Source organism: Arachis hypogaea, chromosome 16 (assembly GCF_003086295.3).
Source record: "Arachis hypogaea cultivar Tifrunner chromosome 16, arahy.Tifrunner.gnm2.J5K5, whole genome shotgun sequence".
Classification (NCBI taxonomy): Eukaryota; Viridiplantae; Streptophyta; class Magnoliopsida; order Fabales; family Fabaceae; genus Arachis; species Arachis hypogaea.
The window spans coordinates 109,564,346-109,636,434 of NC_092051.1; the positions used below are offsets into that span (position 1 = coordinate 109,564,346).

Genomic DNA, 72,089 nt, shown 5'->3' on the forward strand with positions numbered 1-72,089 from the left:
TGTTTAATTTATTTTACCTAATGAAATTAATAAATTATATTATAAAAAAATAATAATAAATATAATATACAAAAATTATAATTACAAAAATATATAATGTCAAATAAAAAATTAATAAAAATATAAATAATAAATAATAAAAAAATTCATATAAAAAAATAATAAAAAATTTATAAATAGTATAATAATATGTATAAAAAATAAAATTTTTTAAAAAATAAATAAATATTAAATATCAATAGTTAAAAGTCAGTCAGTACAATACAAAAATTATAAATTGTTACTATTTATAAGGGTAGTTGTATGAATAAAGTCACTTTTATATTTATAAAAAAAATAGCCAAATTAAAAATTAAAATTTTCAAAAAGCTGTAATATTTTTCTTTTTTTTTTTTTTTCAGGATGTTTGCCAAACACATCCAGACTTTCTTTTGACGGTAAATTCTTACGTCACTTATTCACAAATGTAAAGCGAGCCACGCGTTACACTTTCTACGTTACAACAAACCCAAAAATTCTCCCAAGAACCTTTCATGATTCACGGTCTCTCACCTACTTCTAAAGTACCAAAATCAAAATTAACAAGAAAATGCGTTGTCCTCTCCAATCTGAAGAACTGTTTCTGGGGGCTGCACTATGTGGGGTCCACATCCTCACCAACCTTTGATTCTACTCTCGTCCAGGTCCAAGCCACATATACCAAGTTAATTAAACTTTCTAATTAATCTCACCAACCACCATATCCAAATTAAATTAAATTAAAGTATAAGATAAGGTAATCATCCCAAATGATTCGATGAAACATGTTCTCTCTATAGGCGTCCCCTTATTTCCCATCCTAGCTATAAGCCCCCCATCAAATCCGAACTTTATTACCCACTTTACCAAACTCAACAAAATTAATTATTTATTTCTCCTTTCCGTCTCTAATTATTAGTTTATACAATCAAACATGAAAAACTTATATTAAAAAATTGTAATTGGTCATGCATTTATGCTTATAGTAGTATCTTTGTGAATAGAAAACACATTCTTACATAAAAATATGTGATATAAATTATACTTTTTTTCATATCAAAAAGACATTTAATTCTCAAAATATTTTACTGGTCTTTGCTGAAAATAAGTTTAATTCTAGTTTATCCTCTCATTATAAATTTAAAATGACGACTCTTGTTTTCAATTTTGCACTTATTTACTGAAATTTATTATTTCAAATAAATTAAGCACCAGAGATATTATTAAATAAATATTTCAATAGAAGCTTAAATTTTGACTATATAGGCATCTCAGTTCTTTAAAAAGGGGGGAATAAAAAAATATAGAATAAGACTTTCGATTTCAAAATAAAGCCAAAACCACGAAGATAACTGCTCAACCCCTCCTCACCAATCAACAATATTGAATATTGTACAGAAATAGAGTTTTAAACTTTTAATTTTCTTTTAAGATACCAAAAAGAACTTTTAATTTTTTTGGTATTGTTAAACTTTTAATTAATTTGCTAAACACGTCACATATATGGTTGGTAAGCCCAACCAAACTGTTAGTAGAAGTATTTGAATTGCAACAATTTTAATCTAAATTGTAGAATTTTGAAATGGAGAGTGGAGAGAGCAGGGTAGAGTCTTCGAGGGTGGCACATAGCGAGGCAGCCGGCCATGCCGGCGAGAGCAATAAGGGGGAGAGTGGAGGTGGGCATGCATCAGGTGAAAAGGAGGGAATTAAAGAAGACAATAACAAGATTCAAGGTCAGCGGATATCGTTCAGAGATAAAGTTGTGGGTGCCTCAACAAGGAGAGCTTTGGAGGTTGCTGATTCTCTTGATGGGGATAAGATGGCTACAGTAGTTGGTAAGCAAGGCGATTCGGAGATACCAACTGTGACGTTCACTGAAGAAGCAAAGGAGATATTGGCAGAGCCCTACAAAGATGCCATCGTGATCAAAGTTCTTGGAAAAAACTTTAGCTATACGGCGATCACGCACAGGCTTAAAGGAGTCTGGAGAACCAAAGGAGGATATGAGGTACTAGATGTCGGTTTTGGCTATTTCTTAGTTAAATTTGATCTCTTGGAGGATAGAGAAAAAGTTCTCCTTGGAGGACCGTGGATGATTACTGGTAGTTATGTTGCGGTTAAACCTTGGAGTTCTTCATTCAGACCTTGTGAAAACACTTTTGGATCTACCATGGTTTGGATAAGAATCACAGGTTTAAACATTAACTATTATCAAGAGAAAGCCATGAAAATGATTGCGTCAGCTGTTGGTAAACCGATCCGCATCGATTTAGCCACCAAGTCTGCAGAGAGGGGAAAGTATGCAAGAGCATGTGTGCAAATTAACTTGGGACTTCCAGTCATAAAAAAGATTCAAGTTGATGGTCATATGTATGACATAAAATATGAGCACTTGAATTTAATTTGTGAAAAATGTAGCTGCTTTGGGCATGTAACAAGAGAATGTGCGAAAGAGAACAACAATGACATTGGGAAGGAAACCATGGTGAAGGAGAAAAATTTACCGTCACTGTTTTCGGTGGATAACAATGAGAAAACGGCAGAAGGTAGTCAAATCCCAGTAAAAAATCAAAATTCAACTTTTGAATTTGGAATTAATGCCAAATCAATTCCAATTATGGAGAAGCATGGAGCAGCGGGTCTTGTGCATGATAATTTACAAGAATCACGCATGAATAGGGATACTCAAGCAAAAGAGGATGAATGGGTTACAGTTAGTAGAAAAGGCAAGGAAAAAGTGGGTAAAGACCTCAATGTAGTGCCAAAAAAAGCCAATGTAGCAATATGCTCCAATTTGGTGAGTAAAAAATTTTCTTTTGGGTCTAATAAAATGCATGCTGGATCCTCATCAAATGCAAAGGTGAAGTCTTTATCAAATGCAAAGGTGGAGCCTAAGGAAAAGAAAGATCCTCCATCCACGCTTGGCTCTTTGGGAACAACTCAGGTGGCTTTCAAGGATCAGAGTACTCCTTTTTTTAAAGCAGGGCACAAAAGGCAGCATCCTATTTCGCTTCAAAACTCACCTATTGAAGCATTGTCAACGGATTCTTGAGTACAAAAAGAGCTTGATAAAGCTAGTGCAACAACAAACTTGGAGAACCAACCTCAACAGAAGAATGATGGTTCTGTGACGCAAGTCCACCAGAAGACAATTGGAGACAGGGGTCCATCAACGTGAGGTAGAATGATTATAAATTCCAATTATTTAATTTATTTTTATGGATTGTGACCATTTAAATATTATTAGTTGGAATGTAAGGGGAGCGTCAAATAAGATGTCTCGGGTGCACTGTAAGGAGTTAGTACGAAAATTTCAACTAACTTTTTTTATTTTGGTGGAAACTCATATTGTGTTTGAAACTATGAAAGAATTTTGGGGGAGATTAGGCTATTATCCTGTAGGGATTGTAGATGCTGTTGGACATAAGGGAGGAATTTGGTTCCTCTCTGCTAATTTAAAATTTTCTTGTAAAATTCTTTGGGCTATGAATCAATGTGTAACTTTGGAAATTGATGGTGGTGGGCGAAGATGGATTTGCAGTGCGGTTTATGGCAGCCCTCAAGCCACTAATAGAGTAGAATTATGGAGTCATCTGCTTGATATTGGTTTGTGCATTCAGGACCCATGGGTGGTGGTTGGGGATTTTAATGATATTTTGAGTGTTCATGAGGTGAAGGAGGGTAATTACTATTCGACTCGCAGTAGTGTCTTTGCAAGTACTCTAGATTCTTGTGGTCTTTTTGATCTGACAACCTCTGGAAGACGGTTTACTTGGTTCTGTAAAATTCAAGGAAACAGAGAAATTGCAAAGAGATTAGATAGAGCTTGCTGTACTGCAGAATGGCGTCTTCTTTTTTCAGAAGCTTTTGTGGAAGTTCTCAGTCGTTCCCACTCTGATCATTGTCCCCTACTTATCCGATGTCAAGGAGTTCATATCAAGAAAGGAAACCGGCCTTTTAGATTCCAAGCGGCATGGGTAACGCATCCTGATTACAAGGCCATTGTTCAGAAATCTTGGAATAGTACAGACTTTGGCATCCATAGGAAGTTGTTGGGGGTTCAAGAAGCTTCGTTGGAATTCAACTCTACGGTCTTCGGCAATATTTTTATTAAAAAGAGGGAATTGGAGGCTTATTTGAATTGTATTCAACGAAAAATGGAGGCTGACGATGATCTGATTTTGAAGCACAAAGAGGAAGAATTGAGAGCTGAGTATAATCTTGTTTTGGCCCAGGAAGAATTGCTTTGGTACGAGAAGTCAAGAGATCTATGGGTTCGGTATGGTGATAGAAATACTAGCTTTTTCCATATGCAAACCATCATTAGAAGAAAATCTAACAAGGTTCATGGGTTGCTGGTCAATGATGGGTCCTGGTCTGATGATCCGGAAGTTTTGCAAAGAGAGGTCGTTCATTTTTTCAAAAATATTTTTTGCTCTACTGAGCCTGTTGAGGTTAATTGCATGGGAGAAATTTCTATGCCATCTCTTAGCCAGGATGCTTGTGATAATTTGTCTAAACCAGTAACAATATTGGAGGTTAAAGAAGCTCTGGATAATATGAGCTCGTTCAAAGCTCCTGGGCCGGATGGTTTTCAAGTTTTTTTCTTCAAGGAATATTGGGATGTGGTGGGTCATGAGGTGTGGCGTACTGTTCAGAAAGCATTCTTAGGGGAGACTTTAAGCCATTCTTTGTTGGAAACTTTGATTGTTCTTATCCCTAAATGCGACCCTCCAACTAGATTGAAGGATTTTCGGCCAATAAGCCTTTGTAATGTAATTTATAAGCTAGTGACTAAAGTGCTGGTTAATAGATTATGACCTTTTTTGGATGAGATTGTTAGCCCAATTCAGGGAGGGTTTATACATGGTAGAGGAGCGCCTGATAATATTATTGTGGCCCAAGAAGTTCTTCACTTTCTTAAGCGGACAAAGTCTAGAAAAGGAGCTATGGCTTTTAAGATTGATTTAGAAAAGGCTTATGATAGAGTTGATTGGAATTTTCTTGAGCACACTCTTGAATCTTTTGGCTTTCCTTCTCTAATTATTCGGCTTGTAATGAATTGTGTTCAGGCTTCAAATCTTTCCATCCTTTGGAATGGGAATAGATTGGACAGCTTCCAACCTCGCAGAGGGCTCAGGCAAGGAGATCCAATTTCTCCTTATTTATTTGTTTTGTGCATGGAGAGATTGGCGTGCTTCATTTCCAAACAAGTTGACGAGGGTATTTGGGATGGTGTGGCTATTTCTAGAGGAGGACCTAGAGTTTCTCACTTGATGTTTGCAGATGACTTCCTCCTTTTTTGTAAAGCGAAGAAAAATCAAGTTCGGAATGTTGTGCACACCTTGGAGTTGTTCTGCAAAGCTTCAGATATGAAGGTTAACATTGAAAAATCTAAAGCTATTTGTTCTAGAAATATCTCTAATAGAAGGAAGAAAATGCTGTCTGGTGTTTCTCATATTCCTTTTACTGTTGACCTAGGCAAATACTTGGGGGTGAACCTTAATCATCCTCGAGCTGCTAGGTCTATTTTTTCGGACTCTTTAGAGAAGATCAAGAATAGGCTGGCTAGTTGGAAAGGTCGGCTCCTTAACAGAGCAGGCAGGCTTTGCTTAATTAAATCTGTTGCTTCTTCTCTTCCTATTTATCAGATGCAAGTGACTCTTTTTCCTACTTCGATTTGTCAAAAGATTGATTCTATGCTTAGACAATTCTTGTGGAAGGGAAAGGTGGGGAGCGATGCTTAAATTATGTCAAGTGGAGCAAAGTTGTCACTCCAAGAAAATATGGAGGCTTGGGAATTAGAGATACCCAGTGTGTAAATTTTGCTTTATTAGGAAAGCTTGTTTGGCAATTACTGCATAATAATGATAAGCTTTGGGTAAGAATTATGTTGGCAAAATATTTATCTGGGAGGTCTTGCTTTTCATCCAGTTTTTCTAATAATGTTTCAAGCACTTGGCGAGCGATTTATAAGACAATAGAAAAGCTTCGTGATGGTTTTGATTGGTGTACAGGCAGGATGTCTCAATCCTTTTGGTATCATGCTTGGCGACCATGTGGAACGCTAGCTCCTTTGGTTCCTTTTGTGCACATCTCTGATTCTCACTTGAAGCTAGAAGATGTCTGGTACCATGGACATTGACGGTGGGATATTCTTTGCACAATGATTCCGGAAGAAGTTAAACTTGATTTGATGCTCTTTGATCCTATCAAGCAGGCAGGAGATAAAACAGGTTGGTTTTGGACAAACTCAAATACTCTCACATACTCGACTAAAAGCGGGTATGAATGGCTATTGAAGAAGAAATTTGGCTGGAACGATAATGAAAATTGGCTTTGGCTTTGGCGCTTGAGAATACCGGAGAAGATAAAGTGTCTGCAATACTCAATTATTGGATTTTATGGTGTTTTTTAAAATTGTAGGAACAGGACAATATGCTTCCCTTGTATTGACAATATGCTTCCCTTGCATTGACAATACGTTAAAATACCATAAAATTTAACAATTGAATATTACACCAAAATTATACCAATATATAAAAAGATAAACGAAAAATGTGTAGTGGTGAACATTGGAGTGGCGGACTCATCTTTTACAATGGAGCATAGGGATGGCAATTCTTTCCGGCGGGGCGGGTATCCGCAAAGATTTACTTGTCGGAGAGCAGGTTTGGGGAGCATTTTCTCTCCACGGGAAACGGGTACGGGTACCCATGTAATAAACGGGGCGGAGGCGGGGATAGAGGTACCTGCGCCCGTGGGTACCCGTTTAATATCTATATATATAAAATTACAAAAATAACCCTATATATATAAACCCTAATTTCACACCGTCACTCACTCATTTGCATCTCTTCTCCTTGTCGCTCTCTCAGAGGAGCCTTTCTCTCTCACTCACAATCTCACCAGTCATCACCTTCTTCAATCATTCTTCCTTCTCACCGCATCCCCGGCATTATTCCTCTCAGTCGCTCACGTTGTCGTCCCTTACCTTCCTCCGTTGCTGTTGCCGCTCACTTTCTTCCTCTCATTGCGTCGCTCACTGCTCACAGTTTCATCGCCGCCTCCGCCTGTGCTCTGTGCGACGCCTCAGATCTACGACATCAACAACAACTCTGCTCCAACAACGTCTCTTCAACACGACGCCTATACTCCACGACGCCTCAGATTTGCTACGTCAACGACAACTGTTCTCCAACGTCGCCTCTGCTCAGCGAAGACGCTGACGACTTTGCTCCATAGCTAGTTTCTGCTGATTGATAAAATTGGTTTTAATATATATTTTGATTTTTCATTGACGAAATTGGTTTAGGGTTTGATTTATGGGTTTAGGATTATGATTTTGATTCTGTTAATTGATAAATTTGAGTTCAGAGTTAGATTCTATTGCTGTCAAATTTGATTTAGGATTTAGATTTGTAAAATTGGAACATATACTGAGTTTATTTTGATTGTTCATTGAAGAAATTGGGTTTATGGTTTGATTTATGGGTTTAAGATTATGGTTTTGATTCTGTTAGTTGATGAATTTGAGTTCAAAATTAGATTTTATTGCTGTAAAATTTGATTTAGGGTTTAAATTTGTAAAATCGGGACATATATTGAGATTATTTTGAACTGTTTTTGAAATTTTTATTTATTCTATTTTTTTTCCTTAAAACCCGCGGATATCCGAATATCCGTGGGTACCAGGTCCCGTTATCCGTTGCGGGGACGGAGCGGGACGGGGATTGTTTTTGGAGGCGGGGACGGGAGGCGGAGGCATGTCCCCGCTCCCATGAGACCTGTTGCCATCCTTAGTAGAGTGAGATACCCTTTCTTCTTTTTTTAAATTATTCTAAAGTATCTCGCTAAAAACTAGAAGAATTTTTTACAATTTTTACAATTTTTGAAATGGAATCTGGCTACCAGCGAGAAGGGAGTTTTTTCTTTCTTAATTTTAAAAATTCATATCACCATGAACGAGAAGAGTTTTTGTCTTTTTTAAATAAAAGAGATAATTAGGATAATACCAAAAAAACAGATAATTCAGAGGGGATGACATAATATTATCAGACATTCATATATTGTGAGAAATTTATCTTATTAAATTTAATTGACCAAGTCAAATTTTCTTTGCATTTGAAATATTAATAATTTAATATTATTTTAAATAAAATCTTATTATTTTGTGACAAAAAATAGTTAAAAAATTAATTTTTTGTCCTTATTTAAAGAAATTATCTTCACACAACGAAAGCACATTCATTTACTTTTTTCTACTTCTATGTTCTTAAAGTTGTGATTTTTTTTTAGTCCTTAAAATGTGAGAGCATTAGAGTTAAGAAGGTTTTTTTTCTATGAAAACAATGGAAGCTAATGTATATTTATTAGTATTCAGGGTAAAGTATATTTTTTGTCCCTGAAGTTTGATAAAAGTTTCAAAAATACCCCTAAGTTTTATTTTGTTTCAATTTTGTCCCAAAAGTTTTCGATTTGCATCAAATATATCCCTGACGGCTAATTTTTTAAAAAATTTAAGACCAATTCAACAACAATTTCATAAGAACAACCCTCAACACAAACAAATCAAGCATAATTTTCATGCATTATTGTTAGATTGGTCTTAAATTTTTTGAAAATTTAGCCGTCGAGGGTATATTTGATGCAAATCGAAAACTTCTGGGACAAAATTGAAATAAAATAAAACTTAGGGGTATTTTTGAAACTTTTGCCAAACTTTAAGGACAAAAAGTATACTTTACCCTAGTATTTATTAGTTCTTGGTGAGTTTAATGAAGTCTTCTTTTCTCATGAATTTAATAGTTATCTTTTTCGAGTCGACACGTAGATCAGTTTGTTGCCTTATTAGGAGATAGTGACCTGTTTGACTTGAAGACTATCAAGAGACGATTTTCTTGGCACAGAAAGGTAAAAAATTATATTGAGGTACCAAAAAAATTTGACCAGATTTGTACCAAGAGTTGATGATTATCTCTTTGTCAGAGACTTATGTAAAAATATTAAATAGACTTCAGTCTGATCATTAACCTATCCTAGTGCGCTATAAAGGTCGTCCCTAGTAAAAAAGAAATAGACATTTTCAGTTTATTACGGCTTGGGCTACAAACTCAGGGTACAGAGATATTGTGAACCAATCATGGCGGTCTGGGTATAGAGAGGTGCATGACAAAATTTTAGAAGTGCAGAAGACCTTTTTAGAGTTTAATTCTAAAGTGTTCGACAATATTTTCGTTAGAAAATACGAGTTGTAAAGATCTCTTTTATATGATATTTATGTTAATAGTACCTCTCTCTTCTCAACTTATTTTAAGAAAGCATATTCTTTATAATTATATGAAAATCAGCATTTAATAAATAATTATACAAATTGTCAATCATTTTAATTTTGAATAATTAAAATATAATTGTCAATCATACATAATTATCATTTATCTAATATTTATGTTAATAACACTTCTCTCTTCTCAACTTACTTTTGGATAGTACTTTTTTTATAATTATATAAAAATTAATATTTAATGAATAATTATATTAATTGTCAATTATTTTAATTATTAATAATTTTAATTATACTAACTATCAATCATTCTAATTAGTAATAATTATAATATATTTATCAATCATACATAATTAATATTTATATGATATTTATGTTAATATATAGCTTTGTTATGCACGTGTGTATTAATAATAGATAAATTGATATTAATATCAATTTCAATAATTAATTTTCTACGACTAAATATTATATATAATGCCACATATAAGGTTCATGAGTCTAAGTTTTATAGAGAAAATATTTTATTTAATGTTTTAATTTGTTATTCTTCCTTGACTACTTCATATAATAAGAATGTATTATTCATTTTTCGTTAAAATTATCTTTCTAAGGTACAAATTTTAATTTTTTATGATATTTTATTGATATGCCCTTCTATTATTCTTTTGATAATTTGATTATTATTCTTACTCAATCTTGGTTTTTTCATCTAATCTTACCGCGCGATTCTCTTTTGTCGTAATCATTTACGATGTACAACATCTATCAAATACTACATTGGGTTGTATTCATTAATTCACATTCTAACTATCTGGATGTAAGAATTTAACAAAGGGGCAATGAATTTTATTTTACTGAAGGATCACTACAAGAAATAGTATAATTATCGACGTTAAAAATCGACGGCCAGATTTTCCGTCGATGAATTTCGACGGCTTGTCGTCGATAAAATGAAAAAGAAATTATTAGAAATAAAATATTAAAATCGACGACCATGTCGTCTACTATTTTAGTAACTTTCTAACCCCCTTAATTTTATCGTCACATTATTGACGAAATAGTGGGTGAAACTTTTTTCCTTTAAAATCGACAAACTAATTGTCTATTTTAATAATTATAATATTGACATCTTTTACTGTCGATAAATTTAAACGATTGAGATTTCTTTTCGAAATTGGATGGACGATGTAAATTTGTTAAATAAAATAGACGGCTAAAGTGTTGATTTTTATTTTAATTAAAATCGACAAAACTACCGTCGATTTTTATCAACAAAAAATCATCCCCGCGTTTACTTTTCGCGTCCACTGTATCACTCAATTTCCTCTTTGCGCCGGAGAGTAGAGCTTCTTCTTCTTCTTCTTCTTCTTCTTCTTCTTCTTCTTCTTCGAGCCCGCTACCGCGCCATCCTCTTCATGTAAGTTCCTCTCTCTCTCACGCTCTCTCTTTATCACTCTGTCACATTGTGATTCTTCTTCTTCTCCACCGTCGAGCCTGCCGCCGCGCCATCCTCTTCATGTATGTTCCTCTCTCTCACGTGCGCTCTCTCTCTTTCTATCACTCTGTCACATTGTGATTTCTCAATCTTCATGTAAGTTCTTCTTCTTCCACAGATTTGTCGTTGCAACATCTTTGCCGGTCGCTGTCGCTATGAGCCCGTCACCATCGCAGCTTCTTGTAAGTTCCTCCATGTCTCTCTTTGATAATTATATTTATTTTTTCAGTTTTGTATATGCTATTTTCATCATGAAATTCTAAATTTGCGTTTGTTAATAACAATCGCATCAATATTACTGAAACCTAGTTTAGTATAATCAATTCTTCTTGCGCTTGTTGTTTATTTTGCTTTTGTTAATGTGGAATCTAGAAACAAGAATCAGAACAGTTTCGGCAATGGAAAGCTTTTAGAGTGAAAGAACTTCTGCAAGTATGTCAAGCTTCCTCATTTTTTCATGATTTTGTTTAATTTATTCACAATACTTTCAACTAACTTAAGATGATAAAAGTTTGTTATTTTTTTCTTCAAAAAAAAAAAAGAAAGCGCGAGTAAGCATGCGTTAATACTTAATTTAGGGTACAAACTATATACTTCTTCAAAGCTTTCAAATAACTCATATTCAATAGGTAGAATTAGTATATAAAGATGGCCATGCTTAACTGGAGTTGTGTCTTGTGCTAGTATGATAGCCTTTTTCACCTTTTATATGCAACACCTGTACTTAAAAATAATAGTCTTTTATTTGAATAAAAGATGTGGGAAAGCTTGAATTTATTGTATCACCACGAATGTTTTACTATGCCTGAGTTGGCCTATTGTACATATTTAAATACATTTTAATGTACCAAGCAACTAAACTTATGTAGTTGTTCCTCCTTGTTGTAGGAGAAGTAGTGGTTTCTCCAGGGAAGCTTCCCTTTGCTGTCGTCGTCGCCTTCCCGTGTTCCCGAGGTAGGTCCTCTACTCCTCTTTGATCCCTTGCTGTGTTGTGGGTGCTGAGTTTTGGATTTTTAATTTATTTGCTATGTTTATATTGCTCGTCTTATAATTTGACTTTTTGGCACAATTATATGTTACTACTTACTTTCATCTAGAAAAAATGCTACTAAATAATTGGTGTGTGAATCGTTACTTGTATGCTGATTGCTACCTCTCATCTCAACAATTAACTTAAAATTAGTATTGTTTAAATTATCAAATTATTTTGTGACTAATTTATATTATGAGACATAATTTATATAATATCATTTAAATATTATTCAATATCTAGGTGAAATTTTGCTATTCTGTTATTGTTGCTGTGTTAGTTGTTCTTGTTGTTGGTTATTAGAATTAGATTTAGTTATGATTTTCTTTTTCGGTTATGGACAATATTAATAATCAAGAAGCACATGTGGATAGCATTGCATCTTGTATTAATTTGGTTGATAATTCTCTAGATTCCAATATTGATAGTCAATCACAAGCTCCCTCTAAGTTGGCTATTTTCACTTTTCAGAATATTCATCCATCACACAGAGAGAGACACACTAGGACTAAGATCTGATAATCTCATAGCTGTGTTCATTCCAGTTTTTGTGTGATGGCTTTGAGAGAAGTATGGCAACTTCAGAAGCTCATTGTTAGCTATTGAAATTAGGGCGAAAGCAATAGAGGTATAAGGTACCCTCCATTTCGTCCTTCTTCTTTTTCTTTCTATGCTGCATTTACTAACATGATGCTTTCTTTCGTCGTTCCTAATAAAAAAATCCCTGATTCCTATCATTGTATAATTATTAAGTTACAGAGCCGATTCTTACTTTTGTTTTAAATAATAATAGGGCTTTTATGGAGTCAGAATTTTCTGCATTTAAGGAGAAGAATCCTCAATTAGAGGTTGTTATTGAACTTATTCGTGGTCAGCATTCACATTTGAAGGCCTTTTATAGTAAGATTTCTTCTTTCTTAATTAATTAACAAAAGTTGGACGGTACAACTCTGGGGATCTTATCTTAGCTAATTACTAAAAGTTGAATGAGTGATTGTGATGGGAATTACAAAGAACAAAAATGAGCGAGTTATATGCGTGAAGAACATGGATCCAAAAGATGTACTTCACCACGCAACGAGGCTAAAGAATGCGTTGGGAATAAAGGTGATCAAATTGAGGACAAGGCATGTAACTAAGCGCCCTAGTGTGCAAGGTACATGGACAACCGCTCTTCGATTTTAAGAATAATAACAAGTCCAGAATGTAGTGTTCCAAACTTATTTTTTATTTTCTGATCAATTTACCAATGTTGTGTAAACCATATTCTTCTTTGCAAGGTTGTTTTGTATCTATTATCTTAAGTTATTGTGAAAGAGGAGATATGTAAGTCATGATTCACACTGAACTCAAGTGTTTGAGGAAGTGAAATCAAAGCATTTATTAAGACAATCCAATTATGAAGCCTTTTTAATAATATGTTTCTGTTCTACAGGACTGACGGACAAAAAAATGCCGGTTAAGAAATCTTTATAAAAGTAGCATTGTGAGTACAGTTCCTAACCGACAAAATTTCCACTTGTCAATTTAAAAAAAGTTGTCATAATTTAGAATCAATTAACTGGGAGTAGAATTTCTAGGTCGTCTCCCAAAGAGTTGACAAAAGAGTGCAATTTATTGGTCAGGAATTTTCTGAGAAATTTCTAGGATTGGAAACGAAAAAATAAACGGCAATCAATTAAAGCAGCAAATAATGTTAAGAGGCTATGAGATAGTTGAAGTAAAAGGCCTTGACAAGGAGAAGATTAATCGGAATCTCTATCCTTGTTGATTTTCCCAAGTATAATAGTAAAAGGTTGTTGCTTCTATTTAGTTATCCTCTAACTAATAAAGGAAAGTCAAGTAACTAATACCAACTCTGACTCATCACAAGTCCTAATCCCTTCCTAGGGAAGGATTAGAGTTAGTAAAAATCCAATTGGCAGCAATTTCCAATTACATGTCAACACTTGAGTATTCCAACTCAAGAGTTTCCTATTAATCAACTACAAAGTCAAGTTGGGAGTCTACTCCATTGACATGAATGCCATTTTCACAAACATGTAAAGGGAGTAGATAGAAGACATGGTAATTAAATTAAATTAATAAAATAAAATTTTGAAGCTAATAATTAATTGAAGAAAATTAAACATGAAATGAAATTAAATGTAAAAATTGTTCATTGCATTAATAACTTCCAAAATAAAAAATATCCATATATGACCACGAGTAATTTAAATGAAAGACAAAGGAGTAGAGTAATAGAAAAGCAAACTATAATGTGGAAAACTTCAATCGAAGGTAGAAGTAGCTCTCTCAATCTCCAATCCAAAAACATAAAACTAAAAATCTAAGAATGTGAAGAACCCTAAAAGAAGTAGTATTTTTCTCTCTAGAATTCAAAACTAAAACTAAAAACTAAGTGAATGTGAATGTGTCTTGAGTCTCTGCTTGCCCCCTGCCTCTAGTCTGTGTTTCTGGGCCGAAAACTGGGTCCAAAGTTAGCCCAAAATTTCCCTCAGCGTCTTCTGTAGTTGCAGCACGTGACGCATGTTCTCGCGAACGCGTCTCTGTGCGACTTCGCTGGTCATGCGTACGCGTCAGTGACGCGTATGCGTCGGTATATGATGCGCCAATGCACGCGCACGCGTCAGGCATGTGTGCGTGTCGATTCTCGATGCTTAGCTCCATGATTTCTCGTGTTCCTTCCACTTTTGAAAGCTTCCTCTCCATCCTCTGAGCCATTCCTGTCCTATATAGCCTGAAAACACTTAACACACATATCACGGCATCGAATGGTAAAAAGGGAAATTAAAAATTGACAATTTAAAGGTTTAGGAAGCAAGTTTTCAATAATAACACAAAATTGGGAAGGAAGTGAAAAGCATGCAAATTCAATGGATACGTGTGAGATTATTTGACACAAACCACTCAATTTAGTCCAAAATACATCACAAAATAATGGTACATCAAATCTCCCCACACTTACACATTAGCATGTTCTCATGCTAAGCTCAAGGAGATCAAAAGTAATGAATGGGGGAAAGTAAGACTCATGTAATGCAACCTATGTATGTGAATGCAACTATGCTAAGATGTTTCTATCTACTTGGTTAAAAGTAAACAAGTCCTCAAAGACAAAAATAAATCAGATTCCACTAATTCAAATCACACAATAAGGCACAGGTAAACTTGTAAGAAGAAAGCTCATAAAAGCAGGGAACACAGAATCAAGCATTGAACCCTCACTGAAAGTGTATATGCACTCTAATCACTCAAGTGTCTAGGATTAATTCACTCTAGTCTCCTCTAGTCATGCTTTCTAAAATTTTGTTCTTCATCTAACCAATCAACAAATATTTAGTGTATAAATGCAAATATCATGAGGGCTTTTAATGATTGTAATGGGGCTAAGGTAAGGGTGAGGGTATATATATGGCCGAGTGAGCTATAAATTGAATCTTTGACTAATCTAAGTTCTCACTTAACACATATACACACTCTATATAATTCTAAAATCATGCTTAGTCACCCAAATTTCTCACTTTTTCATATTTTTACACACTCACGTTTCAATTTTTTAATTCCATCACATATGCATTGATCTTTTTATTGAACTTAACATTGGGGTGATTTTATCCCCTTATTCATTTATTTTTCTTTTTTTCCTTTTTTTTATATATGTAATTGCAAGCATAGTATATCAATGCATATGGTTTCTTTAATTTCACATGAGTTGCACCCAAATTCTCAATAATTGTCAATAATAAACGAAACACATTCTCATCAACCCAGGGTTCCCACATTTCCCCACACTTAGTTGATACACATTCACTATCTTAAGCTAACCAAAGTTTCAATAGGGTAATTAATTATTTTTCTGCTTAAGGCTAGTGATGTGGTAATATAAAGAATGAATGGGGGTTAAATGGGATCAAAGTGGCAAACAAAGGTAAATGAAATGGTAGGCTATTTGGGATAAGTGAGCTAATATTGAATGATGGCCTCAATCACATATATGCATGAATATACACTAAATAATGGACATATAGAATGGAACAACCAAAGATTGCAATCATAGAGAAGAAAACACACAAGAATAAAAGGTCATGGTTAAATAATGTAACCATATAATTAAGCTCAAAATCTCACAGGTTGTGTGTTCTTAGCTCTAAACTATGTTCCAATTTAAAATCTTCAAACAAGTTTAACAAAAATTTTAATTTGAATTAGTGAAATGTTATAAAATTGGGCCTTGAAAAGAAACTCATTACTTCAACCAAGCAGAACATACATGCAAGCAACTAATATCATGCAATCTATCCTATCTAACAAAAGAAAAATAACATATTGGTGTTAAAAGAAAGAGATTACCTCCAGAAATCAGGTACTGACCTCCCCACACTTAAGGCTTAGCATGGTCCTCCGTGCCATCAGTAAGGAGGAAGGTTGGGCTGAAAGCATCGCCTCCACTGTCCGGCTCGTCATGGCTCTCCGTACTAGCATGGGAAGTGGAATCCGGGGTATCCTTCTCTTCTGGAGGTAGGTGAGTACTGACAATGATCTCCTTCAGATAAGTGCATCGGCACTTGTTGCGGCGCTCTATTTGCTCCATCCGCCAGTCTTGCCGGTCTAACCTCTGAAGGATCTGAAGGAACATCTGAGTGGTGGATGGTGCAAGAGGTGTGGATGATGGTGGAGCAGAAGATGGAGGAGTGTCCAAAGATGGGCCTGGATGCCTGCTCGCAGAAGGTATTGGGGGGTCTGATGTACTTCCCATTCGGGACATACTGATTGTCCCTGGGGATCATGGCCTTCGTATCCCCCGCCCAATAGGAGACTTCCGCCGCAAAGACTAAATCTAAAACCAATGCGGGAAAGGGTAGGTTTCCTACAATCTGCACGTGTCCCATGGCTTGCCGGATGAGTCGGGGCAGGTTGAGAGGTTGCTCTGTAAGAATGCACCAGATGAGAACAGCCATGTCCGCAGTGAAGGTGGACTCGTGAGTGCTCAAAAAGATATAGTGGGACATAATCTGTGCCCACACACGAGCTTCTAATGTAAGTGCTTGGACGGAGATGCTCTTGGATTTTGTCCGGTGTTGTTCATAGATCCAGATGCTGCCAGGTTGGGCTATAACTCCAAGAAAGCTGTCCCAGTCAAACTGATACATCTGGCCCTTTAGTTGGGCCTCTTGATATGCATCCAATCCCTCTGGGCTAGGTGGAAGATCCAGCATTCTCTGTATAGTACCCTCGGAGACAGGGACTTGCTTCTGACGAACATAGACAGACTGTAGGGTAGGCTAATGGAAGTTGGAGTAGAATTCGGCTACCCATGATAGATTGGCCTCCCGTGGCTGCCTCCTTAAGAATCCCTACTGTCTCCGCTCAATGCGGGGCTCCACAAAATCAACAAAATGTGTTGGAAGAATAAGTAGATGTTCATTATTATAGTTCCTCTCTGCTAGGATGGAGAACATCTACTCACAGTAACGGTTAGTGAACCGTGTGGAATACCGTGCGGGAAAGGCTTTCTCTGCTTCATCAACTTTGATGATCCTCTTCACCCGCTTTGTTGGTGGCTTGACGCTTGTAAATGGTGGCACATTAGCTGGTGCTCCCCTGGTTCCTTTCCTTGCCGGTAGTTTTTCAGAAGCCTTCTCCTTTCCTTTTTTAGTGGCCATCCTAAAGAAGAGAGAAAGAGAATTAATGTCAAGTATAGATAGCTAACAACCAGTAAGAAGAAAGTCCAAGTAATAATGAATGCCAAAGAAAAAAGAATGTCTTATACATGGTAGCTACAACATGCATGGAAGACATTAATTAAAATTATGAAGGCATATCATAATAATTAGATGCAAGAGGATTAAAAGCATGCAAGTAATAGGCATGAGAAGTAAAGCTCAAGCATCAATTATTAAATGTACCAAATTAATGAGTACTTGTATGATGACAATTATGAATGATATACTCAATACATGTAGATTGCAAATGTTGTGAAAAAGAGGCATTAAAGTGTAAGAGTAAAATAGAATAGAATTCAAAATGCCATGAGAGCTTTTTTCACAAATACTTGGTGTGCAAGTTAAAATAGGAATTAAAATAATTAATCCATGTGTATATGAGACCCAAAATAAAAAGTCAATTGCCAAATTAGTCCTCATAATACCCACAAGCTAAAATATAGCAAAACAATCACCCAAATAAAGCTCCAACACCAACATAAAAATGCATGATAAAAGAATGAAAAAGAAATTATAAATAACTAAGCTAATATAAAATTAAAAATGAACGGGAGAAGAAAGAAGTAAGAAGTAAGAAGTAAAGAAGAGGGAAGAAGAATTAGCATTTGGAAAAGAGAAGAGGAGTGGAAGAATGAAATCTAGGCGGCGCGCTGATTAAGTGACGCGGCGCATATGACGCGCACGCGTTGCCTACGCGTACGCGTAGGTGGGCAAAAAATGGAGAGGATGCGTAAGCGTCGGTCACGCGTACACGAGACTATGTTTGTGCCAGTCGCGCGATTCCAGCCTCGCGCATACATAACTCTCTGTTCAAGTTGTATTGGGGCCAAAATAACGTACGACGCGTGTGCGTCTGTCACGCCCATGCGTGGGTGGCCATAAAGCAAAAACGACGCGTACGCGTGGGTTGAATTGTGCCTCTAGCACACTACCCGTGCTATTCCATCACAACTCTCTGTTCAAACCCTTTTACGCCGATTTTCATGTCCACGCGTGCGCGTCATAGACGCTTACGGATGGATTGCCGAAACCGCAGGCGACGCGTACGCGTGTCGCAGGCGACGCGTACGCGTGGGTTGGCTTGTGCGCCAGACACCCCTCTTGCACAGCTCTCGCACAACTCTCTATTTGTTTTCTCATTGTTGCGCATTCGCATATGACACGTGCGCGTCATAGACGCTTGCGCGTCGCATGCCACTTTTTTTTATAAAAATAGTAACTAATAGAAGTAATTATGCCGAATTTAACACTGATAAAAATAAAATAAAACTGATACAAATGAAAGATCATACCATTGTGGGTTGTCTCTCGCCTAGCACTTTTCTTTAACGTCCTTAAGTTGGACGGTCCACAAGCTTAGTCTTCTTCTATTGCTGGATCCGCCAAGAAGAAGATCTCCAACTCCTTGTTGTTTTTCATCTTCTCACCATGATATAGCTTCAAGCGGTGGCCATTGATTTTGAAGAAGTTGGGGCTTGAATGATGACTCAGGTGAAAGACTCCATACAGTTCTGCCTTTTCCACCCTATAAGGGCCGTCCCACCTTGATCTCAACTTGCCCGGCATGAGTCTCAACCTTGAGTTATAGAGGAGGACTAAATCCCTAGCTCTAAACTCTCTCCTCTAGATGTTCTTGTCATGCACCGCCTTCACTCTCTCTTTGTAGAGCCTTGAGTTCTCATATGCTTCCAGTCGAAGGCACTCCAATTCTTGTAGTTGAAGCTTTCTTTCAATCCTGGCTCCCCCCAATCCTGAGTTGCATTCCTTCACCGCCCAGTAAGCTTTGTGCTCCACCTCCACTAGAAGGTGACAAGCTTTCCCGTAGACTAGGCGGAAGGGACTCATTCTGATGGGTGTCTTGTAAGCTGTCCGATAAGCCCAAAGCGCATCTGCAAGTCTAGTACTCCATATCTCCTGTGAGGCTTCACAATCTTCTCTAGAATGCGCTTTATCTCTCTGTTAGACACCTCGGCTTGCCCATTGGTTTGTGGATGGTAAGCCGTTGCTAACTTGTGAATAATGCCATGTTTCTTCAATAGACCTGTCATTCTCCTGTTACAAAACGAGTGCCTTGATCACTCACTGATGAGCGGATATTTTATACGCTTTTGGGGGTAATTTCATATAGTTTTTAGTATATTTTAGTTAGTTTTTAGTTTATTTTCATTAGTTTTTAGGCAAAATTCATATTTCTTAACTTTACTATGAGTTTGTGTGTTTTTCTGTAATTTCAGGTATTTTCTGGATGAAATTGAGGGAGCTGAGCAAAAATCTGATTCAGGCTGAAAAAGGACTGCTGATGCTGTTGGATTCTGACCTCTCTGCACTCGAAATGGAATTTCTGGAGCTACATGAGTCCAAATGATACGCTTTCAATTGCGTTGGAAAGTAGACATCCAGGGCTTTCCAGCAATATATAATAGTCTATACTTTGCTCAAGGATAGACGACGTAAACTGGCGTTCAACGCCAGTTCCATGTTGCAGTGTGGCGTCCAGCGCCAGAAACAAGTTACAAGTTGGAGTTCAACGCCAGAAACAGGTTACAACCTGGCGTTGAACGCCCAAAACAGCCCATGCACGTGAAAAGCTTAAGTCTCAGCCCCAGCACACACCAAGTGGGTCCCAGAAGTGGATTTCTGCACCATCTATCATAGTTTACTCATTTTCTGTAAACCTAGGTTACTAGTTTAGTATTTAAACAACTTTTAGAGATTTATTTTGTATCCCATGACATTTTAGATCTGAACTTTGTACCTTTTGACGGCATGAGTCTCTAAACTCCATTGTTGGGGGTGAGGAGCTCTGCTGTGTCTCGATGAGTTAATGCAAGTATTTCTGTTTTCCATTCAAACATGCGTGTTCCTATCTAAGATATCCATTCGCACTTCAATATGAATGAGATGAACGTGACAATCATCATCATTCCTCCATGAACGCGTGCCTGACAACCACTTACATTCCACCGTAGAACGAATGAATATCTCTTAGATCTCTTAATCAGAATCTTCGTGGTATAAGCTAGATTGATGGCAGCATTCAAGAGAATCCGGAAAGTCTAAACCTTGTCTGTGGTATTCCAAGTAGGATTCAGGGATTGAATGACGGTGACGAGCTTCAAACTCGCGAGTGCTGTGCGTAGTGACAGATGCAAAAGGATAGTAAATCCTATTCCGGTATGATTGAGAACCTGCAGATGATTAGCCGTGCGGTGACAGCGCATCTGGACCCTTTTCACTGGAAGGATGGATGGTAGCCATTGACAACGGTGATCCACCAACACACAGCTTGCCGTAGGAGGACGTGCGTGCGTGAATCAGAAAACAGAGGAAAGTAGAATTTCAGAAGACAAAGCATCTCCAAAACTCCAACATATTCTCCATCATTGCATACAAGTATAATTTGTGTTCTGCCTTTTATTCCTTGCAATCAAATTTGATAAGTGAATTATTTTATTGTTTTCCTGACTAAGAGTTACAAGATAACCATAGATTGCTTCAAGCCAACAATCTCCGTGGGATCAACCCTTACTCACGTAAGGTATTACTTGGACGACCCAGTGCACTTGCTGGTTAGTGGTATGAGTTGTAAAAAGTGTAATTTACAATTCGTGCACCAAGTTTTTGGCGCCGTTGCTGGGGATTGTTTGAGTTTGGACAACTGACGGTTTATTTTGTTGCTTAGATTAGGAAAAATTTTTCTTTTTGGTTTAGAGTCTTTTGTTATTTATACCTTGTTAAAACACTTTAAACTTATAGCTCAATTAGCTAGAGCGTGGTGCTTATGTTCTTAGTAATTGGCTAGCCTATTTTTAAAATATTTTTCAAAAATAATTTTTCTTTGAATAAATCTTGTGCCAAACTTTAAGTTTGATGTTTTCTTGTTGATTTTTCTTTGTTTTTCAAAAATTTTAGTTTGGTTTTCTAAAAATTTTAAGTTTGCTGTTCTTTCTTCATGTTCTTGTGTTCTTGTGAGTTTTCAAAGTGTTCTTGAGTTTCCTTGTGTCTTGATCTTAAAATTTTTAAGTTTGGTGTTCCTTGGTGTTTTCCCTCCAAAATTTTCGAAAACAAGGAGCATTAGATCTAAAAATTTTAAATCTTGTACTATCTTATTATTTTTCTCTCTCCTCTTTAAATCCAAAAATATCTTTTCTCTCTATTTTAAAGCAAATTTTCGAAATTTACCTTTAAAATTTAGATTTTTATTTCAAAATTTAAATCCTTTTTCAAAAATCATCATATCCTTTTCAAAACTTCCTAACCACTTTCTCTCTCCTCATTTTTTTCGAAAATCTTCACCTATTTTTATTTATTTTATTTTAATTTATTTTGTTTTCGAAATAAATAAATAATTAAATAAATAAAAATATTTTCTTCTATTTTACATCATCTCCCTTTCTCCATCATGGACCTAAGCGGAAATGAACAGTTCAGGAGGACTCTGGGGTCATATGCTAACCCCTCTACTACTTCATATGGGAGTAGTATCTGCATACCCTCCATTGGAGTCAGTAGCTTTGAGTTGAATCCTCAGCTCATTATCGTGGTGCAGCAAAGTTGCTAGTATTCCGGTTTTCCACAAGAAGAACCTACAGAGTTTCTGGCACAGTTTTTACAGATTGCTGACACAGTACATGATAAGGAAGTAGATCAGGATGTCTACAGATTATTACTGTTTCCATTTGCTGTAAAAGACCAAGCTAAAAGGTAGTTAAATAACCAACCTAAGGCTAGCATAAGGACATGGAAACAGCTGACAGAAAAATTCATGAACCAATACTTTCCTCCAAAACGGATGACACAGCTAAGGCTGGACATCCAAGGCTTTAAACAAGGGGATAATGAATCTCTTTATGATGCCTGGGTGAGATACAGAGAGATGCTACAAAAATATCCCTCTGAAATGTTTTCAGAGTGGGTTCAGTTAGACATCTTCTATTATGGGCTTACAGAAAGAGCTCAAATCTCTCTAGACTACTCAGCTGGTGGATCTATCTACATGAGAAAGATAATTGAAGAAGCTCAAGAGCTCATTGATACAGTTGCCAGAAATCAGCATCTGTACCTAAGCAGTGACCCTTCCATGAAAGAAGAGGTTAAAACAGTAACTGCTGAACTCAATCCTGTAAAACAAGCTGCTGAATTTAATCAGCAACTGGACTTTCTAACAAAGCAGTTAGCCAAATTCAAGGATAGACTACAAGAGACAAGGATGGCTAACATAAATATGGAAGAACAATTGAAGCAAACAAAGCAGCAGCTGTCAAAACAAATAACAGAAGAATACCAAGCAGTTCAATTAAGAAGTGGGAAGACATTAAATACCCCACCTCAAGGCAGCAAGAAGCCAAGAAATGAGCAAACCACCTAAAATCCACCTGAGGACAGTAAGAGCCCAGGGAAAAATAATTCTGGCGCTAAAACGCCAGAAATTGGGTGGAAGGCTGGCGCTGAACGCCCAGACATGCTCAGGACTGGCGTTCAACGCCAGAAACAAGCAAGAATCTGGCGTTGAACGCCCAAAAGAAGCACAGTTCTGGCGTTCAGACGCCAGGAACAGATGAGGAGCTGGCGTCTAACGTCACTCCATCTTCTAACTCTGGCACTCAATTGCCAGTGAGGGATCAGACACACACAAGTGCTGATGACAACCCATCTAAAAAGGCTTCTTCAACCACTTTTGTAGGAAATAAACCTACAGCAACTAAGGTTGAGGAATATAAAGTCAAGATACCTTATCCTTAAAAACTCTACCAAGAGGAGCAGGATAAGCAATTTGCTCGCTTTGCAAATTATCTCAGGACTCTTGAAATAAAGATTCCATTTGCAGAGGCACTTGAGCAAATACCTTCTTATGCCAAGTTCATGAAAGAGATCTTGAGTCATAAGAAGGATTGGAGAGAAATTGAAAGAGTTCTCCTCACTGAAGAATGCAGTGCAGTCATTCTGAAAAGCTTTCCTGAAAAGCTTAAAGACCCTGGGAGTTTTCTGATACCATGCACATTAGAAGGTAATTGCACCAAGACAACTTTATGTGATCTTGGGGCAAGCATCAACCTAATACCTGCATCCACTATCAGAAAGCTTGGTTTAACTGAAGAAGTTAAACCAACCCGGATATGTCTCCAACTTGCTGATGGCTCCATTAAATACCCATCAGGCGTGATTGAAGACATGATTGTCAGAGTTGGGCCATTCGCCTTTCCCACTGACTTTGTAGTGCTAAAAATGGAGGAGCACAAGAGTGCTACTGTCATTCTAGGAAGACCCTTCCTAGCAACTGGACGAACTCTCATTGATGTCCAACAAGGGGAAATAACCCTGAGAGTCAATGATGATGAGTTTAAGTTGAATGCTGTCAAAGCCATGCAGCATCCAGACACATCAAAAGACTGCATGAAAGTTGATCTTATTGACTCTTTGGTAGAAGAGATCAACATGGCTGTGAGTCTCGAATCAGAGTTGGAAGACATCTTTAAAGATGTTCATCCTGATTTGGAGGATTCAGAGGAAATGAAAGAGCCTCTGAAATTTCCTCTGGAAGAGGAAAAACCTCCTAAACCCGAGCTCAAACCATTACCACCATCCCTTAAATATGCATTTCTGGGAGAAGGTGACACTTTTCCAGTGATCATAAGCTCTGCTTTAAATTCACAGGAAGAGGAAGCGCTTATTCAAGTGCTAAGGACACACAAGACAGCTCTTGGGTGGTCCATAAGTGACCTTAAGGGCATAAACCCAGCTAGATGCATGCACAAAATCTTATTGGAGGATAATGCTAAACCAGTGGTTCAACCACAGAGGTGGCTAAATCCAGCCATGAAGGAAGTGGTGCAGAAAGAGGTCACCAAATTACTGGAGGCTGGGATTATTTATCCTATTTCTGACAGCCCCTGGGTGAGCCCTGTCCAAGTTGTCCCCAAAAAGGGAGGCATGATAGTGGTTCATAATGAAAAGAATGAACTGGTTCCTACAAGAACAGTTATAGGGTGGTGCATGTGTATTGACTACAGAAGGCTCAATACAGCCACCAGAAAGGATCATTTTCCTTTACCATTCATAGACCAGATGCTAGAAAGACTGGCAGGTCATGATTATTACTGCTTTTTGGATGGCTACTCAGGCTATAACCAGATTGTAGTAGATCTCCAGGATCAAGAGAAAACAGCATTCACATGTCCATCTGGAGTGTTTGCTTATAAAAGGATGCCATTTGGGCTGTGTAATGCGCCTGCAACCTTCCAGAGATGCATGCTCTCTATTTTTTCTGATATGGTGGAAAAATTTCTGGAAGTCTTCATGGATGACTTCTCAGTATATGGAGACTCATTCAGCTCCTGTCTTGATCACCTGAAACTAGTTTTGAAAAGATGCCAAGAGACCAACCTGGTTTTAAACTGGGAAAAATGTCACTTTATGGTGACTGAAGGGATTGTCCTTGGGCATAAAATTTCAAACAAGGGAATAGAGGTGGATCAAGCAAAAATAGAGGTAATTGAAAAATTACCACCACCTACCAATGTTAAGGCAATTAGAAGCTTTCTGGGGCATGCAGGATTCTATAGGAGGTTTATAAAGGATTTTTCAAAAATCGCAAAACCTCTGAGCAATCTGCTAGCTGCTGACACGCCATTTGTGTTTGACATAGAGTGTCTGCAGGCGTTTGAAACGCTGAAAGCCAAGCTGGTCACAGCACCAGTTATTTCTGCACCAGACTGGACATTACCATTTGAGCTAATGTGTGATGCCAGTGATCACGCCATTGGTGCAGTACTGGGGCAGAGGCATGACAAGCTTCTGCATGTCATTTCAATCCCGGCTCCCCCCAATCCTGAGTTGCATTCCTTCACCGCCCAGTAAGCTTTGTGCTCCACCTCCACTAGAAGGTGACAAGCTTTCCCGTAGACTAGGTGGAAGGGACTCATTCCGATGGGTGTCTTGTAAGTTGTCCGATAAGCCCAAAGCGCATCTGCAAGTCTAGTACTCCAGTATCTCCTGTGAGGCTTCACAATCTTCTCTAGAATGCGCTTTATCTCTCTGTTAGACACCTCGGCTTGCCCATTGGTTTGTGGATGGTAAGCCGTTGCTACCTTGTGAATAATGCCATGTTTCTTCAATAGACCTGTCATTCTCCTGTTACAAAACGAGTGCCTTGATCACTCACTGATGAGCGGATATTTTATACGCTTTTTGGGGGTAATTTCATATAGTTTTTAGTATGTTTTAGTTAGTTTTTAGTTTATTTTCATTAATTTTTAGACAAAATTCATATTCTGGACTTTACTATGAGTTTGTGTATTTTTCTGTAATTTCAGGTATTTTCTGGCTGAAATTGAGGGAGCTGAGCAAAAATCTGATTCAGGCTGAAAAAGGACTGCTGATGCTGTTGGATTCTGACCTCTCTACACTCGGAATGGAATTTCTGGAGCTACAAGAGTCCAAATGGCGCGCTTCCAATTGCGTTGGAAAGTAGACATCCAGGGCTTTCCAGAAATATATAATAGTTCATACTTTGCTCAAGGATAGATGACGTAAACTGACGTTAAACGCCAGTTCCATGTTGCAGTCTGGCGTCCAGCGCCAGAAACAAGTTACAAGTTGGAGTTCAACGCCAGAAACAGGTTACAACCTGGCGTTGAACGCCCAAAACAGCCCATGCACGTGAGAAGCTTAAGTCTCAGCCCCAGCACACACCAAGTGGGCCCCAGAAGTGGATTTCTGCACCATCTATCATAGTTTACTCATTTTCTGTAAACCTAGGTTACTAGTTTAGTATTTAAACAACTTTTAGAGATTTATTTTATATCTCATGATATTTTAAATCTGAACTTTATACCTTTTGATGGCATGAGTCTCTAAAATCCATTGTTGGAGGTGAGGAGCTCTGCTGTGTCTCGATGAATTAATGCAAGTATTTCTATTTTTCATTCAAACATGCGTGTTCCTATCTAAGATATCCATTCGCACTTCAATATGAATGTGATGAACGTGACAATCATCATCATTCCTCCACGAACGCGTGACTGACAACCACTTACGTTCCACCGTAGAACGAATGAATATCTCTTAGATCTCTTAATCAGAATCTTCGTGGTATAAGCTAGATTGATGGCAGCATTCAAGAGAATCCGGAAAGTCTAAACCTTGTCTGTGGTATTCCGAGTAGGATTCAGGGATTGAATGACGGTGACGAGCTTCAAACTCGCGAGTGCTGGGCGTAGTGACAGACGCAAAAGGATAGTAAATCCTATTCCGATATGATTGAGAACCTGCAGATGATTAGCCGTGCGGTGACAGCGCATCTGGACCCTTTTCACTGGAAGGATGGATGGTAGCCATTGACAACGGTGATCCACCAACACACAGCTTGCCATAGGAGGACGTGCGTGCGTGAATCAGAAAACAGAGGAAAGCAGAATTTCAGAAGACAAAGCATCTCCAAAACTCCAACATATTCTCCATCATTGCATACAAGTATAATTTGTGTTCTGCCTTTTATTCCTTGCAATCAAATTTGATAAGTGAATTATTTTATTGTTTTTCTGACTAAGAGTTACAAGATAACCATAGATTTCTTCAAGCCAACAATCTTCGTGGGATCGACCCTTACTCACGTAAGGTATTACTTGGACGACCCAGTGCACTTGCTGGTTAGTGGTACGAGTTGTAAAAAGTGTAATTTACAATTCATGCTCCACTCACGATTGCTCGTGGTGATCCAAAGTGACAAATAATATTATTTCAAACAAAAGAGACAACAATGTTAGCATCATCAGTACGGGTAGGAATTGCTTCCACCCATTTAGAAACATAATCAATAGCTAACAATATGTATAAAAAACCATTAGAGTTTGGAAATGGACCCATGAAGTCAATACCCCAAACATAAAAATTTTCACAAAACAACATAAGTTGTTGGGACATCTCATCTCTCTTGGATATATTACCAAACCTTTAGCATTGGGACAAGATTCACAGAAAATAGTAGCATCCTTAAAAAGTGTGGGCCACTAGAATCCACAGTCTAAAATTTTTCTAGCAGTTCTTTGAGGTCCAAAGTGTCCACCACTCTCAGAAAAGTGGCAGGCCTCTAAAATTGACTGGAATTCTGATTGTGGCACACACCTTCTAATTATTTGGTCAGCACTACATTTCCACAAATATGGGTCATCCCATATGTAATATTTGGACTCGCTTTTAAGCTTGTCCTTTTGATGCTTAGAAAAATTAGGAGGAAAGGTACGACTGACCAAATAATTAGCTATAGGTGCAAACCAAGGAACCACCTCAGATATTGCTTGCAAGCTATCAAGTGGAAAGGCATCATTGATAGGAGTGGAGTCACTTTTAATATGCTCTAGGTGACTCAAGTGGTCTGCCACTAAATTTTGGGAACCACTCCTATCTTTGATTTCTAAATCAAACTCTTACAACAACAATATCCAACGGATCAACCTTGGTTTGGACTCTTTTTTAGCTAACAAATATTTTAGAGTTGCATGGTTTGAATATACTACCACCTTAGTACCAAGAAAATAAGCTCGGAATTTATCCAAAGCAAAAACAATAGCCAAAAGTTCTTTTTCAGTGGTAGTATAATTAGACTGAGCAGCGTCTAAAGTCATAGAAGCATAAGCAATTATATAAGGGTCCTTACCTTCGTGCTGAGCCAGCGCCGCTCCTACCGCATAGTTGGATGCGTCACACATTATCTCGAACGGCCGACTCCAGTCACGCCCTCTCACAATGGGAGCTTGGGTCAACGCGATCTTCAGCTTATCAAACGCTTCCATGTAGTTTTCACTCAACTCGAACTCAACGTCCTTCTGCAGCAGTCGGGATAAAGGCAATGCAACCTTACTGAAGTCCTTAATAAATCGTCGCTAAAAACCTACATGGCCAAGAAATGAACGGACTTCCCTGACGGAGGAGGGGTAAGGTAAACTAGAAATAACACCTACCTTTGCAGGATCAACAAAAATACCAGTATTAGAAATAACATGTCCTAGAACAATACCTTGTTTTACCATAAAATGACATTTTTCAAAATTCAGTACAAGGTTTGAACTAATACACCTTTCTAATACTCTAGCTAAACTATCCAGACAAAGGTCAAACGAATCACCATACACACTAAAGTCATCCATAAAAACTTCCATACAATGCTCAAGAAGATCTGAGAAAATACTCATCATGCATCTTTAAAATGTAGCCGGTGCATTACATAAGCCAAAAGGCATTCTCTTATATGCATACGTTCCAAAGGGGCATGTAAAAGTAGTTTTCTTCTGATCTTCTGGAGCTATATGAATTTAAAAATAGCCAGTGTAACCATATAGAAAATAGTAGTGTGATTTACTTGACAGGCGATCAAGCATTTGATCGATGAAAGGCAGTGGGTAGTAATCCTTGCGAGTAGCCTGGTTTAGACGCCTATAGTCAATGCACACCCTCCAAGAGTTCTGCACTCTTGTGGCCATGATTTCCCCTTGCTAATTCTTCACTGTTGTAACGCCAGACTTCTTTGGTACCACCTGTACTGGGCTAACCCATTCACTATCCGAGATTGGATAGATGATGTCGGCTTCAAGCAGTTTGGTCACTTCCTTTTTGACAACTTCTAAAATGGTGGGGTTCAACTGCCTTTGAGGTTGACAGATAGGCCTTGCTACCTCTTCTAAAATATGTGGTGCTCACAGACTTGAGGGCTGATACCTACTATGTCCGCAAAGCTCCACCCAACAGCTTTCTTGTGTCTTCTCAGCACACTAAGCAACTGCTCCTCTTATTGGGAAGTGAGTTCCCTTGCAATAATAACTGGGAGCTTTTGATTATCCTCAAGATAAGCATACTTGAGGTGGGGTGGAAGGGACTTCAACTCCATTTTCAGCTCATGGCTTGGCACTTGATCATCTGGAACTATCGGAGGTGGCAAGGTGTCTTTAGTATGCTCAGAGGATTTCCCCACACTTGCACCTTGCTCCATGTGCATCTCTTCTACATCCTCTTGATGAATTTCAACCACATTCTCATCAATAATATCACACTGGAAGATGGAGTGGTCTTCCGGTGGATGCTTCATAGCTTCGTCCAGATTGAAGCTCACTGCTCTACCATCTATCTCAAAAGAGTAAGTACCTGAGAAGGCATCTAGTTTAAACCGCGAAGTCTTCAAAAATGGCCTTCCAAGCAAGATGGACGAAGGTCTTTCTGAGTCATTAGAAGGCATCTCTAAGATGTAGAAGTCAATAGGGAATGTTGATGAATCCATATTTGATGATGATTTTTTGTTGAATTTGAATGGATTTCATCATATAAACTTGCACTTATTCCACTAAATAGCATGCATTTGAACTTTCCTCCTAATTTGTACTTGATTATGAAAACATGCTCTTTTGGGCCTAATTTGATTAATTTTATTCCCTTTAACTTCCATTCGATGCCTTGATATTATTTGTGAGTGATTTCAGAGGTATAAAGCAAGAATGGCTTGGAGAAAATGGAAGAAGAGCATTCAAAGTGGAGGAAGCATGAGGAATCAAAGGAGAAGAACTCAGCCTAGTGTGCGTACGCACAGACCTGCGTGCGTACGCACAGCCATCAGATCAGAGCCACGCATGCGCGTGAGCCGTACCGTGCGCGTCGCGTGTTCAAAAAAGCATCGCTTAGTGTGCGTGCGCACAACCTCCTGTGCGTACGCACGGGTAGAGATTTTCAGCAGAGTGTGCGGACGCACATGTCTGTGCGTCCGCACAGGTGGACGCACACGTCTGTGCGTCCGCACAAGTGGACACACATGCCTTTATTAAAATCTCACGTGACTCGCGATTTTGGTGGTTTGGAGGCCCATTTCTAAAGCCATTTAGCTCATAAGGAAGGGAAAATGAAGACCATAACATAGCATAACATTAGTATAGTTTAGGAGTACTGGTAGATAGCTTTAGTATAGTTTTTCTTTAAGTTTTTTTCATCATCTTCTCTACTAGGGTTTATACTAGGATTTTACATTCAAGTGCCATTTCCATTTTTGATCTTGGATTTTGCTAATTTCCATTGTAAGTATCTCTTTGTTACTACTCTTTATAGTTACGTTGTTCTTACACTTTCTTATAATTCAGGTTATAGTTCAATTTCACTTTTCTTTTGCAATTTCCATTTTTTGTTGATGAATTTGATAATTGATGATTATTACATGCTTTCTTGAGTCTTTATTGTTGATTGAGATCATTTGTTTCTTTTGGCTCCAAGCTTTTTCTCATTTTTTTCATGTTTAAGGTTTTTGCCCACCAAGTGTTTGACAAAATGTCAAGTATGATTTTGGGCTAGTTTTCTATCTCTTGGCTTGGAGAAAGTGAGCAATTGGGTTCCTAGAGTTGGAATGTCCAACATTTAGTGTTAATTTTGGATTGTTAATTGTTTTTGTTCCCACTAACGCTATGTTGTTGCTAAGGCAATTAGCAAGCAATTTAGGATTTGTTAAGAACACTTATGCTCATTTAACTTTCTCTCCGATGTGAGGGTTAACCAAGTGAGATTGATCCATTCTAGTTGGCATAGTTGTAGTTCCAACAAGGAAAGGACTCTTAGCTCAGTCCAAGCCAAGATACCTTTTATGCTTAAGTTCTTTTATACACATTACATTAGTTCCTTTTACACTTTACTTGTCTATATTGCATAGTTACTTCTTTGATTCCTTTATTAGTTCATTTATTACAATTTTGTATGTTCTTTTATTACTTTATATTTTTATCTCTTTATTGAAAACCCCATGATCCTCACAACCAAGATTACATACTCATTGGTCTCAAGTGTCCTTGGGAGACGACCCGGGAATTGAAACTCCCGAAATTGAATTGGTTTTGAATTGTGACATATCCTTTGGATTTGAAATTTGATCTTGAGAATTCATTGTTAGTTTGGACTATGCTACTAATGAATTGACTCTAGTTTTGATTGATTCTAACCGGCAATAATTCTCACATCAAATTTTTGGTGCCGTTGCCGGGGAATCACTAAGTGCAATGAGTGCTATAATTTTGGTTTTTGTGAATATGTGAATAGTGTGAATATTTGGTTTTTGTTTGCTACTTGGTACTAATTTGTAAATATTGTTTCTATCTAGCTAGTCTTGGTAGTTGTTAATTGTTAGGTTGGTTTATGTTTACTTGCCCATTCTTGTTTTGCTTTTCATAATTGCATGCTTCTATTGCTTCCTCAGTTGAATGACACGGTCACTTCCAAACCCGAGCTTGGTCCCATATGATCCGGAAATAGAAAGAACTTTAACTCATATTAGGCAAGTTCGGCGTCGGCTAGCATCTGTGAATAGTGAATCGGGCTTGCTTGAAGAGCACTCTAATTCACTATCACCGTCAATCCATGACCATCATTCTTCAATTAACAAGGAAACCTTATATTCATCTATGGGGAGTGCTAAAATCTCTGTGAGTGACTCAGGTGACGATACCATGGCGGATCCACCTCGTAGAATCACCTTAAGGGAAGCTGGAGCTCCTGATATTAACTTGCAACCGATACAAATCCGGTATCCGGCTTGGATCCAAATTTTGAGCTTAAGATCGGCACAATCAACTTGCTCCCCAAGTACAATGGACTACCCAGAGAGGACTCTTGATGAACGGATTTTTGACAGTTTAGAATTTCTCAATGAATTCTCGTTGCAAGTATAGTTTCTAAACCAACAAATAATCCTTTCATGCAAATAAAATTGTTTGTCACTAAAGCAAACCCAATAAAAATAAACCGAAGTATTTAAACCTCGGGTTGTCTCTCAAGAAATTGCAGGAAAGTGTAGTTATTATTGGTTATGGGATAGTATATTTTTGGGTTTTTGTAAAGGTTCAACAAGGAATGTAAATGACAAGAAAGTAAACTAGTAATTAAGAAAAGACTTAGCAAGGATTGATAATTAGAAGACCTATCCTCATTATCATCATCAATTGTGACATCAATTGTCCATTGCTCCCATTTAGTCAACCTCTAACTATGAAGGTAAGTCAAGTGGATAAATCAATTTGATTCCTCAAGTCCCAATTAACTCCTATAGAAAGACTAGAGTTAGTGGAATTCAAATCAACTAGCAACTTTCAATTGCTAATCAACAAAAGAGCTTGATAACTCAAGAGTCTCCAATTACTCAATCTAAGCTAAGAACATAAAAAGCTAATTTAAAACCCTCCCAAGCATTTTATCAAACACTTGGAAGGCATAACATAAAAGCATAGAAAAGCAATAAGATATAATAAAATCCAAACAACCAATTGCAAGCATCAATAACATAAATTGAAGAAAGCAATCATAAATATGAAATACCTCAAATTGCATTAAATAGAAAATCAAATCTAATATGAGAATTCATAAACTAAATGGGAAAATTAAAGTAATCAACAAGGAAAATAGATAAACTAGAATGCTAGAACAATTAAAAGTAGAAGAGAAACTAAAGTGAAATAAGATAGAATGCAGAAATTGAAAAGGAATAAACTAAGAACCCTAAAACCTAGAAAACTACATCTAAAACCTAAAATTATGTGAATGAAAGTTGTATCCTTGATTCCTCCATTCTGCAGCCTTTAATCTGTGTTTTCTGGCTTGGAACTGGGCCAAAAGGAGCCCAGAAATCGCCTCCAGCGTCTTCTGCAGTTTCTGCACGTGGCGCACGTCACGCGTACATGTAATACACGCATGTGCGTCACTTAACTGCATGGCAACTATGGTAAATTGCATATCATTTTGAAGTCCCGGATGTTAGCTTTCCAACGCAACTAGAACCGCCTCATTTAGACCTCTGTAGCTCAAGTTCTGATCGATTTAGTATGAAGAGGTTAGGCTTGACAGCTTAGCAATTCCTTCAATTTCTTGTATTTCTTCCACTTTTGCATGCTTTCTTTCCATCCTCTAAACCATTTCTGCCCTATAAACCCTGAAAACACTTAACACACATATCACGACATCGAATGGTAATAAGAGAGGATTAATAATTAGCAATTTAAGGCCAAAGAAGCATGTTTTCAATCATATCACAAAATTAGGAAGGAAAATGTAAAACATGCAATTTATGTGCATAAGTGTGAGAATAATGGATAGAATCTACTAAATTAAGCACAAGATAAATCCTAAAAATGGGGTTTATCAATCTCCCCACACTTAAACGTTAGCATGTCCTCATGGTAAGCTCAAGAGAACCAAAAGAGTGAAGAGGAATAGTAGAAAGTATGAAATGCAACCTATCTATATGAATGCAACTAAATGCAAATATGTTTCTACCTACTTGGTTAAAAATAAACAAATTCTCCAACACAAACATAAATCAGATTTCACTAATTCAAATCACACAATAAGAGACAAGTAAACTTGTAAGAAGATAGCTCATGAAAGCCGGGAACATAGAATCAAGCATTGAACCCTCACTGGAAGTGTATATGCACTCTAATCTCTCAGGTGTCTAGGGTTAATTCACTCTAATCTCTTCTAGTTATGCTTTCTAAAACTTTGTTTTTCATCTAACCAATCAACAAATATTTAATGTACAAATGCAAACATCATGAGGGATTTTTAAGGTTGTAATGGGGCTAAGGTAAGGATGAAGATATATGTATGTCCAAGTGAGCTATAATATGAATCTTTGACTAACCTAAGTTCTCACCTAACACACACACATACTCTACATAATTCTAAAATCATGCCTAGCTACCCAAAATCTCACTTTTGTATATTTCACATACTCATTCATCAATTTTTAATTTCACCACATATGCATTGATATTTTTTATTGAACTTAGCATTGGGGTGATTTTATCGCCTAATCATTTATTTCTTTTCTTTCTCTTTTTTTTTTATCATAAATGAAAATATAATATATCAATGCATATGGTTTTTCTGATTTCACATCAGCAAGCACCCAAATTCCCAATATTTTTGTCAGTAAAACACAACACATGCTCATCAACCTAAGTTCCCACAATTTTCCACACTTAGTTGACACACAATCTCTATCTTAAGCTAACTGGTGCACGAAATTGTGATCCCTGGTAATGGCTCCAAAAACTTGGTGCTCTAATCTTAATTCATAATTTGTAACATCTTCGATATAACTAACCAGCAAGTGCACTGGGTCGTCCAAGTAATAAAACCTTACGTGAGTAAGGGTCGATCCCACGGAGATTGTTGGTATGAAGCAAGCTATGGTCACCTTGTAAATCTCAGTCAGGCGGATATCAAATGATTATGGAGTTTTCAAATAATAATAATAAATAAACAGAAAATACAGATAGAAATACTTATGTAATTCATTGGTGAGAATTTCAGATAAGCGTATAGAGATGCTTTCGTTCCTCTGAACCTCTGCTTTCCTGCTGTCTTCATCCAATCCTTCCTACTCCTTTCCATGGCAAGCTATATGTTAGGCATCACCGTTGTCAATGGCTACATCCTGTCCTCTCAGTGAAAATGGTCCAATGCGCTGTCACTGCATGGCTAATCATCTGTCGGTTCTCGATCATACTAGAATAGGATCCATTGATCCTTTTACGTCTGTCACTACGCCCAGCACTCACGAGTTTGAAGCTCGTCACAGCCATCCCTTCCCAGATCCTACTCGGAATACCACAGACAAGGTTTAGACTTTCCGGATCTCAGGAATGGCCATCCATGGGTTCTAACTTATACCACGAAGATTCTGATTAAGGAATCCAAGAGATACTCATTCAATCTAAGGTAGAACGGAAGTGGTTGTCAGGCACGTGTTCATAGGGAATGATGATGACTGTCACGATCATCACATTCATGTTGAAGTGCGAATGGATATCTTAGAAGCGGAATAAGTTGAATTGAATAGAAAAACAATAGTGCTTTGTATTAATTCATGAGAAACAGCAGAGCTCCACACCTTAATCTATGGAGTGCAGAAACTCTACCGTTGAAAAATACATAAGTGAAAGATTCAGGCATGGCCGAATGGCCAGCCCCCATGATCTAAGAACTAGACGTCCCAAGATGTAAATACAATAGTAAAAAGTCCTATTTATACTAAACTAGTTACTAGGGTTTACAGAAGTAAGTAATTGATGTATAAATCAACTTCCGGGGCCCACTTGGTGTGTGCTTGGGCTGAACTTGAAGTTTACACATGCAGAGGATTCTTTTGGAGTTGAACGCCAAGTTGTAACATATTTTTGGCGTTCAACTCTGGTTCGTGACGTATTTCTGGCGTTTAACTCTAGACTGCAGCGTAGAACTGGCGTTCAACGCCCTTTTGCGTCATCTAAACTCGGCCAAAGTATAGACTATTATATATTGCTGGAAAGCCCTGGATGTCTACTTTCGAACGCAATTTGAAGCGTGTCATTTTGAGTTCTGTAGCTCCAGAAAATCCACTTTGAGTGCAGGGAGGTCATAATCCAACAGCATCAGCAGTCCTTCTTCTACCTCTGAATCTGATTTTTGCTCAAGTCCCTCAATTTCAGCCAGAAAATACCTGAAATTATAGAAAAACACACAAACTCATAGTAAAGTCCAGAAATGTTAATTTAGCATAAAAACTAATAAAAACATCCCTAAAAGTAACTAGATCCTACTAAAAACATACTAAAAACAATGCCAAAAAGCGTATAAATTATCCGCTCATCACAACACCAAACTTAAATTGTTGCTTGTCCCCAAGCAACTGAAAATCAAATAGGATAAAAAGAAGAGAATATACTATAAATTCCAAAATATCAATGAAACATAGCCCCAATCAGATGAGCGGGACTTGTATCCATTGAGGTTCAGAATGATTGGCATCTATAGGAACTCAGAGTTCAGATAGTGTTATTGATTCTCCTAGTTCAGTATGTTGATTCTTGAACACAGCTACTTTATGGGTCTTGGCCGTGGCCCTAAGCACTTTGTTTTCCAGTATTACCACCGGATACATAAATGCCACAGACACATAATTGGGTGAACCTTTTCAGATTGTGACTCAGCTTTGCTAAAGTCCCCAATTAGAGGTGTCCAGGGTTCTTAAGCACACTCTTCTTTTGCTTTGGACCTTGACTTTAACCGCTCAGTCTCAAGTTTTCACTTGACACCTTCACGCCACAAGCACATGGTTAGGGACAGCTTGGTTTAGCCGCTTAGGCCAGGATTTTATTCCTTTAGGCCCTCCTATCCACTGATGCTCAAAGCCTTGGGATCCTTTTTATTTACCCTTGCCTTTTGGTTTTAAGGGTTATTGGCTTTTTGCTCTTGCCTTTTGGTTTTAAGAGCTTTTGGCTTTTTCTGCTTGCTTTTTCTTTTTCTATATATTTTTTTCGCCATTTTTTTCTGCAAGCTTTGTATTCACTGCTTTTTCTTGCTTCAAGAATCATTTTTATGATTTTTCAGATTATCAAATAACATGTCTCCTTATCATCATTCTTTCAAGAGCCAACATATTTAACATTCATAAACAACAACTTCAAAAGACATATGCACTGTTCAAGCATTCATTCAGAAAATAAAAAGTATTGTCACCACATCAATATAATTAAACTAAGTTCAAGGATAAATTCAAAACTCATGTACTTCTTGTTCTTTTAAATTAAAAACATTTTTCATTTAAAAGAGGTGATGGATTCATGGGACATTCATAACTTTAAGACAAAGTTACTAAATACTAATGATCATGTAATAAGACACTAACATAGATAAGCACTTAACATAAAGAAAACGAAAAACAGAAAATTTGAGAACAAGGAATGAGTCCACCTTAGTGATGGTGGCGTTTTCTTCTTGAGGTACCAATGATGTCCTTGAGTTCTTCTATGTCTCTTCCTTGTCTTTGTTGCTCCTCCCTTATAGCTCTTTGATCTTCTCTAATTTCATGGAGGATGATTGAGTGCTCTTGATGTTCCACCCTTAGTTGTCCCATGTTGGAACTCAGTTCTCCTAGGGAGGTGTTGATTTGCTCCCAAAAGTTCTGTGGAGGAAAGTGCATCCCTTGAGGCATCTCAGGGATTTCTTGGTGATGAGCTTCTTCATGCGTCTCTTGAGATCCACGAATAGGCTCTCTTGTTTGCTCCATCCTTTTCTTAGTGATGGGCTTGTCCTCATCAATAAGGATATCTCCCTCTATGTCAATCCCAGCCGAATTGCATAGATGGCAAATGAGGTAAGGAAAAGCTAACCTTGCCATAGTGGAGGACTTGTCAGCCACCTTGTAGAGTTCTTGAGGTATAATCTCATGAACCTCCACCTCTTCTCCAATCATGATGCTATGGATCATGATGGCCCGGTCTATAGTAACTTCAGACCGGTTGCTAGTGGGAATGATTGAGCGTTGAATGAACTCCAACCATCCTCTAGCTACAGGCTTAAGGTCCAATCTTCTCAGTTGAACCGGTTTATCTTTTGAGTCAATCTTCCATTGAGCTCCTTCCACACATATGTCCATGAGGACTTAGTCCAACCTTTGATCAAAGTTGACTCTCCTTGTGTAGGGGCGTGCGTTCTCTTCCATCATTGGCAAGTTGAACGCCAACCTCACATTTTCCGGACTAAAATCTAAGTAATTCCCCCGAACCATAGTGAGATAATTCTTTGGGTTCGGGTTCTTACTTTGATCATGGTTCCTAGTGATCAATGCATTAGCATAGAACTCTTGAACCATTAGAATTCTGGCTTGTTGGATGGGGTTTGTTAGGACTTCCCAACCTCTTCTATGGATCTCATGTCGGATCTCCGGATACTCATTTTTCTTGAGTTTAAAAGGGACCTCGGGGATCACCTTCTTCTTGGCCACAACATCATAGAAGTGGTCTTGATGGGCTTTGGAGATGAATCTTTCCATCTCCCATGACTCGGAGGTGGAAGCTTTTGTCTTTCCTTTCCCTTTTCTAGAGGATTCTCCTGTCTTAGGTGCCATCAATGGTAATGGAAAAACAGAAAGCTTTATTCTTTTACCACACCAAACTTAGAATATTGCTCGCCCTCGAGCAAAAGAAGAAAGAATAGTAGAAGAAGAAGAAGATATGGAGGAGATGGAGGGATGTGTGTATTCGGCTATATGGGTGGGCTTGGGTGGGAAAGAGATTTTGAATTTTGAAGGTAGGTGGGGTGTATGGATGTGAGTGGTGAATGAAGAACAGAAGGGATGACTGTGAATGGAGAGAGAGAGAGAGAGAGGGATTATGAGGAGGGAAGGTGAGTGGAGGTATGTGGGGATCCTGTGGGGTCCACAGATCCTGAGGTGATCCTGTGGGATCCACAGATCCTGAGGTGTCAAGGATTTACATCCATGCACCAATTAGGCATGTAAAATGCCTTTGCATGCAATTCTGGCGTTTAAACGCCAAATTGATGCTTGTTCTGGGCGTTCAACGCCCATATGCAGCATATTTCTGGCGTTGAACGCCAGCTTCATGCTTGTTTCTGGCGTTCAGCGCCAGCTCCATGCTCTGTTCTGGCGTTGAACGCCAGCCAGATGCTCCTTACTGGCGTTTAAACGCCAGTAAGCCCTTCCTCCAGGGTGTTCTATTTTCAATGTTGTTTTTCATTCTGTTTTTGATTTTTCAGTAGTTTTTGTGACTCCACATGATCATCAACCTAATAAAACATGAAATAACAAAGAGAAAATAAAATAAAAATAATTAAATAACATTTGGTTGCCTCCCAACAAGCGCTTCTTTAATGTCAATAGCTTGACAGTGGGCTCTCATGGAGCCTCACAGATGTTCAGAGTATTGTTGAGACTTCCCAACACCAAACTTAGAGTTTGACTGTGGGGGCTCTGGTTGACTCTGCAGTAAGAGAAGCTTTTCATGCTTCCTCTCCATGGTTACAGAGAGAGATCCTTGAGTTTTAAACACAAGGTTGTCCTCATTTAGTTGAAGGATTAATTCTCCTCTGTCCACATCAATCACAGCTCTTGCTGTGGCTAGGAAGGGTCTTCCAAGGATAATGGATTCATCCTCATCCTTTCCAGTATCTAGGATTATGAAATCAGCAGGGATGTAAAGGCCTTCAACCTTTACTAACATGTCCTCTACTTGCCCATAAGCCTGTTTTCTGGAATTGTCTGCCATCTCTAATGAGATTCTAGCAGCTTGCACCTCAAAGATTCCCAGTTTCTCCATTACAGAGAGTGGCATGAGGTTTATTCCTGACCCCAGGTCACATAGAGCCTTCTCAAAGGTAATGGTGCCTATGGTACAAGGTATTAGGAACTTTCCAGGATCTTGTTTCTTTTGAGGTAATCTCAGTTGATCCAGATCACTCAGTTCATTTGTGAGCAAGAGAGGTTCATCTTCCCAAGTCTCATGACCAAATAATTTGGCATTTAGCTTCATGATTGCACCAAGGTACTTGGCAACTTGCTCTTCAGTAACATCCTCATTCTCTTCAGAAGAAGAATACTCATCAGAGCTCATGAAGGGTATAAGGAGGTTCAATGGAATCTCTATGGTCTCTAGATGAGCCTCAGATTCCTTTGGTTCCTCAGAGGGAAACTCCTTGTTGATCACTGGACGTCCCAGGAGGTCTTCCTCCTTGGGATTCACGTCCTCCCCTTCCTCCTTGGATTCGGCCATGATTGTTATATCAATGGCCTTGCACTCTCTCTTTGGATTCTCTTCTGTATTGCTTGGGAGAGTACTAGGAGGAGTTTCAGTGATCTTCTTACTCAGCTAGCCCACTTGTGCCTCCAAATTTCTAATGGAGGACCTTGTTTCATTCATGAAACTCAAAGTGGCCTTAGATAGATCAGAGACTAAATTTGCCAAGCTAGATGGATTCTGCTCAGAATTCTCTGTCTGTTGCTGAGTGGATGATGGAAAAGGTTTACTATTGTTAAACCTGTTTCTTCCACCATTAGTAAAGCCTAGTTGAGGCTTTTGTTGATCCTTCCATGAGAAATTTGGGTGATTTCTCCATGAGGGGTTATAGGTGTTTCTATAAGGTTCACCCATATAATTTACCTATGCTATTGCAGGGTTCTCAGGATCATAAGCTTCTTCTTCAGAAGATGCCTCTTGAGTACTGTTGGATGCAGCTTGCATTCCATTCTGACTCTGAAAAATCATATTGACTTGCTGAGTCAATAGTTTATTCTGAGCCAATATGGCATTCAGAGTATCAACTTCAAGAACTCCCTTCTTCTGAGGCGTCCCATTACTCACAGGATTCCTCTCAGAAGTGTACATGAACTGGTTATTAGCAACCATGTTAATGAGTTCTTGAGCTTCTGCAGGCGTTTTCTTTAGGTGAATGGATCCACCTGCAGAAGTATCCAATGACATCTTAGCTACTTCAGACAGACCATCATAGAATATATCCAGGATGGTCCATTCTGAAAGCATGTTAGAAGGACACTTTTTGGTTAGTTGCTTATATCTCTCCCAAGCTTCATAGAGGGATTCACCTTCTTTCTGTCTGAAGGTTTGAACATCCACTCTAAGCTTACTGAGCTTTTGAGGAGGAAAGAACTTGGCTGAGAAAGTCGTGACCAGCTTATCCCAAGAGTTCAGGCTATCCCTGGGTTGAGAGTCCAACCACACTCTAGCTCTATCTCTTATAGCAAAAGGGAAAAGCATGAGCCTGTAGACTTCAGGATCTACTCCATTAGTCTTAACAGTATCACATATCTGCAAGAATTCAGTCAAGAACTGAAAAGGATCTTCAGATGGAAGTCCATGAAACTTGCAGTTCTGCTGCATCAGAGAAACTAATTGAGGTTTCAGCTCAAAGTTGTTTGCTCCAATGGTAGGGATGGAGATGCTTCTTCCATGTAAATTGGAATTAGGTACAGTAAAGTCACCAAGCATTCTCCTTGCATTATTATTATTTTCGGCTGCCATCTCCTCTTCCTGTTCGAAAATTCCTGTAAGGTTGTCTTTGGATTATTGTATTTTAACTTCTCTTAGTTTCCTTTTCAGAGTCCTTTCAGGTTCAGGATCTGCTTCAACAAGAATGTTCTTGTCCTTGCTCCTGCTCATATGACAAAGAAGGGAATAACAAAGAAAATATGGAATTCTCTATGTCACAGTATAGAGATTCTTTTGTGTGAGTAGAAGAAGAAAAGAATGTAATGTAAGGAAAGAGAAGGGAGGAGAATCCAAACACAAGGGTGATGAGAGCAGAGATATGAGATGAAGAGAAGTGTTAGTAAGTAATTAAATAAATAGAAGAAGATGAGAGAGAGAGATTTTCGAAAATAATTTTTGAAAAGGAGTTAATGATTTTCGAAAATTAAGATAAAATTAAAATTAAAATTTAAAATTGAAACAATTAATTAATTAAAAAGAATTTTTGAAAAAGAAGGGGGGTATTTTCGAAAATTAGAGAGGAAAGAGTAGTTAGGTGGTTTTGAAAGAGATAAGAAACAAACAAAAAGTTAATTAGTTAGTTGAAATAAATTTTGAAAATCAATTTTTAAAAGATAAGAAGATAAGAAGTTAGAAAAGATATTTGAAAAAGATATGATATGAAAAGGTATGATTAAAAAGATATGATTTTGAAAAAGATAAGATAAAAAGATATTTTTGAAAAGATATGATTGAAATTAGTTTTGAAAAAGATTTGATTTTTAAAATCACAATTAATGACTTGATTCACAAGAAATCACAAGATATGATTCTAGAACTTAAAGTTTGAATCTTTCTTAACAAGTAAGTAACAAACTTGAAATTTTTGAATCAAAACATTAATTGTTGATAATATTTTCGAAAATTATGAGATAAAATAAAAAAAGATTTTTGAAAAATATTTTTATAATTTTCGAAAATAAATAAGAAAAAATGAAAAAGATTTGATTTTTGAAAAAGATTTTGAAAAAGATAAGATTTTTAAATTGAAAATTTGATTTGACTCATAAGAAACAAATAAATTTTAAAAAGTTTTGAAAAAGTCAACTCAAATTTTCGAAAATTCATGAGTGAAAAAGGGAAAGATATTTTTTTTATTTTTGAATTTTTAATGAAGAAAGAGAAAAACATCAAAAAGACTCAATGCATGAGAATTTTTAGATCAAAACAATGAATGCATGCAAGAACACTATGAATATCATGATGAACACCAAGAACACTTTGAAGATTATGATGAACATCAAGAACATATTTTTGAAAAATTTTTGATGCAAAGAAAACATGCAAGACACCAAACTTAGAAATCTTTAATACTTAGACACTATGAATGCAAAGATGCACATGAAAAACAACAAAAGACTCAAAATAAGAAAACATCAAGATTAAACAAGAAGACTTACCAAGAACAACTTGAAGATCATGAAGAACACTATGAATGCATGAATTTTCGAAAAATACATAAATTTTTAGAAAAAATGCAATTGGCACCAAACATAAAAATTGACTCAAGACTCAAACAAACAACATAAAATATTTATGATTTTTATGATTTTATTAATTTTTTTAGATTTTTGTATATTTTTTTCAAAAAACATATAGGAAAAAGAAAATAAGAAATTCAAAAATTTTTAATAAAAATTCCAGGAATCTTTCAATGTTGGCCTAAAGCTCCAATCCAAGGGTTAGACATGGCTTAATAGCCAGCCAAGCTTTAGAAGATACAAATCAATCATACAATAACAAATTTGATTAGCAACAACTAGCTTGCTCTTGTAATGATGACTTGGAAGCCTCAGTCCAAATGAATTTAGGCATGGCTCTACAGCCAGCCAGGCTTCTACATGCTTCATGATACTCTAGAATTCCTTCTTAAAAATTCTGAAATAATTTTCGAAAACAAAAGGAAAAATTTTTTTGAAAGATTTTTGAAGAAATTTTTTTTTTGAAAATAAAACAAAAAGAAAATTACCTAATCTGAGCAACGAGATGAACCGTCAGTTGTCCAAACTCGAACAATCCTCGGCAACGGCGCCAAAAACTTGGTGCACGAAATTGTGATCCCTGGTAATGGCTCCAAAAACTTGGTGCTCTAATCTTAATTCATAATTTGTCACAACTTCGATACAACTAACCAGCAAGTGCACTGGGTCATCCAAGTAATAAAACCTTACGTGAGTAAGGGTCGATCCCACGGAGATTGTTGGTATGAAGCAAGCTATGGTCACCTTGTAAATCTCAGTCAGGCGGATATCAAATGGTTATGGAGTTTTCGAATAATAATAATAAATAAACAGAAAATACAGATAGAAATACTTATGTAATTCATTGGTGAGAATTTCAGATAAGCGTATAGAGATGCTTTCGTTCCTTTGAACCTCTGCTTTCCTGCTGTCTTCATCCAATCCTTCCTACTCCTTTCCATGGTAAGCTGTATGTTAGGCATCACCGTTGTCAATGGCTACATCCTGTCCTCTCAGTGAAAATGGTCCAATGCGCTGTCACTGCATGGCTAATCATCTGTCGGTTCTCGATCATACTGGAATAGGATCCATTGATCCTTTTGCGTCTGTCACTACGCCCAGCACTCGCGAGTTTGAAGCTCGTTACAGCCATCCCTTCCCAGATCCTACTTGGAATACCACAGATAAGGTTTAGACTTTCCGGATCTCAGGAATGGCCATCCATGGGTTCTAACTTATACCACGAAGATTCTGATTAAGGAATCCAAGAGATACTCATTCAATCTAAGGTAGAACGGAAGTGGTTGTCAGGCACGTGTTCATAGGGAATGATGATGACTGTCACGATCATCACATTCATGTTGAAGTGCGAATGGATATCTTAGAAGCGGAATAAGTTGAATTGAATAGAAAAACAGTAGTGCTTTGTATTAATTCATGAGAAACAGCAGAGCTCCACACCTTAACTATGGAGTGCAGAAACTCTACCGTTGAAAAATACATAAGTGAAAGATTCAGGCATGGCCGAATGGCCAGCCCCCATGATCTAAGAACTAGACGTCCCAAGATATAAATACAATAGTAAAAAGTCCTATTTATACTAAACTAGTTACTAGGGTTTACAGAAGTAAGTAATTGATGCATAAATCCACTTTCGGGGCCCACTTGGTGTGTGCTTGGACCGAGCTTGAAGTTTACACGTGCAGAGGCTTCTTTAGGAGTTGAACGCCAAGTTGTAACGTGTTTTTGGTGTTCAACTCTGGTTCGTGACGTGTTTCTGGCGTTTAACTCCAGACTGCAGCGTAAAACTGGCGTTCAACGCCCTTTTGCGTCGCCTAAACGCGGCCAAAGTATAGACTATTATATATTGCTGAAAAGCCCTGGATGTCCACTTTCCAACGCAATTGAAAGCGCGCCATTTTGAGTTTTGTAGCTCCAGAAAATTTACTTTGAGTGCAGGGAGGTCAGAATCCAACAGCATCAGCAGTCCTTCTTCTACCTCTGAATCTGATTTTTGCTCAAGTCCCTCAATTTCAGCCAGAAAATACTTGAAATCACAGAAAAATACACAAACTCATAGTAAAGTCCAGAAATGTGAATTTAACATAAAAACTAATAAAAACATCCCTAAAAGTAACTAGATCCTACTAAAAATATACTAAAAATAATGCCAAAAAGCGTATAAATTATCCGCTCATCACTAACCAAAAATTCAAATGGGATAATTAATTATTTTTTTGCTTAAGATTAGTGATGTGGTAAAATATAGAACAAATAGGGATTAAAAGGCTCAAAGTGGCAAACAAAGGTAATTAAAACGGTAGGCTATTTGGGGTAAGTGAGCTAATAACAAATGATGGCCTCAATCATATGTATGCATGCAAATACGCTAAACAATGGACATATAGAATAGAACAAACTATAGATTACAATCATAGAGAAGAAAACACACAAGAATAAAAATCATGGTTAAATAATGTAACCATATAATTAAGCTCAAAATCTCACAGGTTGTGTGTTCTTAGCTATAAACCATGTTCCAAATTACAATCTTCAAATAAGTTTAACAAAAAAAAGTTTTAATTTAAATTAGTGAAATGCTATAAAAAGGGTCTTGAAAAATAACTTATCACTCCAACCAAGTAGTGGTAGAAGAACATGCACAAAATCAAACAAAATGCAATCAAACATGCAAATGCAACAACTAATTTAACAAGGAAAATTAAACATTGGTGTTGAAATAGGAAATAACTAACCCACGGAAGTCGGTATCGACCTCCCCGCACTTAAAGAGTGCACCGTCCTCGGTGCATGCTAAGATGTGCAAGTGGATGGGTGGCTACAACTGATGCTTTTCTCCGAAGATTGTGCAGATGGACTTGTCTGTCACCTTATTGAAACATCTTTCGGTTCCCTTCCCGGTGGCCATCCTGAAAAAAGAGAAAATGGGAGAAAAGTAACCTAAAAACAAAGATAGAAAAAAAAATAAAATATGGTTGGGTTAATGCCAAATAATGAGGTCTCAATTACATGGTAGCTACAACATGTGAGTGAGAAAATAGTAGAAGCAAATGGCATATCAATAGTGCAAAAATTACAACAATAGGGGAGAGAGCGTGGGTAATGCAAGATAGTATAAGTGCATATCAATACAAATGGAATGCAAGTATCATAAAAGATTAGCATTGACTTATGAATAATAATACCCAGTCAGAATAAAACAAGTCATGAAGCTTCAGAATAATACAAGAGATATTCAACAGTTGAGCAAGAAAATTCAACACCGAAGAAAAAGCATCAAATTTAGAAAAGAAAATAAAAACATGCACAAAATTAAAAGGCAACGAGTGAAAGTATGCAAATGCAATAAGGAAAATAGAATAAAAGAGAATAAGGATGAGAAGTTAAAGAAATGAAGAAGAAGAAGAAGAAAGTAAGAAAAGAGGAGGAAAGAAGGAGAAAGGAGAGGAGAAAGAAGTAAGAAATGAAAAACAGGGTGCGACGCGCACGCATGCATCACGCGTAAGCGTGAAAACTGAACTAGCCATGTGACGCGTAAGTGTCGCCAATGCGTACGCGTGGGTAGCCAAAAATGAACACTGACGCGCGAGCGTCGGTCACGCGTACGCATGACTACTCGCGCGACTCCAGCACATTGGTAGCCCAACTCTCTGTTCAATGACCTTACTACGCCGATTTTTCATTCCATGCGTACGCGTCACTGACGCTTACGCGTGGATTGGCAAAATTGCAGGGGACGCGTATGCGTGTGGCACGTGTACGCGTGGGTCTGGCTATGTGCCTAGCACCCCTCCCGCTCGGCTCTCGCGCAACTCTCTGTTCATTTGCGCATACACGTACGACGCGTGCGCGTCGCAGATACTTGCGCGTCGATTCCCTTTTTTTTAATGCAAAATAAAAGTAAATATGCAGGACTGAAAATTAAGACTGACAGAAATAAATTAAAACTAATAAAAAGGAGGATCATACCATGGTGGGTTGTCTCCCACCTAGCCATTTTAGTTATTGTCCTTAAGTTGGACATTTGGTGAGCTCCTTGTCATGGTGGCTTGTGCTTGAACTCATCTTGAAACTTCCACCAATGATTGGACTTCCAATAAGCTCTAACATCTCCAAGTGAGTTCTCCAAGCCTTGATGAAGTTCTTTACAAGCTTCAAGCTCCCAAAGTTGATCCTCTTGTATGCCGGGATCCCCAAATCTTGTTTCTACACCCGTCTTCAAGTTGATCATCATTGTTCCAACCGGGTGGTTTATCCTTGGAATTCTCATTTAAGCAACCAAACATCCTCCTAGACCCAATCAATTGAGAATTATTCCAACCCTTGCAATTAGGCCTTGAGCTCCCAGCCATAACGAACCTAGGATGCTGTTGCCAACCGCTAACCGTCTCCCTTTTACTCTTAAAACTGCAGATAGCTCTAAGTTGTCCATCCGTTTCAACCAGACCATATTCAAGAGGGAAGGTACAGTTTAAGGATAAGAATTTTATCCACTTGAATATTTTGTTGGATGGTAATGGCTTGGGGGGAGGTATCTCCAGTGGCAGCCTTGCCAATGTATGCTTCAATCTCTTCGGCTCCTCTATGATGATCTCCACCTCTTGACAAGCTTCTGCAACATTAATCTTTTCCTCTAGTTCAATGTGAGAGGGTTCAATTGTAGGTAAAAACTCATTAATTATTGATCCCATCTCATGATCAACCTCCTCAAAGTCTTCAACCATGATATGCCTTGGAGGTTGTACACCCTCCTCAACATCAAATTCAAACGTCTTGGAAGGAGGCTCTATGACTTAAGTTTTCCAGGGAGGTTCCGCATCTACTAAGTCCTCAACCACTTCCTCTTCTTCGATAATTTCGGTTTTTGATAACTTCCACCTCTTGACAACTTTCTTTAATTCCCCCTAATTCTTTAACTACTCCTTCATCTTCAAGGGTCTCTCCTACCTCCACTTTTTGGGCCTCCTCTTGCTTCTCTTGAAGTATGTATACGTGAACTCGATCCATTACGTCCCTAAGATGATCCTTTCTCTCTTGTTCCATGTTAATAGCGTAATTTGGATCATGTTGCTCTTGGATTGATGGACATGGGTGAAAAGAAAGTGCACTAGAGCTTGAGAGTTGAGTATTGGGATAAAGGATGGATCCACATGAGATATAAGAGCTTGGAGAGTAGAGGTAAAACCGGTGAGAGCAGAGGTAAGTGTGGTTTGAAGCTCCTGTTGCCCTTGGCGAATAACACTAAAGGTATTATCTTTGGGAGCTTGGGGTGGATAGGAGGTTCATTTGTCGGGAGAAAATGCTCACAATACGGAGGTGGTTCTTCTTGATAAGGGTATGGAGATGGTGTATATTGAGGTGGTGGTTCTGGGTATGGTTCATATAGTGGTTGGTGTGGTGGATAAGGGTTAGGGTCATATGGAGGTGAATGGTGGAAAGGGGCTTGTGGGTATGGTGGTTCAAAGCTATATTGAGGAGGGGATTCATAGGCATATGGTGGGGCTTGTTGGTAACTACAAGGGGGTCCACCATATCCATTGTCTTGGTACGCACCTCGGAATGGCTCTTGCTCATAGTAAATTGGTGGAGGTTGATTGTCACGAAAAGGTCCACCATAACCATTGCCTTGGAATACATCGTAGGATGGTTATTGCTCATGGCACATTGGAGGAGGTTGTTGCCGAAAGGGTTGATCAAATCCTTGTGACTCCTCCCATCTTTGATTCTCCCAACCTTGATGCATGTTCTCATTGTAGCTTCCATTTCCTACAACATAATTGTGACCAAACTCATAGCCAAAGGGGTGAGAATTCATAGTATCAAGAGAAAATAAAAACAAAAACTAATAAGGAATAATGAAACTAAACTCCTAAACCTAGAAACAACTAATAAAGAAACCAAAAAGCAAATTTATTCACAATATTCACAATAACCAATAATAAGGCACACGTTTGCAATTCTCCGGCAACGGTGCCATTTTGATGAATGAATTTTTGACGGTTTAGAATTCCTCAATGAATTCTCGTTGCAAGTATAGTTTCTAAACCAACAAATAATCCTTTCATGCAAATAAAATTGTTTGTCACTAAAGCAAACCCAATAAAAAAAAAACCGAAGTATTTAAACCTCGGGTCGTCTCTCAAGGAATTACAAGGAAGTGTAGTTATTATTGGTTATGGGATAGTATATTTTTGGGTTTTTGTAAAGGTTGAACAAGGAATGTAAATGACAAGAAAGTAAACTAGTAATTAAGAAAAGTCTTAGCAAGGATTGATAATTAGAAGTCCTATCCTCATTATCATCATCAATTGTCCATTGCTCCCACTTAGTCAACCTCTAACTATGAAGGTAAGTCAAGTGGATAAATCAATTTGATTCCTCAAGTCCTAGTCAACTCCTATGGAAAGACAAGAGTTAGTGGAATTCAAATCAACTAGCAACTTTCAATTGCTAATCAACAAAAGAGCTTGATAACTCAAGAGTCTCCAATTACTCAATCTAAGCTAAGAACATAAAAAGCTAATTTAAAACCCTCCCAAGCATTTTATCAAACACTTGGAAGGCATAACATAAAAGCATAGAAAAGCAATAAGAGATAATAAAATCCAAACAACCAATTGCAAGCATCAATAACAGAAATTGAAGAAAGCAATCATAAATATGAAATACCTCAAATTGCATTAAGTAAAAAATTAAATCTAACATGAGAATTCATAAAATAAATGGGGGAATTAAAGTAATCAACAAGGAAAATAGATAAACTAGAATGCTAGAACAATTAAAAGTAGAAGAGAAACTAAAGTGAAATAAGATAGAATGTAGAAATTGAAAAGGATTAAACTAAGAACCCTAAACCCTAGAGAGAGGAGAGAGCCTCTCTCCCTAGAAAACTACATCTAAAACCTAAAATTATGTGAATGAAAGTTGTATCCTTGATTCCTCTACTCTGCAGCCTTTAATATGTGTTTTCGGGCTTGGAACTGGGCCAAAAGGAGCCCAGAAATTGCCCCAAGCGTCTTCTGTAATTTCTGCACGTGGCGCACGTCATGCGTATGCATAATGCACTCGTGCGCATCACTTAACTGCATGACAACTATGGCAAATTTCATATCATTTTGAAGCCCCAGATGTTAGCTTTTCAACGCAACTAAAATCGTCTCATTTGGACCTCTATAGCTCAAGTTATGGTCGATTTAGTATGAAGAGGTCAGCCTTGATAACTTAGCAATTCCTTCAATTTCTTGTATTCCTTCCACTTTTGGATGCTTCCTTTCCATCCTCTAAGCCATTCCTGTCCTATAAACCCTGAAAACACTTAACACACATATCACGGCATCAAATGGTAATAAGAGAGGATTAATAATTAGCAATTTAAGGCCAAAGAAGCATATTTTCAATCATAGCACAAAATTAGGAAGGAAAATGTAAAACATGCAATTTATGTGCATAAGTGTGAGAATAATGGATAGAATCTACTAAATTAAGCACAAGATAAACCCTAAAAATGGGGTTTATCAACCCTCTTAAGCATCTTAAGGATTTTCAAGTTGCATGCTCCACTGCGAGACGACATGGTGCAGATGAAGTAGCAGTTTTGGTGTTCGCTTTCCCTTTCTCTTTGGAGGGGAAAGCGAAAGAATGGTTTTATACTCAACCGGGAGATGTGATTTTTGATTGGGACTTGTTGCGTAAGGAATTTCTGAAAAAGTTCTACCCACCACAGAAAACAGATAAGCTGCGGAAGGAAATATCTTGCATTGTGCAACAAGATGGGGAGACTCTTTATGAGTATTGGGAGAGATTCAAGAAGTTGTTGGAAGCTTGCCCCCACCACCGTATTAACGAGTTGGTCCTTATTAGCTATTTTTGTCAAGGGATGAACACCCAAGATAAGCTTCTCCTAGATGCCTCTAGTGGAGGATCCCTCACCAAAAACAAGACCGCCGAGGAAGCTTGGGAGATCATAGCGGACTTGGCGGACTCCACTCAACACTCAAGGGCAAAAAACCCACAACCAAAAGCTTTAAGTGAAGTTTCTCCTTCCGAAGATGCCGTTTTGACAAAGATCCTCGATGAAATGACAATTTTGTTGAGACAAATCACCCAAGGGCAACAAATTCCCCAAGCTTTGCTATCTACTCCACCTCAACCTCCAAGAATTGAGGGACCACCAAGATCATGCCGTATTTGTGCTTGTAACAACCATTACACTGATGAGTGCCCTCAACTCTAAGAGGACACTACATTAGCGGTAGCCAATCCATACCCACAAAGACCCAACTACAATCAACATGGAGGAAGTCAAAACCAAGAGTGGAGGGATAATTCTAACAGGTGGAACCAAGCCCCAAAAGCTCAACCTTACCCAAGCCAACAAGCCTACTCTCATCAAGCTCCTCAAGGTCAACCACAATACCAACAATCCTACCAACAACCCCCACAATCTCAACCTCAAGGGAGGTATCAACACCCAAATAGTAGACCTATCCCTCCTCAAGGCAATCAAGGTCCTCCTCCTAATCAACCTTACATGAATGACACACTCCAAACCTTTATGCAAGAGCAACGGGACTTTCACAAGAAACAAGAAGCATATATGGCTACAATTTCCGAAGCACTCACCCATTTGACTCTTTCTCCTCCAACTACACAAAATGCCCAACAAGCCTCAACTTCTAGTGGTTTGCCCTCACAACCTCAACCGAATCCTAAAGGGAGCATCAATGCTATCACCCTTAGGAGCGGCACCAAGTTGGATGAAATTGGTGTTGTGCCTACAAGTTTAAGTGAGAAAACCCACAAGGAAGAGGTGGAAGAAGATATGGGAGTGATGAAGGATGAAGAGGAAGATGTTGAGAAAGATGAGAAGGAACCACTCAAGGCCAAGGAGCCAATCATCCATTCTACTGGGAAGGCCATTTCTAAAGACATCCCGGTTCAAGCTAGATGCACATTCAGGAGTCTAATCTTTTGAAGCTGATGGCAATGTAGCAAGATTCACATTGGAGGAATCCAGGAAACCCATCCTCGAATTCTATTCAATCTTTGGGTGCGATATAGTCGAAGATGAAGTGATTGAGGTTGGCAAAGAGCAAGAAGAAGAGAAGGATGCCAAGAAGTCCGATTCAAGAGATCACACTCAACCCAAGAATACCAAGGAGTTGGAGATTTTCCTCCTTGAAGAAGTTTCAAAGTGACCAATGAAGCCATGCAAAGTCCAACTTAGGACTTTAAACCAATCCCACCATGGTAACATTGTTCCAACTTTGTCTTTTTGTATATAGCTCTTTAAATTAGTTGCTTTCTTATGGTATGATGATTAGATTAGTTTTGATTTGGTATTTTTGGATTGAATAAGTTGGATTGCTTGTGGATCATGAAATTTGCTTGTCTGTATGATTTGGGATTGGTATGTTGCTATGCTATAGGAAAAAACCTTAGTTTTAAAAAGAAAAAAAAATTGTGAAACAGGGCACCTGTGCGTGTGCACCACCCTGTGCGCGCGCACAAAACTGCATTTTCCATCATCTGTGCGAGCGCACGCCCTTGTGCGCTCACACACTTGTTGCAGCATCCTCTAGTCGCAGCGCCAGCACTGCTTGTGTGTGGGCGCTGCCCTATTTTTGATGCCTTGTTCGTGCGCACTGCCTTGTGCGTACGCACGACTGTCTCTTATCACGCTTCTTGTGCGGTCGCACAGACGTGTGCGCCCGCACACCGATTGACAACCCCTCTGGTGGGAGCATCATCATGAGCTGTACGCGTAAACAACCTTCCCCTATCTTTGTCCCTGTGCATGCGCACGGACCTATGTGCGCATGCACACACGACTCTGTACCTCAAGCAATTCCTAAAAAAAAAAAGAAGAGAAGCTTTTTGTGCGAGCGCACGTACTTATGCGCCTGCATCCCCAACCTTTTCGTGTCTTGTGCGTACGCACCAGCTTATGCGTACGCACACACTCCTCTTTCTTGCAACTACTGTGTGCGCGCTCACTGCTATGCATCCGCACACGCTTATACACCCCTTCTGGTCGCGGTGATCGCATGCTGTGCGCGTTCGTAACCCTTGTAATTTCTGCTTTCTGTGCATCCGCACAGGCCTCTGTGTGCCCGCACACGACTCTTTTTGAGCGTTAACAGGGAAACCTACCCTGTTGAGCAGCAATTTTATTTTCTCTCTTTTTTTCTTGCTGTTGCTGCTCCTCTCACCACAGCCCTCAGTTCCAGGCGACCCTGCCACCGGCCACCACCGCCATCAAGCCACCACCACCTCTCTCTCTCTCTCTCATAACCTTTCTCTCTCATTTCTCTTTTCTCTTCTCTTTTCTTTTCTTTCTTTCTTTCCTTTCTCTTTTCTTTTCTTCACCACCGGTGAGTTCTCCCTCTCCGGCGTTTTTCCGGTGAACCCAACCGCCGCAACTCGTAGTGGCTATAAGAAGTGCCATTGTTTCTTCCTCATTTCTTGTTTGTTTCAATCTTCAATTTTCAAGTTCTTATCTTCCTTTTTTGTTGATTTTTGCAATTGTTTTGATCTTGTTTTCATGTTGCTTAGATTGAATTTAGTATTTTTTCTTTGTCTTTTGTGTATTGCAAGTGTTGATATTTGATTATGGGTTGATTATGATTGAATTTGAGCATCAATTGTGTTAAGCTTGCACATTTCATATCACATGGTTGATGAAATGCCTCACTGAACATTTTGTTTGATTCTAATGACATGGCCATCATATGTATTCAAATTATCTCTTGTTAGGCATATTGTATGAATTGTGCAACTTCATTTATGACTTTTGATGGTAGTTAAGTGAATTCAGCAATGCATTTCCTTGTTTGTTGATGTGTGATTTTGGTTACAAGTGCATTATGTTATGTGAAATTCAATTGTCATTATTCATCTCGGAATTTAGATTCGGTAATCACTTTACAATTGTTCAACTTTAGATGATGTCTTGATCAAACATCCTTTGGCCTTAACTTAAGAACATTGCACATGTGGTTACCACCTCTTGAGGATGAGCAATTGACACTTCACTTTGAATGAATGGTTATTGTTGTTGTACACTCTTTTGCTAATGAAATTTCTTGCCAACAACGTCAATGACCATTACATTCAGATCGTGTTAATGAATTAATTGGTGCAAGCTTGAAGTTGCTTTTATGTCCATGCTTTAGCCTTGCAACTTAAGCACTTATTTGAGAAGTAGTGAGCTTTGTCCAGTAAACAGTGTAGTTGCCGTGGTATCCGGCCGGTGTGTGTTCCAACCACGCGCATCATTGGAATATACACACTGTGCTTTTGTAAATCACACTATTTTTAGAGCTTCCTTTAACCTTGTTAGGGCTCCCTCAATAATTTTGTTTTATTGTTGCCCTATGATCTCAAAAATTTTTTATTTTGTTTTCAAGATGCGAAAGAAGGGTAAGGCACCGGTTACTTCACCGGATGTGCAAACTACCAATCGCTTTCCTATTGTTTGGTGGAATCGCCAAGGTGCTAAACCGAATACCTTGGTTAACCGAAGAGCCGACTCTCAATACGAGGCTATTGAGAAGCGCGCAATCCATTGAGAGCGGCCGTTGAAGATTCCAAGCCAGTACAAGGTGACTATTCATCAAAGGATTGCCTCACTTTATTGGAAATTTCTCAAGCGAGAATCCATTGAAGTCAATGAAACTATGGTGCGGAAATTTTATGCGAACTACCAATCTTGGGAAGTGGAGTCAGTATTCCTCCGGGAAAATATGTTGGATACTTCCAATCAAGATCTAGAAGCTATTCTGAACATCCCCCACATTCCGCTTGAGAAGGAAGAATATCTCTGACTCCCATTCTTGAGAGAATAGGCCGTCCTCGTGCATCTTGGGAGTATAGCAAAGGGAGGAATTCTGGTCTCACTACTATTGCATACTCTGATTTGAATGCTGAAACTCGTATATGGCATCAGATTGTGGTGGACTACATCATCTCGAGCACCCACACTACCCATGTCAGATTTAGAACTGCTTTGCTACTTTGGGCTATTATGCAAGGGAAGCATATAGCCATTGTCCCTTTGTTGCGCAAATCGATTTGGAAATTGGTTGAGAAGAAAAATACCAACATTCCATTTCCGTCGATGGTGAAGCACTTAGCAAACGCAGTGGGGTAGAGAGGCAACCAATGAACATCATGTTCGAGTTTCCAAGAGGCAACAAGTTCATTCCGAGGGGAGAATTGGATAGATCATTAGCAAAGACACCCTCGAAGAGGAAGGCACCAGTAGCACCACCATCAAGTCTACCAACCTCATCAACTCTTTTACCAGTTCTCTGGACTCTTCCGGATTTATTTCGAGATATCTTGCACGATATCCACCGCATAGAGCATTTGGAGCAGAAGCGCTTTGAGTGGATAGCGACAAAGCTAGAAGGAAGAGACCCTGGCCCAACTCCCGAGGCTTTATTCGAGCTAGTTGGGGAGGAGTATGAAGAAAGTGACCAACCCATTCCCGATACCACTAGCTGAAGGTGGCCCCGAAGTTTTCATTCTCCCGGATCTGAAGCAAGCATGGAGGACCATGCAAGAACTAAGTGTGGGGGAGGATTGACTTCGTGGAGTTAAAAATTTCTTTTCTCAAACCACTTTGCAATACTCTTTTAGTTCTTTTTACTAAATTTTAGTAGCTTTATCTTTATTGCATCTTAGTTAGTTTGTCTATATATATCCCTTTAGTGTTCATAGTTATATGGTAGTTAATGTTTGCATGATTTCATAATAGAATGAATAAGTTTGGTGAAACACCAAGGAATTTCCATGAAATCCTTCTTAGGGCATACCATCGGTTGAATTGAAGAAAAATTTTGTGTTTTTTGACTTGCTCGAAGTATTCTGTTTGTGGAACATAGAAAAGAGCTAGAACAACATACCTTATAAGATTTGAGCCTTGATAGATGGTTGCATTTTTCAACCATAATGTTTGTTCTAGTGTGATTTTACTCCTTTTTCTTGATTGTGATAATTGATTTGCATGATTCTTTATATCCTGTATTTGTTGTTTGGATGCATTTAGCATGATTGAGGCCATCTTTAATGTAAAACTCACCAACCTATATGGCCAACCCTTGTACTCACCATTGTGAACTCCTGTTGAGCCTGTAATTCCCTTTTGTTATGATTTTAGCACATTATTTCCCCTTAAGCGAAAAACCATTGATGTCCTTGAATTACTCTTTGATTAGCTTGGGTGGATTAGTGTGTATATTCTAAGTGTAGGGGGAATTGTTGGGAAGCATTGGTGATAGAGGCATGGAACTCATTGTGAAAAATTGGCAATTGAAAAATGCTCATGTGCTCTTTGTTTTAGGTCATATGCATCTCTTGTGTTAACGAAGACAAGAAATAATTTCAAAAAAAATGTGCATAATAGAAAGTGAAATAAAAAGTTGAAATAAAGAATGCATATGTTCATGTTTCGAAAAGAAAGTGCATGAGTAAAGTGAGATAGGAGAAAATTGGGTAGATAGGATGCATTGTTATGAATATATAGGTAATATAGGATTAGGTGGACACTTAAGCTAATCAAAAGACTAATTCTTTAATCCCACATGACCATATTTACCCTACCTAAACCCTAGCCCCATTACAACCCTCCAAAGACCTCATGATATTTGTCTTTCATGCATCAAATACTAGTTGATTGTTAGATGAAGTGCAAATCTTTGAAAAGCATGATAAAAGGGGAATTGAGTGATTAAGCCCTAAACACTGAGCAAATTGAGTGAATACACATCCGGTGAGGGGTTCGATCGCTCAATTCTATGTTCTTGCATCTCATGTTGTATCTTCTTGCAAGTTGTTTGTTGATTAGTTTTGAAAAGTTCAATTCAATTCTTCGGATATTGGTTTTAGTGCATAAACTCTTTGTATTTGCCCCAAAGCCTTCTTGTGATGGATTGGAATTTCATGGTTTGTTTTACCAACTCTTTTCATAGTACATATTGGTAGTAACCTTTATGATAGTTGCATGCATTTAAGTAGTACATAGAATAAATCGTTTTTCTTTCATCTATCTCCTTTGAGTGTGTTTAGCATGAGAACATGCTAGTGTTTAAGTGTGGGGGAATTGATGAATCCATATTTGATGATGATTTTTGGTTGAATTTGAATGGATTTCATCATATAAACTTGCACTTATTCCACTAAATAGCATGCATTTGAACTTTCCTTCTAATTTGTGCTTGATTATGAAAACATTCTCTTTTGGGCCTAATTTGATTAATTTTATTCCCTTTACCTTCCATTTGATGCCTTGATGTTATTTGTGAGTGATTTCAGAGGTATAAGGTAGGAATGGCTTGGAGAAAATGGAAGAAGAACATTCAAAGTGGAGGAAGAATGAAGAATCAAAGGAGAAGAGCTCAGCCTAGTGTGCGTACGCACAGCCATCAGATCAGAGCCACGCATGCGCGTGGGCCGCACCGTGCATGTCACACGTTCAAACAAGCATTGCTTAGGCTGCGTTTGTTTACAGAGACAGGACACTGAGACATAGACACAGAGACACAAAATTATGTTTGGCAGAGGAGATATGGACAGAGACGATGTGTCCAGAGACACTGAATTAGTCTATTTTGTGTCTATCCTGACAGGAAGGACACGGAGACACTAACAAGGGACACAACTTATTTTTTTTTCTTTCATTATTTTGATTAATTTTTCATAATTATATTTTTTATTATTATATTTTTCATCTCAAATTTTTTGAATGAAAAAAATGAGAATAAATTAGATTTTCATAATTTGTTCTAATTTATCACCAAACAGAATACAAGAACAGAAAATTTTGTGTCTCTGTCCATCAGTGTCTTGTCCTGTCCTGTTTTTAGTGTCTTGTCCTGTCCTATTCTCGAAAACAAACGCAGCCTTAGTGTGTGTGCGCATAACCTCCTATGCGTACGCACGGGTAGAGATTTTCAGCAGTGTGCGGACGCACACATCTGTGCGTCCGCACAGGTGGACGCACATGCCTTCATTAAAATTTCACGTGACTCGCAATTTTGGTGGTTTGGAGGCCCATTTCTAAAGCCATTTAGCTCATAAGGAAGGAAAAATGAAGACCATAACATAGCATAACATTAGTATAGTTTAGGAGTAGTGGTAGATAGCTTTAGTATAGTTTTTCTTTAAGTTTTTTTCATCATCTTCTCTACTAGGGTTTATACTATGGTTTTACATTCAAGTGCCATTTCCATTTTTGATCTTGGATTTTGCTAATTTCCATTGTAAGTATCTCTTTGTTACTACTCTTTATAGTTACATTGTTCTTACACTTTCTTATAATTCAAGTTATAGTTCAATTTCACTTTTCTTTTGCAATTTCCATTTCTTGTTGATGAATTTGATAATTGATGATTGTTACATAATTTCTTGAGTCTTTATTGTTGATTGAGATCATTTGTTGCTTTTGGCTCCAAGCTTTTTCTCATTTTTCCCATGTTTAAGGTTTTTGCCCACCAAGTATTTGACAAAATGTCAAGTATAATTTTGGGCTAGTTTTCTATCTCTTGGCTTGGGGAAAGTGAGCAATTGGATTCCGAAAGTTGGAATGTAGTGTTAATTTTGGATTGTTAATTGTTCTTGTTCCCACTAACGCTATGTTGTTGCTAACGCAATTGGCAAGAAATTTAGGATTTGTGGGTTAAGAACACTTATGCTCATTTAACTTTCTCTCCAATGTGAGGGTTAATCAAGTGAGATTGATCCATTCTAGTTGGCATAGTTACGGTTCTAACAAGGAAAGGACCCTTAGCTCAGTCCAAGCCAAGATACCTTTTATGCTTAAGTTTTTTTATACACATTACATTAGTTCCTTTTACACTTTACTTGTCTATATTGCATAGTTACTTCTTTGATTCCTTTATTGGTTTATTTATTACAATTTTGCATGTTCTTTCATTGCTTTATATGTTTATCTCTTTATTGAAAATCCCATGATCCTCATAACCAAGATTCCACACTCATTGGTCTCAAGTGTCCTTGGGAGACGACCCGGGAATTGAAACTCCCGGAAATGAATTGGTTTTGAATTGTGACATATCCTTTGGATTTGAAATTTGATCTTGAGAATTCATTGTTGGTTTAGACTATGCTACCAACAAATTGATTCTAGTTTTGATTGATTCTAACTGGCAATAATTCTCACATCAAATGTCAACCCCTTAATGCTCACTAGGGCGTCCTCCGCGATGCCAACCACTGAGATTATGCTCTTATCTGCCAAAACAAAATGTGCTTCCGACCTTTTCAAGGGTGGAAGCCTCAAGGCATCATATACAGATAATGGCATAATACTCACACATGCACCTAAATCACACATGTAATCAAAAAATTGTACACCCCTATAGTGCAAGTAACCATGCAAGGACCAGGATCACCATACTTCTCCGGTATATCACCCATTAAAGCAGAAATAGAGCTACCTAGAGAAATAATTTCTAAATCATTTATTTTATCTTTATTCATGCATAAATCTTTTAGAAACTTAGCATACTTAGGTACCTGGCAAATAGCATCAAAAAGGGAAATAGTTACCTCAACCTTTTTGAAGATCTCCACCATCTTGGGGTCTAGCTCTACTTGCTTCTTTGTCCTCCTAGCAAGGTATGGAAAAGGAATGGGAATTACTTCTCTTGTAACTTCATCTTCCTTAGGTACTCCATTCCTTGGTTGAACTGCTTCTTCTTCAACCGCATCTTGTACCTCCTCCTCTTCTTCAACTTCTTCTACCTCAACAATGTCTTCAACTTGAATGTCTTCTTTTGAGCTTGGCTCTTCGGGACTCCTCTCTTACAATGTAGTTTCGGACCTCAAAGTAATGGCATTGATTCCATCTTTGGGGTTAGGTAAAGGTTGAGAGGGGAGTGCACTAGAGTTTGAAGGTTGACTATTGGCGGTAGAGGGTAGTTCTATGCGGGATATGAGAGCTTGTATAGTGGAGGTAAGACCGGTGATGCTAGAGTTAATTGTATTCTGAAGGTCTTTTTGTCCTTGCGCAATAGAGCGAAGCATCTCATCATTAGAGGAAGAAGGGGGTAGGTAATTTGAGGGGCTTGTGGTTAGTTGTTTTGAGGTGCTTGGGCTTGCCTTTGATGAGGTGCTTGGTAAGTTTGGCCTTGGTTTTGCTGTTGGTATAGAGGGTTCTGTTGATACCAGTTCTGCTGATAGTTGTTGTTATTGTTCCACCTCTGATTTCCACCATTGTCTCTGCCTCATTGATTGTAGTTGTCCCTCCATTCTTGGTTGGAATTATCTCTCCACTCTTGGTTGGAATTGTCTCTCCATCCTTGGTTGGAGTTGTCTTGCCAACTTTGATTTTAGTTCCTACCTTGGTTATAATTACCACCTTGTTGATTATACCCTTGATTAGGACGGTTGTAGTAAATATTGGTAGCCACCAAGGTGTTGTCTTCTTGTTGAAGTTGTGGGTATTCATCAGTGTAGTGAGAATAGCAAGCGCATATTCTACACACTCTCTGAGGGACCAACTGTTGACACTGTTGTTGTGGAGGAGGCTGAGGTTGTTGTTGATTAAGTTGGAGTTGCTTTAGTATGTTGGTCATCTCTCCCAGAGTCTTTGTGAGAGCAGCTGTCTCACTACGAGAGAAAACCTCTGCAATAGCCTTGGGATGGTTGTTCCTGTGCCTTACATTTTGGGTAGACTCAGCTAGATCAGTGATCAGTTACCACGCTTCTATCGCTGTCTTGTACTTAGTCAGAGAGCTATTACTCACAGCATCTAAGATAGTCTTGTCTTGAGGCTTCATGCCTTGGCAAAAATAGCTAATCTAGGAGATTCCTGAAGCGTTCCCAATACTTGTAAAGAGTTTCTGATTCGCCTTGGATGATGCAGAAAATTTCTTTCCTCAGTCTATCTAAAACTTCAGCTGGAAAGTACTTGTCCAGAAATTTCCTTCTGAGCAGATCCCAATTAGTAACAACTTCTTCAGGTTGAGTGTAGAACCACTCCCTTGCCTTTTCCTCAAGAGAAAATGGGAAGGCATATAACCAAATAGTAGTCTCATCCGCACCATGCCGCCTAGTAGTTGAGCATGCTGTCTGAAAATCTCTAAGGTACTTGATCGGCTCTTGAGCAGGTAAGCCATGAAACTTGGGCAGTAGATTAATCAGAGCGGTCTTCAGTTCAAAATCCACAGCCAAATTCAGATGACGCATTTTATATGGTTGCAGTGTAAAGTCTGGAGCTCCTACTTCCTGGAGAGTAATCCTTCTAGGCTCCGCCATATTACCTGCACTTAAATCAACAGAATCAGTAGAAGAGGAGCTTGTTTCTTCCTCAAATGACACTTCAGACTCAACCTTAGATAAAACTGGTGAATTGGTAGAAACCCCTTCACCACCCTCAAAGGCTAACCGTCGCCGAGCTCGCCTAATACGTGAAATAGTTTTTTCAATCTCAGAATCAAATGTAGCTAAGCTCGGATCCGGTAATGAACGCGTCATTCAAAGCAACAAACATTAAGCTTATGGTAATAAAATACATTAAGAAAATTTAATAATAAAACTACTAATAACCAAAAACACACAAATAAAAATAAAATAAAAATTGCAATTATGTAAATAAAAAAAATATTTACACCAACCAATAATTTAGCACATTGTTATAACTCCCCGGCATTGGCGCCAAAAATTGATGGGCGGGAAAATGCCGGTTAAGAAATCCTTATAAAAGTAGCGTTGTGAGTACAGTTCCTAACCAACGAAATTCCCATTTGTCAATTTAAAAAGAGTTGTCACAATTTAGAATCAATTAACTGGGAGTAGAATTCCCAGGTCGTCTCCCAAAGAGTTGACAAAAGAGTGCAATTTATTGGTCATGAATTTTCTGAGAAATTTCTAGGATTGGAAATGGAAAAATAAACGGCGATCAATTAAAGCAGCAAATAATGATAAGAGGTATTAGATAGTTGAAGTAAAAGGCCTTGACAAGGAGAAGATTAATCGGAATCTCTATCCTTGTTGATTTTTCCAAGTATAATAGTAAAAAGTTATTGCTTCTACTTAGTTATCCTCTAACTAATAAAGGAAAGTCAAGTAACTAATACCAACTCTGACTCACAAGTCCTAATCCCTTTCTAGAGAAGGATTAGAGTTAGTAAAAATCCAATTGGCAGCAATTTCCAATTACATGTCAACACTTGAGTATTCCAACTCAAGGGTTTCCTATTAATCAACTCCAAAGTCAAGTTGGGAGTCTACTCCATTGACATGAATTCTATTTTCACAAACATGTAAAGAGAGTAGATGGAAGACATGGTAATTAAATTAAATTAATAAAAGAAAATTTTGAAGCTAATAATTAATTGAAGAAAATTAAACATGAAATGAAATTAAATGTAAAAATTGTTCATTACATTAATAACTTCCAAAATAAAAAATATCCAAATATGACCACGAGCAATTTAAATGAAAGACAAAGGAGTAGAGTAATAGAAAAGCAAACTATAATATGGAAAACTTCAATCGAAGGTAGATGTAGCTCTCTCAATCTCCAATCCAAAAACATAAAACTAAAAATCTAAGAATGTGAAGAACCCTAGAAGAAGTAGTATTTTTCTCTCTAGAATTTAAAACTAAAACTAAAAGCTAAGTGAATGTGAATGTGTCTTGAGTCTCTGCTTGTCCCCTGCCTCTAGTCTGTGTTTCTGGGCCAAAAACTAGGTCCAAAGTCAGCCCAAACTCGCCCCTAGCGTCTTCTGTAGTTGCAGCACATGACGCATGTCACGCGTATGCGTCAGTCACGCGTATGCATCGCTGGGCTTCTGTGCTTGTCACGCATACGCGTCGCTGTATGATGCGCCAATGCACGCGCACGCATCAGGCATGCGTGCGCGTCGATTCTTGCTGTTTAGCTCCATGATTTCTTGTGTTCCTTCCACTTTTGAAAGCTTCCTCTCCATCCTTTAATCCATTACTGCCCTATATAGCCTGAAATCACTTAACACACAGATCACGGTATCGAATGGTAAAAAGGAGAATTAAAAATTGACAACTTAAAGGCTTAGGAAGCAAGTTTTCAATAATAACACAAAACTGGGAATGAAGTGAAAAGCATGCAAATTCAATGGATAAGTGTGAGATTATTTGACACAAACCACTCAATTTAGTCCAAAATACATCACAAAATAATGGTGCATCAAATCAGGGCTGAAGCTATAAAAAAGGAAAATGGTGTTCATTTTCCTAAAGAGGTTGGTCACTCTTAACCTGATGGATACTCTTACATTCTTTAAAAATTAGGAAGATAAGTTAGGATCCTAACCATTTTTCATCTTTAGTGCATTTAACTACAGTTGAATTACAATATTTGATATTTTGATAGAGGCAAGAGTGGCATTTAGTTCCACAGTAGATGGAGGTTTAACTGAAGAAGCCAAGTCCATCACTGCTGATTTTCTTCTTTTCGTGGCTCAAAAAATCCAAAAAAACAAGTAACAACTAGTGATGATGTAACAATCATCATATCATGAATTTCCATTATGAAGATCAGACCTGACAAATGTTTATTTTGTTCCTTATAGGAATGGAAGTTCTAAGGGAATTAGCAAGTATTGCTTTGAATATTTTGTATTATTTGTGGATTGTAATTTAAACGAATATAAGTCAGAGTTTAGTTATTTATCTTGTCTTGAGTTTTTATGTTAGATGATTATTTATTATTTAGATAAGTTTATAAACTCATTATCTAATATTTATGAAGGTTGTAGAAGGCTTAGAGAAGGGGGGGTTGAATCTATGACTTTCTTTTGTGCTAATAAACTTAACCCTTTAAAATTGATTTGCTCTTTAAAACTGTTTGAACTCAGCAGCGGAAACTTTATGAGACAATTTCATTTTGTCTCATGAATATCAGAAAACAGGACAGAGCAGAGAAGAGAAAAGCTAACACCATCATGTATACTGGTTCGGTTGCCTTGTGCTATGTAACCTACATCCAGTCTCCACCACAACAGTGATGGAATTTCCACTATAGTTAAAGTATTACACACACCAATTCCACAAGATTGACACAATCCTTTCACACTCAAGTTTTAACCTAACTTGACTTTGGCTATGCTAATACTTAACTCTTCACTCTTAGTGCTAACCCAACTAAGAAAGGGATACCTCACAGGTACAAGATACAAGACACAGACTTACCTAAAGAAATCTAAAATAACTTTAGGTTTTCTCTCAAGTGTATCACTAAGACTCTTTTCACTCATTGGATTTTACTTTATCTCTCTCAATATTCCTTTTCACTCAAGAAATTACAGAAAGATAAATATTAAAAAGTAAAATATAATCTATAAAACATGAAGGAGATTGATTCTTCAACAGCCTCTTTGCTATGTGATAAACCAGATTTGCATGTCTCTGATTCAGTTTTTCATTTTTGGCGAAATGCTCCTTTGAAAGAAAGCACTGTCCAAGTAGATGAACTTCTTCAGAGAGCTCTTCTCAGAACATACACCTCAAGAACACTGGTTATCTCTGTAACAACCCCGGTTTTCGAGTACGCGAGATCTTTTCTGAAAGTACGGAGAACTCCGGAGGATCAGTAAGGGAAGAAGATCTGATATATCACCAAGTATCTCAATCCTCATTGTTATTATTTCATCTTTAAGTTAGAACCTTTTATGAGGCAAGCTCGATAACACAGTCACGAAGAACCTAGCTTTTGAACCGTATCGGTTAGGAATTTTGATTCGGTTTTTCGTAAATAGTCTCAGTTTGACAAACTGGACTCGATTTATGAGAGAAGAGAGATAATAGGATGATATTATAATTATATTAGTATTATAAGCTTCTTGAATGATATTATAAGGTTACCTGGTCAGTTTTAGTTAAAAACAGAAAATCGGTTTAACTGGGTTCACAGTTTACTGGTGCAGCTTAGCACCAGCACTCTCTGATGACTTTAGCAATGCTAAGACCTCATTATACATATTTTATTCTCATAATAAATATTTTACTAGTGTCATTTATGCTAGTAGCTCAGAAAATAATTTTTAGAGATGTTTTTACAAGTGTTCCGATACATCTAGTTTTAGTAGTTATACACCTGAGATATTTTAATATTATTTTAATCCACCTCCAAGCCAACCAATCAAAATTCACCCTACACCCCCAAAACCCCCAAGGCTGGCTCATTTTTACTTTGTGGCCGAAAATAGGAAGAGAGAAAAAGAGAGAAAAGTTTTTAGTTCCAAATCTTCAAAGCTTGATTTCTGCTGAACTAAAACTCAAATCAAAATTCCAATCCAACCAAAATGATCCTCTCTTATTTCTCTACATGATCATATGACTTATCAAGGCTGGAATCAAGGTGAGTTGGCTGCACCATCTCTCTTTTGATTCAGTTTCAAGGAAACATGCTTAAACATGTGTTTTCTTGATGTTCTACCTTAGGAATCATGCTTAACTTGACTTGAGGGCCAAGAAACATGACTTTCCAGAAATTCTAAGGTTAGAAATCACTTCCTAACATTCTGAGTGAGATTTGGTTAGTTGAGGGTTTTTGGATTTAAAGTTGTTCTTGATGTGATTTAGGAGGAAAAAGTGCTTAAGGACCACCTGAAAATCTAACTGAATTAGGAGCAGCAAATCAAGGTAGGGTTTGGTAAAATTAATCTTGATTGATTGTGTTTGAATTGTGTGATTATGATATGGTTTGGTTATGCTTGAAATTGATTGTTTATATGAGTGATTCTTGTTGAAATTTTGGTGAAAATTTGATGAAATTTGATGATATTCAACTTTGAATTTGTGTTCTTCATGGCTGCTGAAAAAACAAACCCTAAACCTTAAATTGGGGTTCAATTTATGTTAAAATCATGTATAAAAGATGGGGTTTTAGTGGCTGCAAATTTATTATGAATTATGGTAAAAATTGGTTGCTGAAAAGACTGGAAAACGGGTAAAAACAGAGAAAGAATCTGAAGAATTTACAAAGAACACGAAGAACACTTTGAGTGTGATGAAGAACAATGAAGAACAGGTTTTAGATCCTTAAAAGGGTAAGGAAGTAAAAGTTTTGGTGTTTGGGGGGTTATTTGGTAATTTCTGAAAGTTAGAGTGGTTAAAGTAGAAATATTAAAAGTTACGGGTGGTAAAAAATAAATTTTAAAGGTTAAAAGTAAAAGGTAAGGTAATTTTCGAAAAATTAATGATAAAATAATAAATAATAATAAAATATTAAAAAATAATATTTAATTAAAAATAATATTTTAATAAAAATAATAAAATAATGCAAAAAAAGCAGTTTTCTGTAAAAGCTTTAGAAAGACAACTTTAAGTGCAGAATCTCATAATTACCTTCATAAAATACTTAGGGAGTGGTAAAAACATATTAGTGAGGCAAAGATAAATAAAAGATAAAAAGTTGAAGAAAAGATAAAAACCAAAGAAAAAGTCTGTAAAGTTTTAACAACAGAGAAACAGACAGAGACTAGCGAACGAACTAGGGCAACATAGTTAGTCCTTGAATTGTGAATAGGGTTAGGTATTATATGAAAAGTTAAAATGTTTCAGTATAGACTTAATGAACCTATACTTGGGGCAGGCTAACTAATCATACCGAAATTTACATAAGCTTTAAATACATACGTTAAACAGAGAAAGCAGAATAAAGTAAAAAAGCACAGAGAAAAGAATAAACAGATCAGAATAAAGAGACAAAGTAAAAAAAGTAATATGATAAAGAGGAGAGGACCTATTGAGAGGTCATTTGTTGCATTAAGGCAACCTCAGATATATCTATATGTTCATCTGCTACATTGTGGTAGTCAGATAGATAATGGTGCGACAACTGAGAAACGCTTTCCTGCGGTACAGATCCATATTTTATTTCTATAAGGCAGAGGGGTTATTTCCTGCTACAGAAGTACCGTGACCACCTGTTCCATTCTGTAGTGGCAGAGAGGTTATTTCCTGTATACAGAAGGTGTGTCGGCATACATCCCTGCAGTGGCAGATGTGTTATTTCCTGTGTGCAGTGGACCCTGTGGTGGCAGAGGGGTTATTTTCTGTACACAGGGGTATAGCCAACTGGAAAGCCATACCCGTTTCAGCTACTTCGGGTTACGTCGGGAGCGGGTAGAAACCGACAAATGAGCTCATTACCTGCACTAGGGCTAGACATGCATCATTCTTGTCTGCGCATTATTCTCTGTTGCATTCCTTTCTGTGTGTGATCTATTTCTTTATGTTTGTCTGCTTGTATGCTATTTCTATGTTTTATTTTCTTGTATTATTTTGTTTGTGTTCTGCTTTCTCATGTTTTTACTTTCTCTTTCTGTCTTTGTCTTTTGTTTACTGCTTCGTTATATTCTATTATTCGTCTGCTAATCGACCCTAAATAAATGAACGTAACTAATAACCCCGACCCTACTAAGGACTCCCCAGTTCTTACCCCTTCTCTCCCTTCCTCCCCCTCAGATGGAGACGGGCATGATCTTCTATGAGTTCGAGGACCCTTACGTCTACGACGATTCGGTACATCACAGTTACTTCATTATGGGTTTGGAGCTTCGTATTAGACGATATGCGTTACCTAATCGAGCTTTTCAATATCCTCTGTCTAGCCCACATTTTGACCCCGATACTCCTTACGACTTTCCCTTATCCTGGTTACATCCTGACGCACCTGGACATCCTTTTCCTGATGGTCCCGAACCCTCTATCATTCCTGATGAGCCTGAGTTAGCTGGCAACTACGTACCTGTGATACCACCAAAGTGGGATTTTCCCCCTGAGCCGATCCCCGACTTTCCACAGCTTGATGAGCCGGCACTACTGGACGGTGGGACAGCTCCTATATATGCGAACGGACCTGTGCTCGTGCATGGTTTATACATAGTGACAGCAATATTTCTGGGGGATCTGAGGGTATAGCTGCAGCTGCTGACGATGAAAAGGAGGAGGATTCTGAGATAGAGATAGAGTAGGATGAGGAGATGGATGAGCCTCACGACGATTCTCCAAACGACCACGTGTAGATATAGCTTGACAGCCGTAGGGGCATTCTTTTGATGACACTCTAGACTGACATTATCTGATAGTTAGTCTCTCACTTGTGTTAGTACACCCGAGAGCTAGGAGCTATATAGTGGTTAGGCTAGCCTGGGTGCCAGTTTAGCAGCTTTTTGTATAGGCCAGGCCCTGGGAGTGTCGTGTAAATATTAGCTACGTAGGATGACGAGGATGTAAACTGACTTGATCTTGTGTAAACGCTACATGTTTTGTTATAGTGTACATGATGTATATTATCAGCTGTGTTTCTATGTTTCTTTATGCTTCCTTTCTATTTCTCTCAATATATGCCTGTTTATTTTACCTTGTTATCCGCAATGATATAATAAAAAAAAAGATTACTCGTAAAAATTGGCATCATTCTAACAAGGAACAGGCTCATATATTAAATAATAGTTAATAATTAGGAAGGATAAGTTAGTAACACTTAGCTTCTTGTATGACTATGGCATACTGGGAGTTGGGTCGTTACAATCTCTCCTTGCTTCTGAATGATAAAAAATCTTCTTTTATCTCCTTGCATGTTGCTGAGTTCCTCTTCCTAGGTCAACTTCTTGAGCTTTTTGCTTCACCAACCCACCAACTCACTTTTTCCCATTAATCCTCAAAATAGAAACTTTGGTTCTGATCTTCTCTTGTTAACCGAAAACCATAGGAAAGCAAAAAACAGATATCCTCAATGGTAAACCCAGATTTTGGTCATTGAGAAGCTACTTGGTCCCCAAGACTTACTTGTGACCGTAGATGCACAGCAGAGAACAACACAAATCATCTTTCCCCTGTATCCTATTTCGGACTTGCAGAGTGTTAGAAAGAAGAGAGGAAAGCAGTATGCATGTAATAGGAAATGGTTTACCTTTAACCTTTGCCTAAGCTTCATTTCGTTTGAATTTGTTGATTTGACCTCAACATTTCTTGCCTAACCTTCTCTTTCTTTCTTCTTCTGTGAATAACTTAAGGACTAAGCTTTTTTCTCTTTCTTTTTCTGAGTTCTGATTGAGACAAGATATGTGTACATTGCTTTTGGTGAAGGCACATGGGAAGAGTTTGAATGAGAGAACCAATCAGACTTAGATCGGGTTTGTATCAAGTTCAGCCCGTTGGTTCCTTGTCTAGTCTCCTTTTGGGCTTGTTAAATGATTTGTAGCCCACCAGATTTGTTTCTTATTTTCCTTCATCTTGGGCAATTGCAATGATGAGTTTGGCCTGTAACAACAAATAATCAGCCTCATATAATCATAAACAATCAACACTAATTATATGCTTTGTCCAATAAAATAATGTTTGTCATCATCAATTATAATAGTTAATTTCTTAACTCAACAATCTCCCCCTTGATGACAAACATAATTAAAACAATGATCAAAAGGGAATGAATTTGAGTATGGTTAAGAAACTTCCTTTTGAATGATGTTGCTTGCTTTTGTGTTGCTCCCTCTTTCCTTTCCACGATTAGCTCCCCCTAGATTTATGCTCTTCCTTTTTGTTCTTGTTTATATTATACTTACAAAAAGAGCTATACATAATGCAACTTGACTAAGGGATACTACATAACCAGCAACACAGATTCAGCCCAGTATTTATCATATCATATCAGCACCAAAATCAAAACATCAAGAATAATCAAGGGCGAACCAACAACATATGAAAGCAAGTTCCAATTTGCATGTCAATACATTCCCTGCAGTAGCACAGTTGCAAAACAATATTTATATGCTCAAAACTATCAGCAACAGTAATTAATCAGAATTCATAATTAAAAACTTAAAAAGAAACTCAAAAAATTCAGTGGCAGTAATAAAGTTCAGCATTCAACAGCTTTTACTCCCCCTTTTGTCATCAAGGGTGGAGCATAAGCAAGATCAATAAAAGCAGCACCTTAAATCCTGCAAAAAAAAAAAGTTTAATGCACAGCCTAAAGGCACCAAATTAATTTAAAGTAAGTGCAGCAGTTGTTAAGGCATCACAGTCATCCGGAAATAACAAACATAAGTACCAATGTATAAAACAAACAGTTTTTATGAGACAAAAAGAGGAGTAGTTAGCAGTAACTTGATGAGACAATCCTAAGCATCAGAACCATTTCCCTCCGTATCAGCTTCCTCATCAGCATCAGTGGTAGGGTCTTCATCCTTTTGAAGGTTGTCAATGAACGTCATGAACACAGCCACTCTATCTTTTGATTTCCGGAGGAAATTCTCATGCTTGCTTGCTAGCCTCCTTTGTTCCTTACTCATGGCAATCATGTGATTTGAGTGTGAGACAAACTCCTGGACTACATCTTTGACAACATTCAGCAAAGTAGATTTTTGTCCAGTGGAGATGGAGGTACCCTCGGTGGAAAGAGGAGGAGATTCCTCAGGAATAAAATCATCATCTTCATCATCTAAGACCACTATCTCAGAATGAGTAGGTCCTTTTTGCTGTTTCACTGAACCACCTCCTTTTAGATATGAATGTCTATTTTCATAATCCTCATTTGATAGGTCAACACCAAAATGCTCAAAAACACAAGTTAGAAACATGCCATAAGGAAGGGCTTTGTCTTTCTCACTTCTAACATAATCAAACAGGTATCTAACCATCAAATAGGCAAAATAAATTTCTGTTTTTGTGATTAGGGCATACAAAACAAGTGTGTCTGTGTAAGAAACTCTTTGATATGAACCACTTTGAGGAAGTAAGATGTGGTTGACAATTCGGTGCAACTGAACACGTTCATATCCTAGGGCTTTGTGAGTGGGTGTGATGCCATCAATTAAGGAAACATGTTCATAAATGTGAGCCAAAGCATCATTGTAAGAAATACAAAATCCTTCATCCCACTTAACAGATGTATAATCACACTGCCCAACATCAGTATACTTCAAAGAATCACTGATTGTTTCATCATTTAAAACAATGTCTCTGCCCTTAACATAAGAATGCCCACTTCCTTCATGGTATGTCATATTTGCATAAAACTCTTTGACCAACAGAGGATACACAGGCTTTTTTATTTTAAAAAGATGATTCCAGTCTAAAAATTTTAGATTTTCAACAAAAGGAAAACCTTTCTTTTTTAAAGTAGGTAAATCAGCAAGAAAAGAGGGACACAGCTTACGGTACTTGATAACTCCTTCATAAAAGTCATTGTTCATGGCAGACCTAAATCTAAAAGGATTATAGTCTGGTGATATGTCATGAAGTGGGATTTATGAGCAAAAGGATCAATGTTTGGTTCTCTAACTGATTTGAGAGGGAGACAAGGTTTACCTCTTTGTGAATGTAATGGAACAAACCTTGGCTTAGGCTGAGTTGACTCAGGAGCAGGTTCTTCAGCAGCAGGGCATTTGCCCTTGGATGAGCTAGGTTTCAAAGAGCTTGGTTTTGAAGGCAGTGCCTTTGGTGGTGGCATCGGCTTGGCAGAGACTGTAAATCTTAGTGTGTTCTTGGTTCGTGCCATGGGATCAGTTCGTGGAGGAGAGGTAGGAGGTGAAGGTGAGGGAGTGAAGGTTTGCTCTCTTGAATGAGTAGAAGGCCTAGGTTTTGCAGGAAGCTTGTGTATCTTTTTCTCTAGGAGGCTTTTGTACAACAGTTTTCTTCCTCATTTGGGTGGTTTCTGGCTAAGAAGAAAGAGAAGTGATAAAGGTAGTGGAGGAAACCGAAGAGTTTGAGGAGGAGTTATGGGGGGAAGAGAAAGAGTGTTGGTAACCGTACCTAAAAAGATTTTCTAAAACCATGCAACTGCATCACCTTCTGATTTGACTTGAAATGACTTGACATCATAAAAGAAAGATTTAATTTTATTTGAAAATAAAATATGAAATTAATTAAAAATCTTTTTGGAAATAATGACAAAACAAAACAAAAACAAATTAAAGCAAACAGCCCAACAAAAATAAAACAAAACAAATGTAACATTCATATTGGGCCCAAAGGTGGTTTGGATTAAGGAAACACATTGGACCACTTATGTTCAGATTTTTGAGAATGGCCTAGTGGTGCACAAAATTGTGATCTCAGGCAACGGTGCCAAAAACTCTGTACGCACGTCTTAATAAATCGTTTTTCATTCACAACTTCGATACAACTAACCAGCAAGTGCACTGGGTCGTCCAAGTAATAAAACCTTACGTGAGTAAGGGTCGATCCCACGGAGATTG

General features: G+C 37.9%; 2 non-coding genes and 1 pseudogene across 2 annotated transcripts; 2 read left to right on the forward strand and 1 right to left on the reverse strand.

Moving 5' to 3' along the window:
- Positions 1–12,384: 12,384 nt before the first annotated feature.
- On the forward strand, positions 12,385–13,014 carry LOC112759105 (large ribosomal subunit protein mL43-like; annotated as a pseudogene).
- Positions 13,015–40,882: 27,868 nt separating this feature from the next.
- On the forward strand, positions 40,883–40,990 carry LOC112760808 (small nucleolar RNA R71). Its single transcript, XR_003181229.1, has one exon. It is a non-coding gene; the product is annotated as a small nucleolar RNA R71 (small nucleolar RNA).
- Positions 40,991–50,605: 9,615 nt separating this feature from the next.
- On the reverse strand, positions 50,606–50,712 carry LOC112760101 (small nucleolar RNA R71). Its single transcript, XR_003180555.1, has one exon. It is a non-coding gene; the product is annotated as a small nucleolar RNA R71 (small nucleolar RNA).
- Between the last annotated feature and the right edge of the window lie 21,377 nt (positions 50,713–72,089).